Source organism: Patella vulgata, chromosome 3 (assembly GCF_932274485.2).
Source record: "Patella vulgata chromosome 3, xgPatVulg1.2, whole genome shotgun sequence".
Taxonomy (NCBI): domain Eukaryota; kingdom Metazoa; phylum Mollusca; class Gastropoda; family Patellidae; genus Patella; species Patella vulgata.
The window spans coordinates 65,729,680-65,801,768 of record NC_065881.2 but is presented as its reverse complement, the minus strand read 5'-3'; the positions used below and the strand labels follow the sequence as shown (position 1 = coordinate 65,801,768).

The 72,089-nt window shown below is 33.9% G+C and overlaps 2 protein-coding genes across 13 annotated transcripts; one reads left to right on the top strand and one right to left on the bottom strand.

The window, feature by feature from the left end:
• The first annotated feature begins 19,618 nt into the window (after positions 1-19,618).
• LOC126816513 (probable nuclear hormone receptor HR3) lies at positions 19,619-45,691 on the top strand. 4 transcript variants are annotated; one of them, XM_050543115.2, is made up of 10 exons: positions 19,619-19,698; positions 29,811-29,896; positions 33,425-33,566; positions 34,081-34,219; positions 35,883-36,046; positions 36,279-36,403; positions 37,126-37,258; positions 39,112-39,219; positions 41,855-41,971; positions 42,823-45,691. In XM_050543115.2, the coding sequence occupies exons 1-10, from the start codon at positions 19,683-19,685 to the stop codon at positions 43,080-43,082; spliced, it is 1,290 nt and encodes a 429-aa protein (XP_050399072.1). In that variant the 5' UTR covers positions 19,619-19,682; the 3' UTR covers positions 43,083-45,691. The 4 variants fall into 4 exon arrangements, with proteins under 4 accessions (XP_050399072.1, XP_050399073.1, XP_050399071.1 ...); XM_050543116.2 differs by lacking the exon at positions 19,619-19,698 and adding an exon at positions 19,799-19,954 and having other exon boundaries at positions 34,081-34,165; XM_050543114.2 differs by lacking the exon at positions 19,619-19,698 and adding an exon at positions 19,799-19,954 and having other exon boundaries at positions 36,282-36,403.
• An 876-nt stretch (positions 45,692-46,567) lies between these two features.
• LOC126816517 (LHFPL tetraspan subfamily member 2a protein) lies at positions 46,568-70,651 on the bottom strand. 9 transcript variants are annotated; one of them, XM_050543134.2, is made up of 4 exons: positions 70,603-70,651; positions 51,771-52,261; positions 51,107-51,220; positions 46,568-49,964 (listed from the first exon to the last, which is right to left on the bottom strand). In XM_050543134.2, the coding sequence occupies exons 2-4, from the start codon at positions 52,213-52,215 to the stop codon at positions 49,822-49,824; spliced, it is 702 nt and encodes a 233-aa protein (XP_050399091.1). In that variant the 5' UTR covers positions 52,216-52,261; positions 70,603-70,651; the 3' UTR covers positions 46,568-49,821. The 9 variants fall into 9 exon arrangements, with proteins under 9 accessions (XP_050399091.1, XP_050399090.1, XP_050399085.1 ...); XM_050543133.2 differs by lacking the exon at positions 70,603-70,651 and adding an exon at positions 70,492-70,512; XM_050543128.2 differs by lacking the exon at positions 70,603-70,651 and adding an exon at positions 67,551-67,725.
• Between the last annotated feature and the right edge of the window lie 1,438 nt (positions 70,652-72,089).

Here is a 72,089-nt window from a genome sequence, read left to right as displayed (position 1 = left end):
GAATGTTGTATTTACACTGTCTTAAAATTTCAGCTCAAAATATTGAGTCATTTGGACGTGAACTTCAAAACTGCTTATCCGGACACGTAACCCTTTTAAGATTTTGGGTCAATTCTTTCGATCGGTGAACTGGTAATCGATTCCCGTTCCTTTAGAGGTTTATACAGTGAATGAATCATGTGCTGTACTTGATAACGAAAGATAAATTTCACATACACGTTATTTTTATAAAATAAAAGTCTGGTTTTATCCAGACACCGCATAATACAGCTTGGGGCACCAGTCCCCACTTCCAGATTAAGACTGACGGGTTTAAGTTGTTCGAAAACGTATCAAATGTATTGAGTTAGTTGTTCGGCCCTAAGATAGAGGATTTTAAGGGATTTTAACACAAAATTAACCAGTTTTATTCTCCAAAATATTAACGGGATTGGCCCTTTAAGCTTGAGAGATCTAGAATAAATTTATTTGGTTGGGTCCGCTTGATTAGTTTATAATTTGATAGATGGAGACTGGGTCAGTGACACCTACCGAACCGAATACGAACTACACAAAATGATTTTCTGTCATCTTACTATTCAACAAGAGGCCAATTATTAGAAAATGGGGAATCACGTGGCTAAGTGGGTAAGACGCTAGCTCGCTTGCCTGGAGGTCGGGTGTTCGATCCCTGCATTGGCCGAGAAAGTTCATCTAGATTTTCCGGCGTGGTTCTCCCTTGTCAGTGATGCAGGACGGAGGGTCTGACAAGGAAAGCTGTCTAGTCGTTCGGATGGGACGAAAAACCGAGGTCCCGTGTACACATTGGCGTGCACGTAAAAGATCCCTTGTCAGTTGGAATTCGATGTAAGAGTAGGCCGTAGTGCCGCTGTCCGGGCAAAATTTCCCTCATAGCACACTGTATGGCGTATGCCCGTCTTCATTAGCCCAGGTTAGGAGCAGAACAGTAGGACGTTAAACTCCATTTCATTTCATTTCATTTCATATTAGAAAATGAACATAACATGTGCTGCAGGCAACAGATGTAGCAACATGATTTAGACTATCTTTCGACTCATCTAATCACATCTCAATGGAAAATGCGTACTATTACCACGTCGATGTAAAGAAAATTGATTAAAATGCACGAGAATTATTTACCTATATGGACAATCGAAAATACTAGATATATTACAGAATTCTTTTGTTTTCATTAAGTAGATATCGCATACAATTTCAATCATGCACGATTGTTCAAAAATGTTCCCGAAATCTTTAATGTTATGGAAAATAACACACACCACGATATTCGCGACTAACATTTTCCAGGTTACAATCACGGCGCAGTTGAAATGTAGCTACTAGTTGTTCAGATGTGATAAAAAGTGTACAATTTGGTAGTGTGCGAATAGTAATATTAAAAAAAAATGCCACAGGCAGAGGTTTTCAAACGAAAATGCAGAGTATCAGGAAACATTAGCACATTTAAGTATGGATTATACCAAATGCAGTCAAGTGTTTAAAACATTATATTTTGTCGGGTGTATCAGATCATACCCAGGATGAGAAGGGATTAAAACTTCTTATACTGCTGTGACGTTGTATTGTATAGTCAAGCGGTATTAATAGGTTTTATTTTAATCCCTTCAAGCAGGGCTGTAACTAGCTCAGAGCAATGTGGTCGCGATTTTTTCCAAGGGGGGGGGGGGGCGAAACTTTTCGCACGGGGCAGAATATACTTAATCTTTCCATGCACGCCATTGTTATTATTTTGTTAATTTCCCGTTTATAGGAGGGCAATTTACAACAATCTCGATTTTGTGTTTCATTTTATATAATATAATAATGCGTTTTATTCATTCTTTTAGTTGACTTTTTTTTATTTATTGAGCCCATGCCCCCATCCTCCGCCATTTCTAAACCCAGCCTTAACCAGCGCTAAGGCTTCTTTTAAGTATAGCTATGTCTCTAACTCCGTGTTTCTAAACCTTTTTTGCCAACGGCACACCCTGGAACACATGAAAAAATAGCGGCACACCTGGCTAAATATATATGAAAAATATTTGAATTTTGCAAAATAAAAACCTGGCAAGTCATAGACGGCATACAACCCTAGACACACACTAGTCATAGACACATAGAATGGCTCAAATTAAATAAAGAAAAACACAGCTATATTTTATTGTAGTGTTTCGAATATCAGATAGAAATTAGTGTGCCGTCAAAAATTTCGCGGCACACATAGGAAGATCTCGCGGCACACCTGAGTGCCGCGGCACACTGGTTGAGAATCACTGCTCTAACTCAATATCATCCAAAGTCTTCGACATTGAAAACACAAATTATTTGACAATTTAAATCAACATTGATGTTGTGATCTTACTGGGAAAAAGATGGGTTTCTGATATTCAATATTTAATACAAAATAAACATTTTACTATTGGTACACGAATCGTGTACCATAGTGCGTTTCAGCGTCATTTGTAACAGGGGAATCGATGTACGAGGCTATATATATTCCACAAGTCTTGTCAAACGGTGACTTCATATTCGTAACTGGAGAGCATGGGCAATAAATACTATCGGTGTAAACTGTAATAGCGAGACACTAGAGATCGCCATTCGATTGAGACTTTCCTGGCGTATTTCGCCGAACATAACTGATTAGAAATTAGAGTAAAATAAGAAGCGATTGAATGTAAATCAGTTCATATACATTCACATTACATTATTATATGCGTTGCGATCCATTTGTGCCCATTTCAAGGTCCCAAATGTTAGGGATTTAGCTCCTTTAAATATATCCAAATGTAAAAAAAAAAATAATGTTCGATTTACGGCCATACGCTTCGTGATATTCAAATTAAATTGTCGATATTTCTAACGGAGATACTCGATTGACGGCATTCCATCCGAGTGACGGCATTCCAAGAACAGATGCTGTAAATGTGCATGGGCACCGTAGGGAATCATGCGTTTCAGCTGTGCCAGTGCGGTGATTGTCGAAATAGTATAATATTCATATGACACACCCAACTTCTTGACTGACACTTTTGAGGGATTGGGAGACGTCAGTTCCGGAACATTCAATCACGTATCGCCTGACAGAAAGCTCGATGTTATTTTTACATTCGTGGTTGACATTCTAAAATAACATAATATAAACGAATTTTGCTTTATATAGCCTTTGGAGGTAAAGGTCGCCGCCTACGCACAAAACGACAAATGTTTTAAAAGTGGGAAGCTTTTAATACGCCCACATTATCATGTGGACCCATATGGTCGTTGCCCCTGTCCAGGCGCCCGGGCGTCCGTCCACAATTTGTTTGTGGACACTCTACCGGTCACAATTCTTATCTATTTTGACGAAACTTGATTTATAGGTTTATCTCCAAAAGATCTCGGATCCTTTCGATATTGGCATAATATATCGGATCGAAACTTCATTGATTTTGGCCTCTGATTGTACGAAAAATCACTTTTTAGCTTGTGGGCACTCTAGCGGTCAACATTTTTATACGAATTAGATGAAACTTGAAATGTATGTTTATAACCCAAAGGTCTCGGTTCTTTTCGATATTCGCGCATATCGGACCTGGATTTAACAAACCATTCAAATATATCAGTGTTACACCATAATGATGATTGGGTTCGAATTTTGTGAAAATCGGAACGAAACTGGCGGACAAAATGGCCGCCCCTTTTACGAAAACAGTGTAAAACTATGTACATTCCAAGGTTGTGGATCCTCTAGAGGTCACAATTTTTATCCGATTTTGATGAAACTTATAATATATGTTTATATCCCAAAGATCTTGGTTCCTTTCGGTATTCGCACTTCCTGGATTATGGCCCCTGATTGTATGAAAAATACAAAAAAGGTCACAATTTTATCTGATTTAAAAAAGCGTTTAAATATATCACCGTTACACCCTAATGACGGTTGAGTTGGAATTTCGTAAAAATCGTACTGAAACTGACTGACAAAATAGCCACTCCTTGTACGCAAATAATACCAAGGCTGTGGTCCCTCTAGAAGTCACACTTTCTATCAGACTTTGATGAAACTTAAAAGATATGTTTATGGTTAATTTTTACGTTGTTATGTACTTGTCAGAAATACAATTATTATTGTCCATCATGTCGATGGTGGGGCTTTGTAATGATGTAAACCTTGACATATCTGTAAGGTGTTGGAATTATTTCCCTTTAATAGGAAAGGCGTCATTGCACGCGTAAGCTGATTTACAAGAATGCAATTTAAAGGCACGGCAAAACAGTTCAAAAGTGAAAAAAAAAAAATCATTGTAAAGACTGCTGTTATTATTAATGTCTGTATTGAAGCATAACTGAGTAAAAAAGAGTTTCATGAAAGAATGGGCTTACTTGTACGAAAACGATCGCAAAGTTATTATTAATATTATAGCCTTACAGAGACAGATGCAGATGGTAGTGAAAAATCAATAAAAATCAATGTAAACTTTAAATGGCCCTAGATGACTAATTTCTGATAGTATACGGTCTTCCTTTTTTGATACCGGACATTTTTCTTTTTCAAAATAGCTATCAAATTTGGCAATAAAATGGCATTGTCAATATCTCGTAACATATGACTTTTACTCTGTCTTTTATATGATTTTCGATGTCTCTGGATTTACAAATGAATTTTGAAAATCCAACATGGTAGAAATTCAAAATGGCGATAGCACGTTAGAATTTTTAATCTAATATACCACCATAGAGCAAATACCCACGTCCGAAGGGCCGGTCGGACAATAAACTGAAAAAAATAATTTTGTCCAATTCGTCTAAAAAACCTTTTTCTGCTGAACAGTATATTGGGGGGGGGGGGGGTATTGGACCGGCCATGGAGCGATGATGATCATGTTGTATGTGGCCGATGGCTTTAACGGACCGCCACGCCACGTCGGGATTTTGGCCTAAATTAATCGATTTATGAGATATACTTTGACGGAGATTATAATCAGTTATGCCACCAAATCGCATATTTGGGGTTCATTTTTCAAAATTTTCCCGGCGATTAACTTAAAATCCGCCATTTGTGAGTCCATTTTGAATTGCTGTCTAGTTGGATTTTCGAAATTTATCTTTAAATTCAAAAACATCGAAAAACCGTATAAACGACACTGTAAAGATCATTTGGAATTTCTACCATCATGGATTCTCGATATTCGTGTTACAAGTCATATCCAACAGGAATAAACGACGATTAACTTAAAATCCGTCTTTTTGGATTCCATTTTGAATTGCTACCATGTTAGATTTTTTAAATTATCTTTAAATTCAGAGACATCGAAAACCATATAAAAGTCATATCTTAGGAGATTATCCAGCCATTTTGAAAGAAATAGCCGTCCATGTGAAAGTAAGTTTGGGTTTTTTGGGGGGGTTTTTTGTGGGGGGGGGGGGGTCTTCAAGTTCGCTTTTTCGGCACATTAGTTTTTCTACCACCATTAAAACGCACTGGTTACGAGATATCGCTCTGAAACTTCCTAAAGACCATATAGAGTTACGTTAATTACGTTATATCATTGAACCAAACTACATTGGTTTCTTTTGCAATTTGTTTTGGGTAAAACGTTATCCCTCTCTGGCTAATAATGGCACAAATAAAACACACTTTCATGTAGCACATATGGAATACATTGTTTATACCATACAGAAATTTGATTCGTTTGACATTATTTTTTTTCTCCAAAAATAAATAACTTTTAGATTTCAAATACAATAATTGTTAGAAACGTGTGTGCCTTCTATTACATAAATTGTAGAGATTTTAGTAAATATATACTGTCGATGTAAATTGAATAAGTCTGTAAATAGGCTTGCCAATATCCGCACCGCCATACGAATCATAAACTAAGTACCATGACACCAGACATTGTAAAATATTTGGAACAGTGAACTATATCTTCTACTTCTAGGCTAAAACGCAAATGTGGACGTTCAGGCTATAAACAATATAGTAGTCTTCCCGAAAAAACAATTTGGCTCACACCTATTACATTTAATGAATGTAAACTGCATGAAATGTTAAGAGTGATCATTCAGATACAATAGTTATTATCGCCTGTTATCAGATATAATATAATGAAGTAAGTCTGTCTAGGCATTCATTGACTATATCTTAGATAAGTTTGAAACCTGATAATTAGTTTCTAATATTATAACTCATCACGTATAAGTGGTATACTATAATAGTCGTTCCCATAATATAATGGGGGTTTTATGTCGTTGGTATGTGCATATCTTTTAACTTCTTAACAGCTGAGAATATGTCAGAATGGTTCGTTATTTTCTATTTACAGTGACAGTCTAGTTAGATAATAAGAAGAAAGATTGTCATTGAATACCCTCTTAAAGATGGTCTTTGTACCGGTGCCCTATTGGTTTGATAATGAGGGTGTCAATGCTATAATAGAAAGCTGTAGAACAATGGAGTTCTTTAGGTCACGATTGTGGGTATGTTCAGGTTTCCTAACGTGTGTGATGGGGAGTGGGAGGAGTGGGGCAATAGTACATGGACTACGAGATGTAATATTATAGTTCGTTTCGGGATACATGAAATCCGGGGGATCATCAAGGATCAAAAGGTCTCATGACATTTTCTACATTGAACCACTTAAAATATATTGCATGCAATGGAAAAATGCTTCTTGTCCATGATTCCGAACGATCCCTGTGTCGGAATCCACATGTGTTAATCCCCTGTGTTTGCGGATACTGGATTAGCCATGTTAGTTCCTTTAAAGGAGCTAAATCGCTATTCTTTTGCACCTAGAAATGGACACAAATGGGTAGCAAGACTCACACCGCATATAATAATGTATTATGAATGTATATAAATTGATTTACATTCAGTCGTTTCTGTTTTTACTGTAATTTCTAATCAGTTATGTTCGGCGAAATACGCGAAGAGTCCAAATTGACTGGCAGTCTTTGACGTCTGGTTTTTCCTGTCTACATCGGTAGTATTCTTCTGTGGGGTATGTTTAGCCTCGTTCATGGAGTCACTTCGTTACAAACTGCGCTCGGAAGCATTCTGGCACGCGATTCGTGTACCAATATTAAAATGTTCATTTTGTCTAGAATATTGGACATCAGAAGCCCATCTTTTCACGGTAAGATAACAACACCAATGTTAATTTAAATTGACCAATAAGTCGTGTTTGCAATGTCGAAGACTGTGGATGATTGTTAAACACCAGCCCTTATTACATGCAGCTGTAGTTAAAACCTGTTTGTGATTACTTCATCTTATAATGTGTCTCCTTTTGGAGAGGTGGTATTGTGGGCACTGGTTATAGAACGGGAGCCCAGGGGGGTAACCTAGCTGAAAAGTGTACCACTTTTCTCCTATATGGTATCAATGCATGTATATCTGGCATCATCAGAATGTAAGTCTGCCGGGTTTCTGGTGGTGGGTGTGGTATTCCACGCCCAAAATGCCATACCCCCCAACTAGGCTAGATTAGCTCAAAAGTGTAACACATGAAAATCGTACAGCAGTGTACCGTACATCTTCAGGTGTTACAGGTGTTACAAAAACACTCTGACAAACATTTCTAGTGGTGGTTTACCCCTGACAGAGCTATGTTATTGTCAGACATTTGTAGTGGTAGAGTATCCCTGACAAGAGTTATCTAATTCCCAGTCCACAGCGAGGCTAGATTAGTTGAAATCTGTACCACCTAAAACAGCTTTGGAGTTGTTCAGTACCACTACAGGAATCATGAATGACCACTGCCAGACAGTTTGTGCGGTGGGTTATCCCTAACAGACACGCCAAAAATGCCCCCCCCCCCACTACGATAGATTAACCGGCATGGTTCCCGTTGTCCAAAAAAATTAAAAATTGTGCCAGGATGCGTAAAATACTAATACCTAGCACGTATGGAAGAGGCGATACTCTGCGGTTTCAGGAACAATTTTTTTTTTCAAAAACGCATTTTTAACCCCATAAAATGTTTTATGCGCAAAAATCAATTTCTTGTAACCGCAGTTTATCGCCTCTTCCATACGTGCTAGGTATTAGGTCGCGAAGGACATCAGAAAATAGAACTGATATGAAAACTATAATGTAATTTTCTAAAACTTTGATTACTTTGAAGGTTAAAGGGTTAATACAAAGCACTCATTCAAACTTTCATTCAAGCATTGTCTTCTGACTCAACTTGGTGTTAGATTGCACGGAAATGACCACTTATTGTAATTTTGTCAGATATGATTATATAGACCACTCTTTTCATGATAATTACGAATTGTATAGTTTTAGAGGATTCTTTTAAAACTAAAAAGTATTATCGAGATAACTCTGGTTTTAATCGATGTCTAGCCGAAGTGATTGTGTAAGATACTGGTAGGATTTTAACTATATTTGATAAAATTGATGCTAGCGTGGTAAGTTCGTTCAGAGGGGTAAATTCAAACACTTCCGACTTCCTCAAATCAACCACTTGAAAGATTTCAGAATAGTTTACAAGGACATTTGATTAGTCGAAAAAAACTAAAGCGTATAAGAGGCGACCTTCAAGTCCAAAATTTACTTGTCTGTGATATCACCAAAGGCAGAAGAGGACGAAATGAAATGAAATGAAACGGGGTTTAACGTCCTACTGTTCTGCATACGCCATACAGTGTGCTTTGTGAGAAATCTTGCCCGGACAGCGGCGCTACGGCCTACTCTTATATCGAATTCCACCTGCCAAGGCATATTTTACGTGCACGCCAATGTGTACACGTGACCTCGGTTTTTCGTCCATCCGAACGACTAGACAGCTGTTATTGTCAGGCCCTCTGTCCTGCGCCACTGACAAGGTGAAACCACGCCAGAAAATCTTAAGGAACGAACGAATGTGTACAAAATTTAGACATTTTTGGTGCTTCGACAAGTTCGTCTCAACAACCGAACCACAAGCCACAACCCTTTGAATACACCTGATATATAGTGTTGTTATGTACTATTTGTAATATCTTGATTGATTCAAGTGCAGTTGATATCAATATTATCAACAAAAAAAGAAACTTTATTACATTATATATAAATTATTCGTAAAAAGAAGTAGACCATTGTAAATATTCACCTACCCGAATCCACATAACGTGGATCACATAAAATACAACACTTACATAATATATTAGAAACAAACATAGTCATATGGACACCGTTACGTTAACAAAAGTTCGTGGGAATTTTAATAGTTTATCAATATTTTAAATTGCTATTATGGGAGAGATAGTTTTGTTCATTGAAGGTTTGTTCTAGGTATAAAATTAGTGTAAACAGTTATCTTTCTGCGTGGTTCTTAGCAGACTGCTTAGTTTAATAAGTTCTAGCTATGTCTTTTTTGACCATGAATTAATGTAGTATGATTTTTTTTTTCGGTATTCGATTTTATTATTTTTTTTATCAATGTTTAATAAATGAAAACCAGCTGTACCTTCCTCTGAATAATAATATTAGCACATTTACAGTTTTATTGACAAAAGTAACGTATTTCCGACACTTAAATGTTCTCAGCTCGCCTTGAATATTGTGTGAAAAAGGCCATGTGTTGGTCCAACTGTCACGCCAGATATGGCAGTGTGCCAAATCGTATATCAATGATACGCAGGTATATATTATTATACTTATAATGTATATAAATCATGGGGTTCCTTTGGGGTGACTGGTTGGGTTATACATGATACATGATTAGAATCGACATAAAGATCATATACTAGTTATGTACATGTATATGAATGATTTTATTTCATGGAGACATTTCACGTCTGTCAATATCAACCGTTAAAAGTTTCGGTAGTTTTAAAGTCGTGTTTTTATAAGCTTTTTATAGGTCAGTAAAACACCCAGAGTCAATATCAATTATGATGACCAATCTCACAGACTAATAAAGTACAGTTAATACATGTAACAGGCATAATATAGAGGGATGTTATGACGAGTATTTGATCCCGAAGGAGCCTCGTTATCTCCATTTTCAAGACTAGTTTCTATTTACTCAAGCGATCTGACTGGGGTCTTCTACTTGTCTCTCTACACGGATTAAATTCCCTCGTTGATTTTCAATAGTCCTATTCATGAAAAAACGTGAGAGTAAACTTTACCGTGAAGCTACTATACCCTTTATAATATACAGAGACCAGTAACCAGTATACATGTTTTATACATATTTTTTTCTAATTGAATGAATGTGTATTGTGTACTTACGTCGTTGATATGATGATATTTAAGTGACACTACATACTGTATCTAAAAGCTGCTTCAACCATTTCCTCTTTCACGCCCAAGTTACTTTAAATATTTATGTGAATGATTATTAATTATTTAAACATTTAACTGTTAATTCTTTTAAACTAATTAATTTAATTTCAATTTGTATGTTGTTTTGCAGATAATTGATTTTGCCAAAAAGAAAGATTTATTAAAAATTGCAAATATTTTCTTATTTAACTTCACTTGTGGAATTTATATTGTCTAAACACAAGTAGGCCTACACACACTCGTCTCAAACATCCTTCATATAGGTAGGTATAGAGTACATTATGGGTATGGAGACTGTCCCCAATAAGCGTGACTTTCAAGCATATATTATGGGAGTCGCGGTGGCTCAGTGGATATAGGAGGTGGCTCGCTAACCTGGCCCCGAGTTCACAAAGCATTCTCAGACTTAAGTTAAGAATTACTCAAAATTGTTCGACTCAATCACTGTTTATGAGAAATATTGGACGTTAAACCCTATTTCATTTCTTTTTCCTATATACGCCCATCTTCACAATTTCATGGTATTACAATATATATCTGATACGGAGGCTGTCATAATAGGGGCGTACAACGACACATAGAAAGACCCACAATACCTTGGCGGGCCCATATCCCATGGCTGTTTTTGTAATTTCCACGTGTGTGTCATTTTCATACAGAGTGTATCTCATTTCTACAAGGCGAACAAGCGGGATTCCAAAAACCCCTATGATAGGTATAATGTGTGTTATATTTTTAAGTTATATTTTTAAAATTTATTAAAATAAAGCCTTAAAATAGATGGTATCTATAAACAGTCCTACCTTGTTAAAGAATAATCCTATTAATCCTATAATTTACTATTGCCATTTGAGAAATTGGCAAAAATATCATTTTAAACATCAAATTCAAACGTTTGAAGATAGCAATTCTATGGGGGGGGGGATAAAAAAACAAGGGAGGTAATTGTGTTATTATTTCCGGGGTCAAAGGATTTTTAAGTGGGAGAATAATACCTATGATCGTATAATAGTGAGTTAACAACCTATTGAGCAAAAGACGCATAGAAATAATTATGTTTTGACTTTCTTAGAAAATATGAAATTATCGCTTTAAATAACTCATTTAAGGGCACATTATATATCACAACATATAACTACTGATTTCATTTTTTGTATTCCCAGCAACCATTTCAAATGTAATATATAATCTTGATAACAAATTGACACTCTCCTATCTTTAAAATTTATTATCTATCTTATTATTATGTGATAACACGAGTGGACAGCTAATATTCAAATATAATATATAATATCTAAGATAAACCGCTGTTTGGGCAAAATACTCTGAAGCCGCCATTACGAATACAGTCGTCACTTACCGATATACAGTGTGTGTGTGTGGGGGGGGGCATAATGCATTAACTGAGAAATACAAACCCGATGCGAAATGAAATGAATTGAAATTTGAGTTAAAGACATTTTCCCGCGTACAAACTGTTTGATTTGGTGATATATTTGAACTAAAAACACATTCAACCCAAATGATATTTTCCTCGGTTGACGAAGGAGTGAGAGGAAAGTTATTTTCTCATTGTTGCCGAAAAGTGTTTCCGTACTTTCTTAAAAGTAGATTATTAGTTACGCGTTGTCAATGGTGCGTGCATTATGGTGGCTGAAAGCGGCCATTTAGATCGGCGGGTTTCTAGATACAACGCGAGAGTCGCCGTTAAGCCAGCACGACGAAAAAGGCGCCGATCGGCGACTTTTTCGTCGTACTACCTTATCGGCGACCCGCGACTTTCACAACACGAGAGTCGCCGTTAAGCCACGCGCCGAAAAAGGCGCCGAAAAAATCGGCGCCTTTTTCGGCGCCTTTTTCGGCGACTTGCTTAACGGCGACTCTCGCCTCGGAAGTTTATAGTTAGTTATATGCGCAATGGCTACATTTTACGCACACAGATCACCAAATATTTCTACGCCGAAAATTGCATGTTTACTTGTCCCTACTTCCAGCTTGTGTATTTCAAGTTTTTCATGGTAAACCTCATACATGCTTTTGTGCAAGAGTTTGCCACATGTTGCTCCATCTGTGGCAGAAAGTAGGCTAGCCTACAAGTCCTAACTCATCCAAAAGCTCCTCCATTTTATATACAAGAAGTAAAATGTAGCCATTGCGCATGTAACTAACTATAAACTTCCGAGGCGAGAGTCGCCGTTAAGCAAGTCGCCGAAAAAGGCGCCGATTTTTTCGGCGACTTTTTCGGCGCGTGGCTTAACGGCGACTCTCGTGTTGTGAAAGTCGCGGGACGCCGATAAGGTAGTACGACGAAAAAGTCGCCGATCTAAATGGACGCTTTTAGCCACCATAGTGCATTGACCGGTTTGCGTCACTTCAGGCGACACTGCGGGACAGAAAACACGGGTTTTGCTTATTGTATTGAGCTATTTATTGTTTGGTTTAATTATATTGGTTGTATATATGATTGTATTCATTTAATGTAATATTGTTATATTGATTAAAATTCAGTTGTTCGGTAGTGTCGCCGATATCTCACATTTGTGTGTTTCGTTATCTGTAGGGAAGGGAGATATATTTTGAAAGAAGGAAGCGGGGTTAGAATGAGAATTAATTTGTCAAGCTAGAAAAAAAATAATCTGTTTTTAGAAGCCATGCTTGTCACCTAACTTGATTGAGGGGGGGGGGGCATTTTTAAGAATTCATTTGTCATTACTTACAGTCCATTTAGAATACATATTGAGGCCTATAAGTAAATTCTTGAATTATTTTTCCGCCGTTTAATTATTGCAGAGTCTGTTATACGTTTACACCCTCGATGTTCCCGCCAAACCATGCGATCAAGAAATAACAACCGCTCCATCGGTCAAGCAAACATACAATTGGCTGTCGAACAAGCCGTCGGGTTGCAAGTTAGTGATACCCTGACATTTTTACCCAGTGCTTGCCTCATGGGTCTTTTCCGGATAATAAAACTCAGTATTTTTCGAGTAAGATTGGGCGTCTATACTTTCATTGGAAATAATCACCAGATAAATATTTTCGTGGCAATGTATCTTTAACGTCCCGTTGTTCTGCTCTGACTGTGCTAATGAAGACGGGCATACGCCATGCAGTGTGCTATGCTGGAAATTTTTCCCAGGCAGCGGCGAATTTCAACTGCCAAGGGTTCTTTTACGTGTACGCCAATGTGTACACGGGACCTCGTTTTTCCGCCCCGTCCGGACGGTTATATTTTGTCCCTTGCCATGCCCTCTGTTCTGCAGATAAACGTTCTCGGCCACCGCAGGGATCGAAGACGGGACCTCCATGTTAACGAGCCAATATCTTACGCACTGAGCCACCGTGGCTCTCAAAACTATGATGCAAGGTAAGGCCGATATTTCCATTAGGATGGCACATCTCAATATTTTACGATATAGTCGGTGACTTTTACAGATTTTCCGAAACATGAAAAGGGGACACGCATTTTTTTTAATTTCTTCAAATGACGTTAAACTGGGGTTCAGTAACAAATATATTTTTGGAGTTAACTACCTAACAAAAAAACAGCACTGAATGTGTACGTTGGTCAATGGGCATTTCTGTTATTTTCCATAATATTTGAATTTAAAAACAAAAAACAGAATTCAATATTGGTCCATTTCAATCCATATCGATATTGTTATTGCCGTGAAAATGTGGGATCATAATATCCAATATTTAAGACAGAATGAATGTTTTAAAATATGGTACACGAGTCGTGTTCCGTATCGTTTCGGGCGCAAAACCAATGAGCAAAGAAAAACATTTCCTAAATTACAATGTGGCAGTAAATAGTAATAGTTGATGTTTCAATACGTGAAGAATGGGCTAATTAGGCGTAAACGATTGCCGTTCAGTTTGGACTGTACGCGTATTTCACCGAACTCAATTTGTTAGAAATTACAATTCTTTTTAAAAAAAATAAATATAAATAACTTTATATACACTCATATTACATTAATATGCGCTTTTAGACCCATTTATGGTTCCAAGAATTAGTGCCATAACCCCTTTTAAAAAAGAAATACTTGGTATAGTCTAAGATTGGGATCTTGGACTAATGAGCTTTCGTCGTATATATCAGATTATAATCAATGAAACAATTGATGGTAGAAACTGTGGCTCTAAGTTCATTTGAAGATCTTAATGCGCAAAAAATGCATATAGATGTAAAGTGTCGTGCGATTAAAACAGTAGGTAAATGTTAAATATTACGTGACCGTCAATACGGTTATATAAACAAGAGTGCCTATTTCAATCATATTTGTTTTCTTTGGCTTTCATTGTTATTATCAAAATTATTAACCGAAATACGAATCGTAGACAAACATGATATCTTTTGCACAAAATCATGTCATGTATAGTATATTATTTGAAAGCCCTATACACCCGCTGCATAAATGCTTTTCGTTTACTTGTAAACAGCAGCTATGTCTCAACAGCCGCTTGTTCCGAAAGGATAATCTAGGGTGCCCCCAGGAAATATGATCCCTGTCGTATATACAAGCCATTCAGAGTGTGACGACCTACTCTTCTATCGAATTCCAACTGCAAAGGGGTCGTTTACGTGCACGCCTGCAGTGTGTACAAGTTAGAGATCTCGGTTTTTCGTCCTATCCGAACGACTATAAGTTGTCCCTTGCCAGACTCTCTCCTGCACCACTGACAAGGGGAACTACGTCGGAAAATCCCAATAAACTTTCTCGGCCAACGCAGAGATCGAACACGAGATCTCCAGGTTAGCGAGCCAACATCTCACTCACTGAGCCACTGTGGCTCCTCATTCTGTTAAAAAAAAACTCTTTTCGGAAAAGTGGGGTAACTTGGGAACGGAAGGTCGCAGAATGGTGAATATCGATATGGTTTATTCCCTCATAACCATTAACCACAATGCTTCACACCAAGTTTGACAAAAGATCTGCCAAAAACTGTAGCCTCTATTAGACCGGAGGCTCAGTACGGGGGGTGTCCATCAAATGGGCACAAACCCAGACCCAACATACGACGCCGAGTGGTAATCAGTCCGCCGTTGGGGCGTTTTCGATATATTCGGGGTCAAAGGTCAAATGAGGTCATTTGCACTGAAAGTGAATGCGCAGTCATTCTTATATATCATGAAACCATGCTGAAAATGATCGAAAGTAATCACTTTTTCAATAAAAATATAAACTTGCTAAATTCACTTTTGTTTTTTGTGAACCGGGGGTCAAAAGGTCAAATTTTCCATTTTTACACTAGGAAGATTTAAAGTAATAAATTTCAGCGTAAAATATAAAAACTAAAGCGAAATCTGTTCTAATTAATAATAGGAAGATTTAAAACTTATCTTTAGGTGGTCTTAGCACCGTACAGTTACTTTGGAACGTCGAAAACGATCTCGCATAACAGAACCAAAACACTCCAAAACCTGTTTCAAAAACACGTAAAAACTGTCAAATCGAAATCTCCCCGATTCATTATACATAATGAAACTAGTTGTCCCTATTGTTTTTGGTGCATGCTTGAACCCAAGGGGCAGAGCCACGTCCATGTTTGAAGTCAATATATTCAAAGTCTGTGTAAGCGAGCCTGTCACGCCTTTAATAGGCTTCCTGCAGTAGGCCATCAAATATTTGAGATGATTTTCGTTTCCCCCTATACACCATTTGCAATGCATACTGTTTTTTTAAGAATCATATTTGGATATGCCTTAAAGAGTTACAATGATTTAAATCTGTAATAGACCTAATTGTTTTAACATTTTTTTTTTATTTAGGGTTGTTTTTACGGCTACGTTCATAATGTGGACGTCTATTGCCGTCGCCCTTGTCTGTATGGATGTATGGGTGTGTGTCTGTGGGTCGTCTACAGGCCGCAATTCTGAATGAATTGTCTTGAAACTTTGCATACTTATTTCTTATACCCTAAGAATGATCCCTATTGTTTTTGGTGTATGCCCGAACCCCAGGGGCAGAGCCACGCCCATTTTTTGTATTTGTTTTATTGTCGTCAACGGGCCGTATTTTTTAACGGATCATCTTGAAATTTTGCATACTTATTTCTTATACTCTATAAGGAGCATCACTATTGTTTATGGTGCATGCCCAACCCCCAGGGACAGAGCAATGCCCATTTTCTCTTTGGGTGTCTGTGTGTCGCCTATAAGCCGCAATTCTTAATGCATCGTCTTGAAAACTTTTCGTACTTATTCTTTATATACGCATGACCTCTATTATTTGTTGGTGCATGCCCGACCAAATCTGTGTGTCTGTGTATGGCCTACGGACCACAATTTTATTCTTGACAGATACTTTTGAAACTTTGCATACCTATTCTTGTTAGCTTGTGGTCCCACAATCTTTATCCTATTTTAAAAAAAAAAACCCTCGAATATATCACCGTTATACCATAATGTCGGTCGAGATCGAATTTCGTGAAAAACGGATCGAAACCGTCGGAAAAAAAGGCCGCTGCTTGTACACAAATGTATAAGTATGTAATACTTAGGTTATGGACGCTCTAGAAGTCACAACTTTCATCCGATTTTGATGAAACTTGAAATGGATGTTGATAATCTATACAGATCTTGGTTCCTTTCGATATTCGCGCATATCAGACCGTAACTTCCTGGATTATGGTCCCTGATTGTACGAAAAATCGGGTTTTTTAGCTTGTGGATTATCTAGAGGTCACAATTTTTTATCTGATTTTAAAAACCGTTTAAGAATATCACCTTCCACGGTAATTTGAATTCTGGGAAAATCGAAACGAAACTGCCCGACTAAATGGCCGCTCTTTGTACGCAAAGTGTGTAAAAGTAGCCTATGTAATTCTGGTACAATTTTTTTTTATCCGATTTTGATGAAACTTAAAATATATCTTTATATCCCAAAAATCTCAGCCCTTTTCGATATTTGCGCATTTCAGACCATAACTTTCAGGATTAGGGCTACTGACTGTACGAAAAATCGCTTTTGTTTTTAGCCTTTTCTCTATCCATCTCTTGCAAAATGTGGGCGTATCTTGCCTGGCAACTGCTGGTTATCCGATTTTGATGAAACGTAAAACGTGTTTATATTCCAAATTTGGAGAGATCTCGGTTCCATTCTCTGGGGATGTTCCAGCTTTATGGAGAAGTAGAGCTTTTGTGTTTTATTTCTCCAGTCTTCATGCAGTTAAATTTTACTTCATGTTGGCCCCACCCGGAACATAATAATTAATACTTTCCTGGCCTAACGGACACCTTTGTCAACAGTAACGCCGAATGGTTAGCGCGTGTGCGCTGTATCATAAGGTCTGGCATTGAGTCAACTGGTGTGGTTTCGATTCCCCGGTTATACGTGACAAGGAGTAGGAATGCCTGTCCAGCCTCTTGGGTTTTCTCCGGGTCATCCTGCCCCCCCCCCCCCCCCCCGCCCGCTAAAAAAACCCACGCAAGCAAATTATTGAAATAAAATTGAACCATGTATTAGTCCCGAAATGACCTATATTGTGTCGAGTGGAATCTCTCTCTCTCTCTCTCTCTCTCTCTCTCTCTCTTGATTGTATCATTGGTTTTACTCATATAATATGTATGATATGGTTGGATTCCGTATTGATCATTGCTTGATAAAGATACCTGTAAGAGTATTGAAACGTTCCATGTAATCAACTAAGAAGTAGTGTTTTTAGAGGTTTCTAAATGTTCAATTTGTCGGTGCTGCCATTTTAAGAAGCGAAAGAAGTCCGTTGGCGTTAACCACGAGATATTTTAAGAAAGCGATAAACTCTGGCGGTGTTGCCCAATGGACATATTATTCTACCCACCGTCTCTCGAATAGTGTCCCGGCGAGTTTAATATTGCCCATTTCCGTTGCTTCTATATGCATTCTAGCAACTATTACAGAATTATTATTACAACTGCATGTGGGGCTCTTTTATAACAGACAGTATATGATAACTTTTTGACTGAGTATAAGATCATGTTTTCCAGATGCACTGCGATGCACTGCAGTAAAGTTTATAATAAGCATCAAAACTGACATAATAATATTTTGGAACTCCGTGTACTGTTATCAATATTCAAGAACGAAAAAAAAATATATGTCATCAAAAATTGCTCAATATACAAAAGGGTCGAACAGCACGTCAATTGTGTCAGTCAGTCTGGGGTCATCGGAGGTGGGCTTATTTCCACAATATCTACCCAACTGTCAACATATAAGTAGTTAAAAATCGTGTGACTGTGAATAAATTCGACAAACATCCTTTGGTGAAACCTGATAACAATTTGTCATAATTGCATTCTGTAGATTATCAACCTTACCTTGTTCAGTTGGGGAAATATTCCATTATCTTAAATTCATTGTCAATTTTGACTACATCTAGAAATAAAATGTGTCACTTTTTCAATATCTTTCACAAATAAAAATATAAAATGTTCAATATTTTAGGTTTTTTTTAAATAGGAATCTTGGCTACTCTGCTGAATAAACTGTGCATTAACGTGATTCTTGTACAAATATTTTAAATATAACATGTTTAATATAGAGTAATGCAGGTATTCGGGGTTATTTAACGCCGTGGGTCTAAATTTAAGGCGGTATCTGTATTTTTTTTAGTTCTAAAAATGCCTAATAATTAATATTTGTTCATTTAATAATTTTCTGCCTGATGTGTAATTTGTTATTCTAGTTGCAGTTACGATTTTATAAGAAATGCATCCATTCAGTAGTTTCAATATCGATACACTGTTACAAAATGACGTCCAGTGTGTATAAAGCTAAACATGGATTATTTCATTATTTACCTTTTAAATTTTATATTATGATTAGCAGAAGACAATATCCGAACAATATACTTGCACATAAGTATATATTCTGTATACACCGTGTAATATAACACAGTTTAGAGTGCATATTAAAAAATGTCAATATAACCCTCTATCAAAATAAACACCGAAAACATGAAAATATAAAACTATATACTGGCCACAAACCATGGCGGTAGTGAATTTTCCATACCTAATTTGTCTGTTAAAGGCATTTAAATTGTTCGGGGATATCCTGTCCCACTTTACTGAAATATAACGGGACATTGACATACATAATAAACGGAAGAAAAACGACGATAACTTTTCTAAAACTTAATGTCATTCAAATGTTTTTTGATATCTAGTTAAAGAATGCGGTACTGGGAGGCCTGTCACTTAAATAAATCACTGTCAATTATTTGGTTTGTAAAAATTGAGTATTTTATAGAAGGGGAATCCTCCCTTTAATTTAGGTTATGGGAAACCTCGCATGCAGGCTATTCATTTAACGCCATCTGTCGGATATTTTACTAAAGTAGGTCGGGCAACCCTGTGTTCATACGCCTAATTGATCAAATAGTTCTCATTGCCCGTTGCGTCACCACCGAAATACGTACCCGCATATTTATGACCATGTATTCAGGTAATTACGAATCTTTAATCATTGTAACAACTTATTAATGATGTAAATTGATTAGCTAATTATGCATACAGGTTGCGCAAGGTGGTTGGATGTTAATGTATTGAATATTCTGTTCTTGACCTCAAGTAGTGCGCAGGTTATTTTTATCTCTCGCATACGAATGATATAGTTTTGATGCAAAATTTCTGGGTCGATCGTAAAAATTTGGGGCAGATTCATGAATGTTGAATCAAAATGATGTCAACAAATATGAAAGGTAGGTTTGATGACGTATAATTAAGTATGATTAAACTTTCCAAAGTGTGGGATTTCGTGCAATATATTTGCATACGTGTTGAGGGAAAATGGCGCTAAATTTTCTGTGATGCTGTTGTGAATGTTCACTATTTGGATTTTACCGTGTAATTATGCAACCGAGGTATTCTATTTCATTGCACCTTAAAGGATAGTGATTAAATGCCAATGGGTGTCATTTTAATTTGGACTTTAGATAACTGTTACTTCAGCAAAACTCTCCTACATTCCTCTATTTACACTCGGTTTCATCTATCGACATGGGTTGCAAGCTAGCCGAGAGGGAAAGCGTGTAGTTGACACACCCCCGGATTCAATATGGATTCGTGCACACATCTACTGAAGCGCAGCAAGTGCTTTGGCAAATATCTTAAATAAATTTAGAATACCGATCTAAATAAAGTCTCACTACCTCGAAATATCTAATGTAACGGTCTTCTGTTACATGGCAATTGTTGTGTTATATATGTTTGCCGTGAACTGCGTGGTGGAGTGAACTTTGATTTCAGCTGATGGACGAAACCATGTTTGACAGTAGGGGTGAGCAGGTTGATTAACTGAATATTATATCAATTTTTAATTCGATGATATATATTATGGACATAATCAACTGGGTACTACTTAAAGAAATGCACAAGACATTTTATGGTCATTTATTTTAATATTGGAATTGTCATGTTCAGTTATATGAACTTGAACATGTGTTTTGCATATTGCTGCAGTAATGTAGATAACTTGGAAATAGTCACGTGAATGATAAGTGATAAAAGCGGCTAACAGGTTGTATATATACATGTAGTAGAAGTAAAGATGATACATGTAGTGATAATGTATGTAAAAGTACATGATGGGCAAAACATGTAACCGCAAAAATTACACATTAATTTTAGATTACAAATCGTTTTAAACACAATTTTAAAAAACATTTGCAGGTTTTTAGATTTATTTTTAAAATCTGATACATATGCATGCTTTTTGCAACAGATTAAAATCTATTGTCATATAACATACATGTATGCATAGTTTTTTTTTTGCAGCCAATTTTGCAACATTGTTGAAATTATGCATTATGGCATAATCATGGTCTAAAAACATGTTATTGATATATTTACTAAACATTTCCCTATATTACTGTATAAAAACAAACATTATGACCGCTTTTTTGAGCTGTGGTGCGCAAGGGGCAGTAATCCTAATGTATGTGCTGTAGATCTTAGTTCTGTTATCCATGCAAGTGATGGATTGGATGCCACTACTAAAGCCTTTGCATGCATCTTATTATAAAAAATAAAAATTAGCTTATGCAAACTACAGTACAAGAATTTCAATTTGAAATCTTTGAAAATAAACTTTGCAAATTCGATCAATACATGTATATTCATTTGTAGTATCTGCAGAAATCTAATCACTCTATTAATAGCCCCCATACTTGTAAATTATACATGTATGGGAAGGAGGTGGTAGCGATTGGTCTAAAGTACCGGTACATGTGAAGGTTTTAATTGTTAAAAGTCTGCCTGAGGAAAGTGGCACGGGGGGGGGGGGGGGGTGGATGGCCGAATGGTTAGCATGTGCGTGCTGTATCATAAAGCCTGGTTTTGAATCCCTGGTTGTACATGACAAGGAGTAGGGTCGCCTCTCCAACCTCGTGGGTTTTCTCCAGGTCCTCCGGTTTCCTCCTACTGCTTAAGACCCCTACGCGCAAGCGAATTATTGAAATAAAATCAAACCATATGTTAGTCCCGAAATGACTTAGTTTGTGTTGAGTGGATGTTAAACCCCATTTCTCTCTCTCTCGGAAAGTGGCAAAGTTTCAATCCCACACTTGAATCCAACCTTGTGGGTTTCCTCCCACTGCTAAAGACCCCTATGCGCAAGTGAATTATTGAAATAAAATTGAACCATGTGTCAGTCCCGAAATTACCTAGTTTGTGTTGAGTGGACTTAAACCCCATTTCTCTCTCTCTCTCCCACTCTCTCTCCCACACCTGAACAATGTATGTACATAAAAAGACCCCTATGCGGAAGTGTATTATTGAAATTATATGGTTAGTTCCAAAATGACGTGTGGGTTGGGTAGTCGAATGGTTATCACGTGCGCATTGCATCATAAGGTCCGTCATCGAGTCAAGATGCATGGTTTTGGTTCCCTCGTGGGTTTTCTCAAGGTCCTCCAGTTTGACCCCTACAAGCAAGCGAATTAATGAAATAATATTGAACCATGTTAGTCCCAAAATGACCTAGTTTGCATCAAGTGGATGTTAAACCCCATTTCTCTTTCTCCAACATGACATCATTTGTGGTGAGTGGTGAAAGACCCATGAAGAATTGGCTTGAAATGTCTGTGATGGGAATAAAATACTGGCATACTGTATTTTGTCAACCATCATTCAGAGAACTACCTATGAATTTAAGCCAAAGTTCTTCATTGAAACTGTCTTCAATATTATATTCACTTTGAGTCTTCAATAAAAAAAAAATTCTCGTTTAAGTACATAATGGGAACCGTGGTGGCTCATTGAGTAAGGTGTTGTCCAGGAAAGTTTCCCTGAATTTTGTTGCATGGTTTTCCCTTGTCAATAGTGTATATGTACATGTATGTTTGCATGCATGTAAAAGAACCCTAATGTCTTATCTTCATTAGCCAAGTCAGTGCTAAAATTTAGAAGGTTAAAAACCATTTAATTTCTAGAATAAGTTATGAAAATGACATTTCTATGCTGTTATCATCACCAACAGAGTTTTTTGGTTGATAGTCTTCTGAACACTGATTAAAACTATGAGGAAATGGACAAACAGTTACTTTAAATTATTAGTTTAACAATGAAAATCAGTTTTCTCTGTAATTCAAAGACTCAATATTTATTTTCTTTTTATTGTGATGCCTGTGCTCAATTAAATCTACGTTGACAATGGTAATTAAAATGATCACAGATTGTCACCATCCACTATTTTCACTGTCAGATGCCAACAAACATGTAGCTGACAGTGGTCTAGTCATAAGGTGCTTGACCTCAAAACTCAACTTGCAATAAATCATGATTTTTGACTTGATTTGAGAGGGCATGCTACACATTCCTGGCACATAAATGCATATGAATAGGAATATGCTTGCAGTTGTTATTTCATAATTTGACAGTACATTGTCAGAAAATAATATTTTTATAGTCCATTAAATGTACAATACATATAGATGTAGTTTATACATTGTATGTACATGTGAAAATATATGGAGACGCAATGAAATTGCACATGGATCCTACAAGTAGCCTTTCAAAGGCGTAACTCCTCCATATGGGGACATTGCTAAAGGAAGACACACACTTTACTACCGACTTTTCATTTTATGGTAATTTATACCCCTTGTGCCTACATGTACATTTTACTATAGAGTAATGTTGCTATGGCCTTAATGGGTTGTTGTTGATTTTCTTGTGTTGGTAAATGTCCAGCCTATAATCATGCCAAAAAACACATTTCGGATACATGTGCATTATGTGTCATCAGCACCTCCAGTGAAGCGAGTATATTTAAATGCAAAGAAAACCATGGACATGTATCCGATTTCTTGAATAAAATTGCAGATAATAGAATATATGTGATATGAGTACTCAAGACCTCCAGTCCATTGTGGACATCTTTAAGTTAAAAGTAAACATACTTTGTTTATTTTGTGTGCCTAGATTGTTGGAGAGTTTTAATACCTGCGTGTTTTACTGAAATTGTATATATTTTAGTGTGTTTAAGCCACATATACACTGTAACCCAGGTATCATTTAATCTTGTGTACATGTATCTAGCACTAATTTCTTCCACATTCGTTTAATATCCAATCTTTGTTTAAAAATTCGTAAAATCTGTTTAAAATCACCATAAATCGTTTAATTTGTACTTCTGTCCAGTTTAAAGCTGACCATTCAACTTGATAATGAGTGTCCAATTTACAAGTGTTTAATTTCTCAATCACTGTTAAAAAATAAACAACCCAATTGATTAATAGTGTATAATGATTAATTTTTTAACAGTGGTCAGGAAATTAAATACTTGTAAATTGGACACTCATTATTAAAATTAATCGAGCCAGCTTTAAACTGGACACAAGTACAAATTAGATGATTTTTGGTGATTTTAAACAATTTTTACAAATTTTTAAACAAAGATTTGATATTAAACAAATGTGAAAGAAATTAGTGCTAGATACACAAGATTAAATGATACCTGGGTTACAGTGATACAATCCAGATAGATGTATATAGATTCATGTATTGCATACTGTGATACCCTGTCTATCTGGATGGTTAAAACAATGGTTGTACCTTTTATAAACTTCTAATAGTAATCTGTATCAATTTTTCATGGCATTTGAAGTGATCTTGCTTTCAAAAATTTATATTTTAAATCTTTAACTTTTACACACCCGCATTTAATTGTGGTCATATATTTTCATCACCCCATCCATCCACCTGACATCCATAATTGCTTGTGGACACTCTAGTGGCTAAAGTTATCATCCAGTTGACTTGGAATTTATGCAGTGTTTTTATGTTCAGAAGACGAAAATTGCCTTGACCGAGAAAGTTCATCAGGATTTTCAGGTGTGGTTCCCCCCTTGTCAGTGGTGTAGAATGGAGGGCCTGGCAAGGTACAACTTACAGTCATTAGAATGGGATTAAAAAGTGAAGCCCCATGTACACATAGGTGTGCCCGTAAAAGAACCCTTCACAATTAGAATTCGAAATAAAAGTAGGCTGCAATGGTTATGCTCAGGCAAAATTCCCTCATAACACACTGTAAGGTGTATGCCCGTCTTAATTATTCCAGTTGGAGTAGAACAGTAGGACCTTAAACCCCATTTAATTTCATTTTGTCAGTATAGATGTACACTGTTACAGTGTAATATTATTGTACAGTGGCATTTAAAGATACATTCCCACAAAAGTATTTATTGGTTGTTTATTTCTAATAAAAGTAGGGCTGGACGATATTTTCGGTAATTCGATAAATCGTGATATTAAAATTTGAATTCCAATATTTTATAAACCACCTAAAAAATCGCGGTATAATGATATATCGTATTGTGTGTTTTTCTAACAATATACCGGTATTTTACACGATATAATCACGATATTGTGTGCTGCATTTGGGATGGGATTGACATCGAACAATTTACGACATTATGTCACGATCGATAACTCGGATGACTTGTCACTTGTTCATTGACAAGGCCTACTAAATACATTACTAGTCTAGTGTTGATTATTAAACTTGATAAATAAATTCATAATTGAAAAATTATTATTTAATTTATAGAGGCATTCCCCTCTTGCCATTGGAATTTGTCATTATAATGTCAAACCCGTCGCTAATGCTGTGCAACACTCGAATAACCAGCCAAGTAAGTCATGGCGTAATATCTTCTCTTCGCCGTCTTCGGTCGATTTATCATTGCCGGAACTGCTGGGAACCAGTTATTATGTTTTAATGTATCGTGCCGTTTGTTAGTTAACTATCATTTTGTGTGTGTGTTTGGGTGGGTTTTTTTTGCCAATTTTTTAAACTTAAGCCGATTTTAATAAAAGTATAATGTTATTTGTAAATAAGACTAAATTGCGTCTAGATATTCGAGATTTAGACAAACTCCAGAGTTACGCGCCATTGTAGTGTACCGAATAGGAGAAATTACGTCTGGTTCTTTGAGTCTACTCATACCCACATGTTATTCAACATTTTGAAAGATGGCTGAACATTGCGAAGCTCAAGCTGATCGAACAAAACCCTAACCCTTAAACTTAATTCTCGGTCTGTGCTTTTGAAACAGGGATAATGTACCCTAAGGGGGAAGGGAATGACCTGTTTTTAACACTTATATAATCACATCTTTTATAATAAAACTAAAATATCGGGATATTTTAATATATCGCGATATATCATTAGCTTTTTATAATAAAACTAAAATATCGCAATATAGTGATATATCGTCGTTTTTTTGGGAAATATCGCGATATTTGATTTTACCAATATCGTCCAGCTCTAAATAAAAGTATGGCAATTTTGGTATATATGGAAAGTTAACACCTAATCTTTATAGAAAAATACTGAATTCCCTTAAAAATACCCATGGAGCGCACACAGGTCAAAAATGAGAGGGTGTACTAATTGATAGCCCAATGATTAAAGCTGTCTGCGTGAATGATGTTTGAAGCAAAATTTTGATAGATTAATTGTACGTGGGAAGGTACATGTATCTTTAAAATCGTTGTATAATATTGTGCTTTGGTATAGTTATCATACTGTATATTGTACACTGTACAGTAATATTTGAAGAGTATTATATTGCACAGTAGTACATGAATATAAAGTTATCATGTATATTACTGCACAGTGGTACATGTATTTAAAGTTCTTGTGTATTACATGTATGTAGTGTTCAAAGTAACAGTGGATAAGTGCGAATGAAGTACATGTACTGTACTACAGTGTGCATACATGCACTAACATTTCCAATTCTAATATCTTGTTTGTATGTCATTTTTTATGGCGTCTACAATATCATCCGAATTAGCATTTACAAATCGAGATATTTAGTAACTTAATATGCATTGTGCACACAAGAAAACGATTTTATATTTATATGTCAGGAGATTTTTTTCTACCAATCTCTTGGCAAACTTTCATCTGACATTATCTGTGTTTTAAATACCTGCATCACAGATGAGTGCAGTTCTAGATCTTAATCTTAATGTACAACTAACTACATGTATCTATAGTACACATTATTATCAATATAATGTACATTATATAATTTTTTAGGAGCCGTTGTTGTTCAGTAAGAAACATGCTGGCTCGATAACCTGGAGGTCCCATGTTCAATCCCTGTGTTGGCTTAGAAAGTTCATTGGGATTTTCTGACCTGGTTCCTGCTTCTCAGTGATGCAGGACAGATGACCTGGCGAGGAACAGTGTATAGTTGTTTGTGTATAGTGTATAGTTGCCTGTCTTCATTGGCCCAATCGAAGTGGGACATTAACCCCTTTTCATTATAATTTAATATCCTACATGTACATGTACAGTATGTACAATAAATCCACTATATTATCTTTAGTATGTACACTTATAAATATTACAAAAGTAGTATAATACATTAGCTACAAATATAGCTCAGTAGCCTCACAGAATAATTTGCTTCGCAGATTATGAACATTTAATAATTGATAGTGGGATACTGACTGAGATTGAGATACATTTTGTTATGGCCCACTTTGCGAGGTAAACTCTTAGTTTTCTACTACCCATTCTGAAGCATGTCCAGTAATGAATTATGGAAGACCAAAATGAAAGATAAAGTCAATTTTTCGTTTAAAATGTTGGTTTTGTGCATGACATGTTGACATAAGAATTTAGAAACAAGAATCATTAGTTTAGAATGTTGCGTTCGTGTCTAAAATGTTCAAACTAGAATGTAGAAACAAGAATCATGAATATTGTCCCATTTGGTCTTCCATAATGAATATGTGTAAGCTATTATTATAATGTTCATTAAAGATTGAAATTATACCATTTATATTGTAATTTATCGTTAAAATTCTATTTGTTATATTACAGGCCCGATTGAAGTTTTGTCATGTATATTGTAAATTATAGTTATATTAATTGTTATACATGTATTACAGCCCAGATTGAAATTATACCATTATTATATATTTATATTTGTTTGTCCCCCGCCTTTCGAAGAAAGCAGGGGACTATTAAAATGGGTTCGTCTGTCTGTCTGTCTGTCTGTCCGTCTGTCTGTCCGTCACACTTTTTGGGACACAATAACTCTCTTCCTAATTGAGCTAGAATGTTCAAACTTGGTGTATGTGTTTATTAGGTCAATGCCTTGATGGAGTTCGAAGATGAGCATTTTCCGCTTAGGGTAAGCAGAGATAAGCAATTTGATTGGTTGATGCTTTGGGACACGATAACTCTCTTCCTAATTGGGCTAGAATGTTCAAACTTGGTGTATGTGTTGATTAGGTCAATGCCTTGATGGAGTTCGAAGATGAGCATTTTCCACTTAGGGTAAGCAGAGATAAGCAATTTGATTGGTTGATGCTTTGGGACACGATAACTTTTAATTGAGCTAGAATGTTCAAACTTGGTGTATGTGTTTATTAGGTCAATGCCTTGATGGAGTTCGAAGATGAGCATTTTCCGCTTAGGGTAAGCAGAGATAAGCAATTTGATTGGTTGATACTTTGGGGCACGATAACTCTCTTCCTAATTGAGCTAGAATGTTCAAACTTGGTGTATGTGTTGATTAGGTCAATGCCTTGATGGAGTTCGAAGATGAGCATTTTCCGCTTAGGGTAAGCAGAGATAAGCAATTTGATTGGTTGATGCTTTGGGACACGATAACTTTAGTTCTAATTAAGTGAGATTGATGAAACTTGGTGTATAGTTTCATTACAGTAATACCTTGACTAAGTTTGATCATGAGCATTTTCTGCTCAGGGTAAGCAGAGCGATACGCAATTTGATTGGTCGAGACTTTGGAAAACAATAACTCTCCTACTTTGATTGTCCCCCGCCTTTCGAAGAAAGCAGGGAACTATTAAAATGGGTTCGTCTGTCTGTTTGTCTGTCTGTCCGTTCCGCTTATGGTAAGCAGAGATAAACAATTTGATTGGTTGATCTTCGAATTGAGTAAATGTTCATGCTTATTGTCCCCCGCCTTTCGAAGAAAGCAGGGAACTATTAAAATGGGTTCGTCCGTCTGTCTGTTTGTCTGTCCCTTCCGCTTAGGGTAAGCAGAGATAAACAATTTGATTGGTTGATGCTTTGGGACACTATAACTTTAGTTCTAATTAAGTAGATAAACAATTTGATTGGTTGATGCTTTGGGACACTATAACTTTAGTTCTAATTAAGTGAGAGTGATGAAACTTGGTGTATAGTTTCATTACAGTAATACCTTGACTAAGATCGATAATGAGCATTTTCTGCTCAGATTAAGCAGAGCGATAAGCAATTTGATTTGCTGAGACTTTGGAACACAATAACTCTCCTTCGAATTGAGTTAAAATGTTCAAAATTGGTGTGTATGCTTATTGTCCCCCGCCTTTCGAAGAAAGCAGGGGACTATTAAAATGGGTTCGTCCGTCGTCTGTTTGTCTGTCTGTCCGTCACACTCCTTCGAATTGAGTTAAAATGTTCAAAATTATTATAACCAGGTATTGATAAAAGCATCAATTGAGCAATTCCAATACAATCCAATACAATGAATATAGGCAAGGTAAATAAACAAATAAATGGAAAAAACAAATTGAAAAAGAAACTATTATAAATTAATTAAATATGTAGTATGCAATAATGAATTGACATTTAATGACAGAAAGAAAACAGTGAACTTTGCACAACTTGCAGCAAGATGGAAAATAGACCCGTTGATACAACCAAACTCTAGATCTGTAGGCATAGAGCATGTTTTCCCCTTAATATGCTATAATTATTCCATCAAAAACATTGTATGCTTAGACTATAAGTAAAGATATACTGTTTGATTGTTCAATACTTTGTAAAAGATAATTTGTGATAAATTTATATGTGTCCTCTAATTATTTTCCTATTTCGGCGGGGGACATCAGCCTCACTGTTGGCTTGTTATATTACAGCCCAGATTGAAGTTATACCATGTATATTATACATGTACATTGTATATTTGTTGTAATTACAGCCCAGATTGAAGTTATACCATGTATATTATATATATGTTATATTACAGCATAGATTGAAGTTATACCATGTATATTATATATTTTTATTTGTAATAATTACAGCCCAGATTGAAGTTATACCATGTAAAGTATGTGGTGATAAATCATCTGGTGTTCACTATGGTGTTATCACATGTGAAGGATGTAAGGTAGGAAAACCATATTTCATTCTGTACCAAACTGTCACTTTATCCTTCACTAGCCTCCATATTTATATAATTCTTTAGATAATTTCTCATTAATTTATCCATTTATTGTGTACTTATTCTCACATTGTTAATTATATTCTTTACTTGGTCTCATTGTTATCTTCTTAACAAAACTCTCTATAATGCAATGATTATAAAACTCTTTATTCCATACTTTAATCACTCTTGTTTAATTAGGGAACTATAATTAATTTATATTTACTACAGTATCTCTTACTTTAGTTGTTCCCCCCCCCCCCCACCTTTCGTAGAAAGCAGGGGACTATTAAAATGGGTCGGTCGTTCTGTCAGTCCATCCGTCTGTCCGCCACACTTTTTGAGATACAATAACTCTGCTTCTAATTGAGCTAGAATGTTTCAACTTGGTGTAGGTGTTTATTAGGTCGAAGATGAGAATTTTCTGCTAAGGGTAAGCAGGGCGATAAGCACAATGATTGGTTGAAACTTTGAAACACAATACCTCTCCTTCTAACTGAGTTAGAATGTTCACATTTGGTGAAGGTGTTTATTAGGTGAATGCCTTGATGGAGTTTGGAGATGAGAATTTTCTGCTTAGGGTAAGCAGAGATAAGCAATTTGATTGGTTGATGCTTTGGTACACAATAACTTTGGTTCTAATTAAGTGAGAGTGATGAAACTTGGTGTATAGTTTCATCACATCAATACCTTAACTAAGTTTGATTATGAGAGCATTTTCGGCTCAGGGTAAGCAAAGCGATAAGCAATTTGATTGGTCAAGATTTTGGAGCCCGACAACTTTGATTTTAATTGAGTGATAGTGGTGAAACTTTGTGTATAGTTTTATTACATCAATACATTGTACCATAACAAGGTTCGATGCTGAGCATTTTCTGCTTAGACAAAGTAGGGACTTCAATCTGATTGGTTGAGACTTTTTAACACAATAACTCTCCTTCTAATTGAGTTAGAATGTTCAAAATTGGTGTAAGTGTCTATTATGTGAATGCCTTGACATAGTTTGTTCATGTGCATTTTCCACTTGAGACTTTGGAACAGGATAAGTTTGGTTCTAATTGGGTGAGAGCGATGAAGTTCTGAGTATAGATTCATTATATCAATACATTTTGACTAAGTTCGATAATTAGAATTTCCTGCTTTATTGGTCAAGACTTTGGAACATAACAATCGAGGTATACATGTTCATAAGGCGAATGTCTTGACTGAGTTCAATGATTAATATTTCCCATTAAAGCTAAGCAGAGCTACATGTAAGCAATTCCTTTGGTCGATTTTATTTCCTAAATCAAATGTTAAATAATCAAACTGAGTGCATATTAACATGAATTAATGAAAATTGCAAATGACGCAGTGTTTCCTGTATTTCCTGTGGAACTTTGAAGAGAATGGTGTGTTAAAGTCTCAAATTGTTATTCCCTTGTGAACTGTAATGTTACCAAAGTTCGGTTGTCTAAAAGACATGTCATTTTAAAAATGGTTGAATTCCATACAGTGAAATAATCCATTTCAGTACATTTTATTAAGATATGAAAAATTAGATACATGTACTGTCCAAAAAATACAAATGAGTCAGCTACTTGAATCAAACTGAAAAGCAAGTATTTATAAATAAAACGATAATGAAACCGATGGGTTTGAGTCCCACTGAAAAACTTTCTATTGATTTTATTGATTGTAGCAGCAGAACGCGTATGTGTATTAAATAATTGACATTGAGCCAATGATTTATCTCGACTTCATCTGTCAGAGAAAATGGCTTGTCCTTACAAACCAACAAGAAAATCAAATACAATTCTATCAGACAATATTTATCAGCTATATTCATTTCTGCACAATATCAGCTAAATGTAGTAACTTGTAAAAGTGTATTGCAGAATGATGATTCAAAGCATAATGCTCTGTTGCTCATTTATTGGATTTTCTGAGTTGGGTATTCTAGGCAATATTGATATTCGCTTTCTACGTAGAATAAATACATGATAATCGTATGAAAGGAACATGTAGTGCGAAACAAACAAACAAATCCTTTGAACACATGGCAAGTATTATTGCAAAAATATTTAGAAAATATCTTTTTCATTAGATTTTTCAGTTATTCATGTTGTTATTTTGTAGGTGAATTTCTAAGATTATGTAAACATTTGACAAACAGATACCATAGCGGACAGACTGCTTTCCAGTTTTCAGAATATTGACAAAAATTCATCATTATTGATAATCGTACATATAAATACTGACATTTCCGATGACTGGGGTTTTAATGATTTTATTTTGAAAGTGATATCCACTTTCTATGATTGTCCAAAAATTAGCAGAGGATCCGACATTCTTTTGTGAAGAACCATTGTTATATATGTGATATTGACTTAGTTTGAAAAGCAAACATAACTGTATGTGGTAAACCTATATAAAAATGTCACAGGCTTCATAGTCATCCATGTGTAGATATAGACAATCCCACCAGTATCATCCTCTACATGTCCATGTATGTAGCTGTTACTCCAGGCCCATATGTATATAATTTAGTTTCTTCAAATAAAAATGGGGGTGTGCGCGTTGTATTATAAGGTCTGTCATTGAGTCAACTGGTGTGGTTTCGATTTCCCTGTTGTACGTGACAAGGAGTAGGATCGCCTGTCCAACCTCATAGTTTTTCTCCGGGTTTTACGTGACAAGGAGTAGGGTCGCCTGTCCAACCTCATAGTTTTTCTCCGGGTTTTACGTGACAAGGAGTAGGGTCGCCTGTCCAACCTCGTGGGTTTTCTCCGGGTTTTACGTGACAAGGAGTAGGGTCGCCTGTCCAACCTCGTGGGTTTTCTCAGGGTTTTACGTGACAAGGAGTAGGGTCGCCTGTCCAACCTCGTGGGTTTTCTCCGGTTTCCTCCTCCTGCTAAAGACCCCTATGTGCAAGCAAATTATTGAAATAAAATTGAACCATATGTTAGTCCTGAAATGTCCTAGTTTGTGTCGAGTGGACGTTAAAACTCTCTCTCAAATAAAAATACTGGTACCTTTAATGGTAAGTGCAGGGGGACAGCACCACACACAAACAATTAAAAAAGACAAACCTATGGACAGGACAAATATAGATACACAACAAACAACAAATGCACATACTACATCAGATCATAATGGTACCATCATAGGAATAAACCACTCGTTATTGTATTCCTGAGGTAAAAAAAAAATCTCACTTGTCAATTAATTGTGTAGAATTTGAAATTGTTGAGATTTGCTATCTCTAAGAGGATTTCCTAGATTTCAGGTAAAAAAAATGAGATGATTGCCATTGATTTTCTAAAGAACCGGTTTTCATTCAATAAAATCTAATCTGGTACATGTATGGGATATCTAAAAATCTACTATTTCTCATAACCTTCAGAGAATAAATTACAAGAACTCTTATTGTACATGTATGTGTATTATTGTACTGAGAAGTCTACATTCTTTTTAAACCTAACATTTATTATTAATTGAATTATGTTTTAGGGTTTTTTCCGACGAAGTCAATCTGGTCCAGTTAATTACCAGTGTCCAAGAAATAAGGCATGTGTAATTGACCGTGTTAATAGGAATAGATGTCAGTATTGTAGATTACAGAAATGTTTAGCTTTGGGAATGTCCAGAGATGGTAAGTTTATACATGTAATTGCCTTGGTGCATTTTGTTGACTATCATATTTTGTATTTAGAATGGTTGCATATTAAGAGCTTCTTTCCAAAAATTGATTTGAAGTTTGCCCGTCTTCATTAGCCCAGTCAGTGTACAAAAGCAGGGTTTTTAAAACCCATTTCATTTCCAAAAAGTGTCATCCGAACCTATCGGTAATCCATTTTACAAAACTGTTTTGGATTCTGGACGCTTATCTCATATTTTAAATAGTTTTGATTTGTAAAAGAACAGATTAAATATTGTTTTAAACACATGTAGTTTTATAGAAAGCTGCCCAATATTACTGTAAAATTTGTTTGGAAAACAGCTTGTAATAACGTTCCAAAATAGTAGTACAATTATATCTTATTTTGACGATCATTTAGAATGAAATGAATTACAAAAGAAATCATTTCATACTACCTTTCAAGAATTACATGATCGTGTACAAGTAATACAATTACAGCATAAATCAATATTTGTTAACATTTTAGCGGTAAAGTTTGGTCGAATGTCGAAGAAACAACGTGAAAAGGTGGAAGATGAAGCCAACTTGGTAAAACAAAGTCGTTTAAATGGGTATGAACTTCCTTCTCCTACATATAACAACAACAACAACAATCAGTTTGTCACGTAAGCTTTCATTTCCTTTCTTTTTAGTTGCTTTTATTCTCTCATTTTGTTTAGTTTAACTAACACCATTTTCTCTTGTGTTAATATTTCCATGTTTATTTGCTGATCTGTTTATTTGCTGATATCTTGCATTAAGAAATATTGCTTGGGAAACGCTTTCCTGATCTTAGTCCAGTCAGGACATTTTCTAAGCAAGAATAACAAGGAAGAAATATAACATTATATCTGTTGGATGAAATCAATGTTTTCCTCGAAAGCTTTTTGCTTCAGAAATCAATTCTAAACTCTTTAGCTGTTTAGATTAGGCATGGCTTGAATGGCTTCATTTCGATACAATTTGTCACAACATTTTTGTAAACACATTCTGAAAATGGATAAAATTCTAATTGCATTGACTACACAAAAATGGGACAAGTTTTCAATACATTTTCCTTGAGATGCTTATTTTAAGATTGAAGCATGAGCCATGATGTTGTTTGAAAATATTGATTGAGTTGTCATAGTTTTTTATGTTGCTCGTTTTAAACCTTTTGGTGGGCAGTAACTTTATGACCATTGAAATGTGGCTGATTAATTATCATATCATTTTATTTTTATTTTTAACTTGCTTCTCATCATCATTCATTAACAGCACTTATATTGTATAATTAAAGGACAATATTGGTGTCAGCCTTTAACAGATATGTGCTAGAACTGGTCTAACCCCTTCCAAAAATAAATTTAACACAGAGATCATTGCTACAATAGATGTGTTATGAAGATTTTAAGAAAGGGAAGTGACAAATGCAAAAGGAAATTATGAGTTATCCTTGTATATAACTGACTGAAGTGACGAGTGATAACAGATACACGTGCAAATTTCTGCTCACTAATAATTCCTTCGAAGACCAATTATTGCGTTTTCCTTTTGCGTTCGTCACTTCCCTTTCTTGAAATCTTGATAACACATCTATCGTAGCAATGATATGTGTTAAAATTATATTTGGAAGGAGTTACACCAGTTCTATCACATATGTGATAATGACTGACACCAATATTGTCCTTTATGGGAAATGTTCTTATGCATTAATACATGTACATTTAATATTTATCAAATGATTGTTGAATTGAGTTTCTATTTGCATTAAGGACACATTAATGTTTATATTATTGATACAGCGTATGTGAATAATATCTCAATAGACCTGGTTACTGCTGAGCATTGAATAGAGTTGGCATCAACAGTTTTATAGGACATTGAGAAATTACTTTGCTAAACTTTATGCACTTGTAAATGTCACTGATAAGTGATAAGCTGTATTTATACCTAGAATGGATAAGTTGCTGTGTGTTGACATAGAGTATTAAAAAAAAAAAAGAAAACTGATAAAAATGAATTTTACACAAACATTGCATTGACATGTTCTTATGCAGACTCAAAATATATAAAGGTATCATTGTATATTTTGTATCTGTTTTGTTTTCTGGATTTGGTACTTTTATATGTGCAGATCATCCGTCTTGGTTAGATCTAAGCACATGGATTGTGTTAGATCTAAGCACAGGTATTGTTTGTGACACATGTATCAACTTTACACCGCATATTATACACATGGGTATAATTCTTCATATAGTATGATCCTAAGAGTGCTGTTTGATTTTACAATGAGTGGAATAATTTCAGGTTAACAACACCAGGATATGGTTATACGTCAAATGGTTATAGTTATACATTATCTGGTAATCAACAGCAAGATTATCCTGTATCACCTGATACAGCCAATTATCCTAGTTCACCTGGTCCACATCCAATATCTCTTGTTAGACCTGTAGACCTCATGGATCCTAGTAAGTTTATATACAATCAGCAAGTTCATGGAAAGGCCACCCAATGGGCAAATTCTCCTCAAATTGCACACATAATCATAGAAATAAAAACAATGTTCTCTCAATCTCAAAATAAAAAGGCGAGGAGGCATTAAACAGTATTCTATGTCATACTTATTGGTTTGTTGTTTTTTTTAAATTAATATTTTTATGTTTGCACATTTTGTTTTTTTAAATTGTTTAAACTTTGTTGTAGTGACATTTGGTAAAGCTATTACAGAAGCCCATCTTAGAACATCCCTTTACAGCCCTGACCAAATAGAATCATTAAAACAGCAGACTGTCAGTCAGGAACAGATTGATTCATATAAACTGATGGTAAGATCGCCAAAGTTGAAGTAGACAAAAGGATCGTTGTGTTTGTTTTATCTTAGTTAATTTCATACACCCAAGTAATTACTTTGGTGTCATATTGTACAATAATGATATGACTTGTCATTGAGGGAATATCTTTTTATTGGTTCACATTCCTCAAATGGTGTACTGAAAACAAGAAATAAATGTGTTTAATATGACATTTTATCACCCAATAACACATTCTACAGTAGATATCGCTTGTGTGATAACTTTCACATCCTAGGAGATAGAGGTTTAAATATTTACCAAAGAATTATATCAATTTATTTGTGCATGCAAGAAAGGGTTGAGTGATAAATAAAATCTTCTACTCATCTCTTTTGATATATATATATATATATACATATAAAAAGTGTGTAAGGTGCTGGCTCGCTAGCCTGGAGGTCGGGTGTTCGATCCCCTCATTGACCGACAAAGTTCATCCAGATTTTTCGGCGTAGCTCCCCCTTGTTAGTGATGCAGGGTGGAGTGCCTGACAAGTACAGCTGTTTAGTCTTCGGATGGGACAAAAAACCAAGGTCCCATATACACATTGATGTGCACGTAAAACATCCCTTGACAATTGGAATTCGATATAAGAGTAGGCCGTAGTGCCGCTGTCTGGGCAAAATTCCCCTCATGGCACACTATTTGGCGTATGCATGACTATCTTCTAATAATGTATCATTTCTACTATACTACAGAATCACTTTCAATTATGGATGGAAATTGCTGAAAAAATTACCCTAGCAGTTCAACAAATTATAGAATTTGCTAAAATGATTCCTGGTTTTATGGATTTGTCTCAAGATGACCAGATTATGTTGTTAAAAGCAGGTGGGCAATAATTGATTTATGATATATACATGACATAAAATACCTTGTGACATAACTATTCCCCAGACATATTATAGATAGTGGGTATTGCCACTGCAGTCACGATGCGACAGTATTGTGATTCAGGTGCTACGATACGATTCGTATCATGATCCATTACCAGGTCAATATTTACCAAGAAACTAACAGGATGAATGGATAAGTGATATTTTTAGTCCTGCTGATGTCGAAGTAATAAAACTGTTTTATATTATGATATTGATGGGGATCAAAATAAGGACCAAAACAATTTGAGTGTGTGCGTACCCATGGATAATGTGTGACCTGGATAATTAACAGTGACGGGTTACTTAATGAAGCGAGAAATAAAAAACATAAATAATCATGAGAAGGTGAATCACGATGCATCGATTAAACGATAATATTGTACTAGCACCAATTATAGATAACTTTCTTACTGACAAAAAATATACACTTTAATTAAATTAAGATGCATAAAAACAAGTACTAAATCTAAACATTTGTGTATTCATGATGTCACAAGATATTAACCTATAAATCGTACTACAGCAGATGTATATTTAAGGGGGTTGGGATGGCCTAGTGGTCTAGAACTCTTTGAACTCTAGCTGTTCAGTCTCTTTGGCTTGCGGTTATAGTTTTGATCCCCGGTGTAGCTTGGAGATGGTGACAGACGCCTTCTTAATCTTGTGGGTTTACTCCAGGTACTTCAGTTTCTCCTTCCATAGGGAAAATCCCTGTGCATGCACTAAGATACCGTAATGAAACAAAATACAAGATAACTTGTCTGTGATATCACACTTAATGGTAGCAGACTTTAAACACCATGAGCAACAACATGTATAATTAGTATGTCGTTTATATATATCACCTTCTGTGCTCCTTCATGTTTACGAAATAGTGTGGGAGCCATAAAAATTTTTTTCAAAAATGTGAAAAAGGCTTGTGTAAAAAAAAAATACTCATATTAATTATGTTGCAAGAGTAAATCTATATTTTCTTAAATTAAGGAGATCCAAATTGTATTTAGTCTTGACTCATATTCTCTTTATTATGCCATTTATATGTTCCACAACTTTTCGTCAGTTTGATTACTTTGTCAGCGTGCTTAGCACACAATTTGCACAAAAGACCAAACCCATTTTTGTCCCTCCCTCTCCGTGGCTATTTGCTCTCCAGTAATTCTAATTTAAAAATTGTCCATCTCCAGACAATACCAATAGTGATAATCAACACAATGCCAATGAAACAAGCGGTACATGAAAACATTTTTAAACAATGTAATGTTATTATTAGACATGTCATTCTATCATTCCTGCAAATATTCTCCATTAACATCCGCCGAAATATTAGGCTGTCAAGTAACATAATATTCTATTGACGGATTTCAGACTTCTATCCAATTAAAATGAGCCTTACATTAGTATTCAATATTGGAATGAAAACTAAAATCAATACGTTTGAATAATTATGGTAGCCCTAGTTTTACCATAGAAACGCTAGTAATTCGACGGAGGATGTCACTATACTCAAACGTTTTATAAATAAACAAAAACTGAAAGTATGGCAGTTTATGAATCTCAATATTTAAGAGAGCGACTTAGATGTGAAGGACTGTATATCTATCCCCTTCTGTAGTGTGTTTTTAATACATCTAAAAAATACTGGCTTTATACTTACACAGAAATCAACATGGCAAAAATATGTTCTTATGATTCCCATGATAAAATCTAAGATATATGGCTGATAACTTAGTTGCTTAAAGTTATATTACATGTATATATAGTGTAATATATATAATGAAATAAAATTTCTTTGTTGTGATGTTACAGGTAGTTTTGAGCTGGCATTATTGCAGTTATGCCGAGCTTATGATGGAATAACAAACAGTGTTATATTTGGAAATTCATATATACCTCTTGAAGCATTTAGTGCTTTAGGTAAGTTTGATTAATGATTAATCAGTTAAAGGAGAATTCTATGGTAAATGTTTAATTTTATCATTTACTTACTTCATTGTGTAACGCATTCATTTCAGAATTAATTTTTAAAAAAAAAGTTTTAGTAACAAATAACGTTAAAAAACACTTTCAAGTTTCTGCAATTACGGAAACACCTGACAATTAATGAGCTGAAGCTAAATCACGTGATATGACATAAGAGGCGACGATATGGCATCGGCAGAAAGTGACAGCTTGTCAGACATTGATTTTGCCTCGAATGTCCTTCCCTATCAGTATGAGCCAATTAGAAATGCGAGCAACAACGGTGGCGATGATGGTTCGAAAAAATTCTACCATTTCCAGCAACGAAGAATGACAAATAGGCACTAAAAACAGCGTAGACCTACCTTGTCTTATCTTTATCACAGTCCTTCGATTCTTGATAACTTTTCTCTTTATTGATGTTTATGCATCATCGCAGAAAATATATCAGAGAAAAACTATTAATTCCAATAAATTTACCCTATCCGTAGGGTAAAACAGTATTTTATGCCCTAGACTACTTTCTTTGTGCAACAATTGAAAAACGAGGGTCACATGGACTATGAGCTGAAGCTAAATCACGTGATATGACATAAGAGGTGACGATATGGCATCGGCAGAAAGTGACAGCTTGTCAGACATTGATTTTGCCTCGAATGTCCTTCCCTATCAGTATGAGCCAATTAGAAATGCGAGCAACAACGGTGGCGATGATGGTTCGAAAAAATTCTACCATTTCCAGCAACGAAGAATGACAAATAGGCACTAAAAACAGCGTAGACCTACCTTGTCTTATCTTTATCACAGTCCTTCGATTCTTGATAACTTTTCTCTTTATTGATGTTTATGCATCATCGCAGAAAATATATCAGAGAAAAACTATTAATTCCAATAAATTTACCCTATCCGTAGGGTAATACAGTATTTTATGCCCTAGACTACTTTCTTTGTGCAACAATTGAAAAACGAGGGTCACATGGACTATCAGAGTATCGCTGATAAATTTTTCTATCACACTCATTTACCTAGTTAAATCTGACAGACTTTTTACGTCTGGGACTATCTATGATCGACAGGAAAATCATTGACAGGCCTACTACTGACGTGGAAGGCGCTTTGAAAAGGGGATATTAATTTACATTAGTATTTAGGCTAAGCCTACCTAGCTGTGTTATTTACATTTTGTTGCTATGGTTACATCAGTCATTTCTATTGCTAAATTTTGAAAGTGTGTCAGTTTCACCATAGAACCGTGCATAGTTTTAACATAGAAAGATAATATAACTGCTATATCTTGATCGACATAATATTATTAAAATTGCACTGGTCACGTTCGTAAGCAGATAACTTGCAATGCTCCAAACAAAGAGAAACATGTTTTGACATCACCTCATTGACATAGCTGTGTCCAGACCTTTCTGCGTGTTGTCTTGCTTGGAAATTTTTTAAAAAATGACACATGCTTCCTGATTTATTGTTGGTGCTATTAGTACATCCCCAAGCAACATAATTGACCATTTTTATGCTTCGAGTTAGTCAAAAAGACAGGATGCAGTGCTCAGTTGCAATAGCCTCCTATAAGGAAATTCACAACGTTTGTCGTCTCTGACGTCAATCACGGAAAAAATCTAAACGAGGCTGCAGATATGCATAAATGTCAGTTCGGTATTTTTTGGTATATTTATCCTTTGGGAAAATATTCAGAGTGACTTAAAATTTCGCAGGGCCAAACATATTCTAATATTAACGTTATTTTTCATATTAAAAAAAACTTTTTGCGATAGCATTCTCCTTTAACATATTATATTACTGGGTATAAGTCGATGTGGAGAATAAGTTAAATCGTCATATATTTTACTGTTTTTTGGACCCTCATAAATAAGTCAAAGCAGTGTATAAGACATATGTTTATTAACTCTGTAGCAATCTTTAATTGAGATACAGGAGTATTATTCTACACCCACAGGATCTCGGTGTACACTGTTAAATATGACCATTACAGAAGACAACATGCAATGTTACTAAAATAGAATTAAATAGAAGACACTCATTGATTTAACAATTAGAAAAAAAATTACTAGAATTTGTAGATTGCTTCATTTAACTGAAAACTTAAATAGAATTCTCGCAAGAAATTATGGGAGATAGATTTTATTCAAATTTTGACACCAGGAAAGACAGAAGAAAGCTATGTCTATTTGAAATATCAACAAGTGATTGGATTGGAATTGTGAAAGTAGTTTTAGACAATAGCAAGAGTCTGAACAATGCCATGTGCTTTGAGTTTTTACTTTGCCTTGCAGACAGTGTTCCTGATGTAAATTTTTTTTTTACCTTGATCCATATATAATGCAATTTGGATAATAAGTAGATGACCCGACTTCTGCGAAAAGAAGAATCAAATTATACCCTAAAAATTAGGTTACTGTGTATATTTAATAACCACTCTTCTAGTATATTTGAGAATAAAGGATAGTTCTTCATAATATATCACCTTCAAGAAAACATGAGAAAAATAATTGAAATGATTAAATTTTGTAAAATAACTGAAAATATAATATTTTGTAAAATATCTTTATTACATGTATAGATGATGAAGAAAAGATGGTGATGGAGAAAATATTTGAGTTTGTGAAAGCAGTGCAGACTTATAAATTAACAGAAGTTGAAATGGCTTTATTTAGTGCTCTCATCTTAATCAGTGCCGGTAAACACAAAACATTTATCATCTTGTGGAATGATTTGTGCAATCTCATGTTTCATAACTTCAAATTCTGAATTTCTAGACATTATAATGTTTGTTGATGGGGCCACATTAGATTACACAGTATGGATAATTCAAGCCTCCATTATTATCATATGATCTGTGTCAGTAATTTGAGGGATGTAACAAATATTCTATATACTCATTTTAAGAGCATGTAAAGATCCCATATCAATTTCTCACTGTCCGCAAAATTCTGTTGTATAGGGAATGCAGTGATTTTGTGGTTAGACCTCTGAACTCGCAGCTAGGATGTGCCATGTTGATTTTCCAATGTTGGTCAAAAACAACCAAGGGAATTTTTCAAATCCAGTTCCCACTTCTTGCCTTGTGGTCTGTAGGGTTGACACAGAAAGGGTGTGTAATCATTCAGATGGTTTAAAAATGATCTCCATGTACAAACTTGTAGTACAGGAAAAAATCCATAACGTTTCAAAAAGAGAATGGTTTCCAAACAAATTTCGCCTTCTCGCATTGTTTGCTAGCCCATATTTAGAGCCATTATTATTTTCAGCAAGAAAATAATGTTCTTAATTTATGTAAGCAGAGCACATTGTTAACTACTATAATGTGTAGGATTCAAAATGAAACTTAAAACATCTTTACCTCAGTAATGCAATGGTAGACATGCCTCAAATTTTGCGTACAATCTTAATTTAGAATGCCCCTTTCACCCTTCTCAATACTCAGTAGGTAAATCACAGCTAATTATGGTGCTAACAATAATCGAAGTAATTAGTTGAAAATATTATACTTGGTTGAATAGGTAAAATCTTATCATTTATATATTTCAGATCGTCCAGGATTAAAAGATACAGGCGATATACAAAAATTGCATGAAAAAATACAGGCATCATTGAAGCTTGAAATTGGTAATAATCACCAAGATGACGCAGAGACATTGGCCAAATTAGTGGCTCAAATCCCTGTTGTGAGAGGTTTGAGTTTGCTGCATGTTCGTATCTTACAAAGATTCAGGGATTCCCAACCAGATGTCGAGTTTCCAGCTTTACATAAGGAACTTTTTTCGGCAGAAACAACAGAAGCATCGTGAGGACTTCCCTTTGAAAACAACATCTCTGCAAGTGTGCTTTGCATTTGATTCTAAAGCATAAAACTATTAAGAAAAAAATGAAAATATATTTTAAAAGAATGATTGACTCTGATTTTAATCTTGAATGATTTAATGGCAAATAAGAATGAACAATGATCTATCCTACTTGGTGAATGGAAAGAATAAAAATATATATTTACATTAAGTGCTTTGATTTGACTTGTGTGGGTGGAAGGCGCCATCATGAATAATAGGCAGGAACTTGTTATTAAACAAAACTGTGATGATATGAAGCTGATCCCCTCGTGTTAGAAATGCTGTATATCTTGTGTTTTAGATGGTCCGATTCCACTCCAAATGATGTTTTAAGAGGAACAAGACCAGGCATTAATAATGATTATTTTTAATGAATTATTTGTTTTAATTGTTTTATATACAATTACAATTCCTATATACACATTTCACATTATTTTAGCTTTAATATATCTATTATTATGTTTCAATTTCAATGATGAAAAGGTACAAACAGATTTCTTGACAAATGAGAAACAGGCATTAAAATCGAAATAATTAGGGATGACCGTAAATGGTTAATTCATGTCATGGAATAAATAACTTGCACAATGTAACAGAGAAAATGTAGATTGTCATGTTTTTACATGCCTGTCATTGTTCCAAATTAAAATGTATCTGATTTAGTGTTCTGTTTAACTGAAGTAATGTCTGAACATGTCTAAAAATTAAGTGCTATCTTGTGTCACATTATTTGATTTTATTGTTTGATTTCTTAACTGATATTTTAAATAAAACACTTTTATTGGTATAATTTCTTTTTCCTGAACTTTGGATTCCAGGCAGGCCCTGAATCCACTCCCTATTTAGTGCATTCTCTTCTTTCGTTGAAAAGTGAGGTAAAACCCAAGTCTGTATTTAACTTGAAGTAGTAGATCCAGATGAAGACATCATCATTGTGAAAATGAAATAATGTGTAATTTGGGGGGGTACTGAATTGGATTTTCAAGGTAAAAAAAAATATATTTCAGTATGTACATTGATATCAAGAACGATAATTTCTGATTCTATCTACTTGAAAAGTGCCAGTAATACATTTTTTTTTTTGCCCACTAAGGCTGCGTTTATATTTCATGAGTTATCTAATTTTCTGACAGACAAAGGAATTGCAATTTATAACAAGACTCCTGAAAAACAGATTAATTTGTTTCATTCTGAAGTGTGACGACAGCCTTAGACTATTTTAGTTTCTAGTGTTAATATTTATAGGTTTATTTTTTCATGAAATTTATGATATAATTTGATTTATTACGACAAATTGTATGATATAGCGTCTTACTATTATAACGTATGGTGTATAGGCGATGTAAAAATGATACACATATTATAATCATATAAAAGACAAACTTGTTACAAGTCATGAAATAATGTATATAGAAATATTGTTGGGACAAATCATATTTTCATGTTATCATTGATTTTATTCTTTAATCCATAATATTGTTATCTGCTTTATATTATAGCCATAGTTACTTCTACTGAGAGTCACCTTTTCCTTTATTTTTTTGTTTTAAAAACTATAAATACAGCACTGCAGAACTTTTCACATATATTAATTTTAAAACATTTTACAAATATTATGAAAATGTATATAAGTATACATGATCTGACTATAATATGTGTAAAACATTTTTGCCTCTGGGCATATGAGCATTTAATTTCAAACATTTTGTTGCACTTGAGATGATAACCATAGATTCTGTTTGGGAACTATTATAAATGTTGTCACGTTGGCAATTTTAGTTGACACTTATTTTTTAAAATTTGGACATTATGTGCATTAATTTCTGTCAGTGAAATATATTGCAGTGAATATTTTACTTATCTGCTATACAAATCCTATATATAATTATTAAGGGTTGTTAATTTGGAATTTTAGCTCTCCATACAAAAGAAATTATTTTTGAAATTGGTTGTAAATTAATTGGTACTCGAGTTAAAAATTTATTTTAAAAAAAAATGAGGAGTTCATTCCTCGAGTTGTGTCCCTTATATAAATATACACCCCATATTATTGACTACAGAGCTGGTCTTATATATCTACCTCTTTCTATTTGAAGAAGTGAAAAATTGTTGAGAGCTGTGCCTTCAATTGCCCCCTCTACCTGGTTAAAACATTGATTTGTAATGTCATGGAGCTCAATGTATATTACTGTAATATTAGAGTAACTTCCCCCTGTTTTTTTTTTATTTAGGTGAAGTATTATATTATTAACGTAACCGGTTTACATGATGTGAAATTCTATGTTTACTATATTATCTCTACTTCTATAAACACAAAACATTTTAAAATAAAATAAAAACATGTAGCATTTGTTCTTGATGCAGGGAATTGTATAAAATATATAAATATATATATTACCATTATCACAACTTATCTTATATATCTGTTACTGTACAGAAAATATATCACATTATATTCATGTATATTCAGTATATGATATATATATATATATTATAGAATGTTATGTACAGTTATATTATCTCCTATTCACACCAGATGTACATGTGGAGAGAAATAAATTTGTCTATGCAAACTTAGCGAGTGGGGTAAATATTTTCATCTGCATAGAGCTTATAAGATTAGAACCATAACTAGAATGTCCTTCAGGGAACCGTGATGATCTAGTGAGGTCTGGGGTTTAATCCCATTATTGAGTTTCCTGGGATTTTCTAACCTGATTTACAGGTCCATCTCTTGACAGACTTGAGAATAATCTGTAGTGCCGCTATCCAGGTAAAATTTCCCACATAGCACTCTGTATGTCCCTGGTTCAAAAGTATTTTGCTCAATCTGAGCAAGCGCTCTGCTGAATGTGGGATGTGGAGTTGTTTTTCATCAGATTTCTTCCTCGGTTATTCTCAAATTTGCAGGTATTGAGTCATAAGGAAAAACATTGAATTTTTGAATTGCAAATTCCTGAGGTATGAAAGCTTGTGAATGTGATACAGGAATAAAACCTTGAGGCAGTATTTAAGAACTTGGCATCAGGAGAACCCAATAATGTCTTCTAATTGAAAATTTTGACTGCTCAAGCTTGTGAATAAAATACTGGACACAGGCACCTGTAATGTGGAAAATCTTTCAATATGAAACTGTGACTTAAGTGGTCTGAATATGATTCAGGGGCAAATAACTCATCTTAAAAAGATTCTTTATCGGTTCTTATACCCAAGGTGAGCAACAAAGCCACAGAAAAAAGTTGGGGTGATATATTCTGTTAACCAGTAGCAATACTCACTGGTTAGACAATTGAGTCTCTATATGTTACCAATGTAGACTCTACAATTCTTGTGTTATTGCTCTTGTCAAAAATTTCATTTCCACTCGATAACTTCTATTTTCGACAGGGAGAACATATGGTTTGGTTTATTTGCAACATTTTGCTTCTTAAAATCTCCACACATTATCATTAACAAGGTAAGAAGCTTTAATATAAAACATAGCTATAGAATAATTTACATAACACTAAATACATACCTAACAGAATCTTACAAAAATACACTTTCATAGTTAGAACGACATGTTGGCCTATACCCCAATTTTCTTTTTGTTTGTACCTCCCACATCAATATTAATGATTTTGAGAAACTACATTATACTTGTAAGTTATGAAAATAAACTTTCCATTTAGCACTCAAGTTTTCAAGGAAAGTGACATAATTAAACATGCAGGGCCTGGATGCCTTTGAAACTTAAGATCTAATATTAATTAACAATATCAATTTTTCCGAGCTATTTCTCATTGAATGTTTTTACTACAATATCATAGACAAATTTCAAAATATTTCTAAAAACTGTATAATTACAATGCAATTTTTAAATTAAATAGAAGAGCTATTGTTATGTATGTATAAAGAAATGATGCAAAAACAAATCTCAAATGATCAGAATTTGTAAGTTAATGGTAGCTATCATAGAAAAATAAATCCTAGTATGTACTTCATTTGAAGTATAGTTATGGTATATTTGCAGAGTTAATTTTACTAATGGTATTTTCATAATATTATTAATAATCAAACAATTCATTTTATACATAGAATACAATAACTGTATTATCCAATCAAGGATCCACACGGACATATTATTATATTCAACTGTTGACTAATTCACAGAAATAACAACAGCCTTATGAAAATGTTGTTTATCTTTACAAGTTATCAATATCATACTGTAAAATGGATTCATGAAACATCAATTATATCAATAAAAGATCAATATTGTTATCCTGCAAAACAAGAAATTAATGCACAATGAAATGTATTGGACTTGAAGGTGAGCAACAGAAATGTCTGATAATTACACAGATGTTATCTTATCAACAACATTGATTAACATAGCAACAAAGTGATCATTTACGGTTGGTTTATTGTTTTGTTATCTTTGATGACAATGCTGATTTCCACACGTAAAATGAATGAATTATTGCATGTTAAGGGTAACAGCTATAAAAATTATGTAAATTCATTGAAAATATATTGTCATTTTTCACGGTCCCACAAAAGTAAATACTCTCAAGAAATAGTGTGATGTTTAACAAAATGTATATATATTATTTTAAGGTAGGCCTACTATTAATTAATGTTAAATCTAAATCATTTATAGTTTGATGTGAAATGAATGTATGGAAATGTAAAATGAAACTTAATGAATTCTTGTAACCTGATGGTTTTCGTGAATAAATACATGTATATTAATATAACTCCTGCAACTACAGTACAACTGCATTGCTGATTCTCTCTTGATTATTAGATAAACATGCCCAGAACATGAAGCATGTGCCCATACTTCATTTTTTTACAGAATAAAAATGTTTATTAGAAAGTAATGCGGCTGGTGGAAGTTCTAACTTAACACACTAATATCTTGCTTGCCTTAATTTCTGGTTTAAATGCATACTTGGAGGGTTGGACAAATTTGACTAAACATTAAATACAACTAATCTAATGCCTTGTTTAATTATTGTATATAATATTAAAATGTAAGTAACATCCATATTTTAACTGTCACAAATGGGCCAGCTCTCGGACGCATAGTTTTCGCTTCTATGCATTCTATACACTGGACACAATCCTATGGAATACAGTTGTGTAGTGTGTTAAAAAGCTATATTTAGTCTTTATCTAGTAATGATAATGGGACATCATATATACATATAACAGTACTTAGTTGATGACCACCAATTAGCAACATCCTGTGTGGTGTGTATTTCAAGTTCAATTACTAAATGCCATTGAAATAATTTTCAGAGTAAGCCTCTCTTATCTTCCAATCACCTAACTTATGGAATGAGAACATTTCCAGAATATCTGATTTGTGATCTTGACCCATCCACGTGGAAAATACAAAATTTATGTTATGTACAGTAAGGATTTACTTCTGAAAACATTAACAGCATATTGTTTTGCAAAACTACATTAAACTTCATGCAGTAACATCATCACATTGCAAGGAGGTACCATAAATATATAATTATCATAAAGGGAGGTAAATCTGTCAACCTTAAGGAAGACATGACTTGATTCAAGGCACTATATATAAACATAGTAAAGAACAAATTTAATTAAAAGATTATATCATTAATAATAAATAAATTACAAACTACATTTATACATCTAAAATATCAGTACCAAGTATATACAATTCTTAACTGATTATAAATTACAATGGAATTTAATTATTTTGATCTTTATTACATCAATGACATCAGATAGCAAACCTAACCTATTCAGTTATACATATAGTTTCTATATAGAGGTTAGTAAGTACAGATACAGTGCAACTGGTACTTGGCTGGTCATATTACATCACCTTATATATATATTACAATAATTTGTATATTGATAAGTAATCTGAACTGGTCAAAAGCAATTAACTGCAGTTCACTTAAATAACTCTTACATTTCTCTATTTGAAAACTTTATTTTCATTCGAAGTCAGATCAGCACTTTAAAATGCATTTCTTCTAATCATATCTCTGCACACTGATCAGCAGTCAATATTCGCTAGGCAGCGACAATCACTGATAAGGATGACATTGATGCGACTTAATGAGCCACAAATATTAACTTTTTTCCTCCGACAAATTAAATTCTAAAACATTTTTTTATGTATTAGAAAAATAAATAAAGATGTTTGACGTATTTGTAGGTAAAAATTATTTCCTATTTAGTGTAAATGGGTATTAAAATAAGTAAAATGCTCGATTCCACCCGAACCAGTAAGGTCTTATGTAAACAATGCACGCGCCATTGAGCCAATGATTGACGCCGCATGATGTGTCATCACCTGTTGAAGGTAGTCATCTTTTACAGAGATATTAGAAGACTTTCGTAATCCTCTGTGAAACAGATTGATATCTCTGTTGTAGACTGATGATGAGAAATTAAGAGACGTGTGAATCTGTGAAATGACTTCTCTTACATTACACTCAACACCAATTTCAGAAAAGTAAAGCACTCATAGATAATATACATCAGAAGAAACAATGACTCTTTGGTAGTAATCACTTTAAATTAAATATCATTGTTTCTATGAGATTTTTGATCAGTTTCAAAAATATGTAACAGCTGTTGATGTTTAACTAGTCATGGGGATGTATCATAATGATATATTCATTCTCTTTTATCTTATGTGATAATTGATGTTAGATCAATCCATTCTTTTTTAGATAACACAAATGAGATTTTTTCCCTCCAGAACTTCTTCTTCAACCTTTCTAGATGAGGTGGATAGATCAGCTTTTATTGATAACATAGAACAGCCAAATGCCATGAGTGTTCCAAACACACACACATAGAAAGACCAACCTGAAACAATCAATTTAAAATCAGGTAATGGTACATGTTTAGTTTTTCACTTTTAACATTTAGAGTCATCATGTAATATTGGTTTCAATTGTTACAATTTATATAAGTATTATATACATTCCTACAGATAGTCAAGACTAGTCAAGACTTTTTCTAAGCTCCCCTAGTAATATTTGTTGGGTTTTTTTTGTTTGTTTATTTTTTTGGGAGGGGGGGGGGGGGTAGGTGGGGATGAAGCTCGGATATGTAAATGTTCATGCTACTGTGTCCCTATGGGAACCTCCCCTTATTGGCAATAAAGAAACTACAGGACTTCATCAACAACATATTTACAAATATCAAAGTATGCATCCGTTGTAGAAACAGGCATTCAACTTGATTCAGGGGGATATGTTCAGTAGCTATTTCAACATCAAAAAAACAACATGCTGTAAATAATCAAATACACCCACCCCACCCCACCCCTCCTTCTAAAAAAAACCCACAGCATCTTCATCAATATGAAGTGAAGGAGTACTTTACATGCACCATGATGTATTTATGTGTGTATTAATCATTTAAGTAGGAGGAAGTTTGAATCTGCTGAGCACTTCCACATACTGAAAGCCACTTGGTGAAAATAACTACACATAGTTTCATAGTTCTCAAATAAAACATTATCAGATATACTTATATCAAACTTTGGAATGTACAAGCATGACTGACCTGCCAATAGGCAAACTATCCCCAAAATGGAAATTTTGACTTTACAGAAATCCAATCCAATCTATTAATAAAGCCCCTAGTAATTATTTTGAATACTAGGGGATCCATAATTCAAAATGTGCCTAACAAGATATTGTTTGCTTCAAGAATTATACACCTGACAAATTATCATATTTTTCTAGAAAAATATTAGATACTTTGGTAGATACAGCTATCCATACAGTATTTTTGTTTCTGATGGATTAGATGTTTCATACATGTATGTATATATATTTGTTGAAATGATTCAGCGATTTTCTTAATTTTGACTAGTCTTCAAATTGTTTAAATTGTATCATTTTACCAAAAATCGCCTAGCAGCAGAGATTTTCAAGCTCAGAACAAAAACACAGTTTTCTCAAATCTTTTTGACAGAAGCCAAAAAAACTAATATTTACCTATAGAACATCTGTCGATATAAAATGGAGAAGCCTTATCACCACACAATAGATTTAAACGACGTGCTCCCCAACCAGCTGGATAGAGAAATAATCCTAATATATTCATCAATCCTGGAATATAATATAAATATATTTTCAATATTTTATTATTAATAGAAAGAAAAGAATCAAATTTAAATGAATTGTAAAACATATATAGATAAGTGAATTCTGGTATTAAATTATTAGTTTTCTTACAAAAAGCTTACAAATTATCACAGCAAGTGTTCAATAGACAATTAAATCCTAATATGGTTCCAAAATATGGATATCTATCTTCGTTTTGGGTGGGACATTTCTATTCAAAATAATCTTCTGATTTTTCAACAAAACCATGCGAAAGAAGGGGCCTTTTTAATAAAACTTCAATTAACTGTAACATAAAATCAAAGTTGATGGAATCCTGGTTAAACTTACAATAAATTTTAAGGTAGTTCAGATTTTGTTAATAAATTTCGGACATTCAAGTGAAATATTTGCTATCTCTTTACATCAGAGCTTCGACTATATTATGCTGGGCTCTAGAAACTCATGTGATTAGAGTGCAGATCAACAGGCATTTGCTAGAACTAACAACCAGATGGCTTCCTTATTGAATCTTTAAACTCTTGTAAATACTCACCTGCAATACTTTGTATTAATCCAGAAACAGTGAAAATGCTTTTACCACAAATACTGCGAAAACACATACTCAATAGTGATGTAATACATGTAAATAATAAAAATATAATAGCGACACTGAAGAAAAACAGGCATGCTTTCCAGGCATGTGGGAAAAAATCATCTTCCATATCAAAACCAGTGACAAATGTTGCACAATTTTCACGTTTGTATACTTCCTGGAAACGATGGAGTCTTGTACACCTGTTGAATATTCCAACTGTAGGATTAAAGTGTTCATTGGAGTCGTCACTTGTCGTGTTTTCCCATTGTGAATTTAACCCGAATTTGCGAGAAGGTCCAATAAGCCATTGTGGAGACATTACACTGATAACTACAACCATCAGAGTTGCTATGGAAGATAGGGTCCATAACAACGACCAACATGTAATGATAAAATAACACATGATGCTGACAATAGTCGTCACTGTCCTTTACTTCTCAACTTCAGATCTGCAAACGAAAAAAAAATGGTAATTTAACATTCATAAAATACAACAAATGGCAATTCTTTCCAGGCTGATGATAATTTTGTTCATTGCATGCCAGTTTACTTTGAACAAAAGCACCAGAACTCCACAGCTGGAGTAAGAGTGAGACGTTTAACCAAATGACTAAAGTCTGAAGATGATGTACGTGATATGAGGATGAATACAAACACAGCAATAATTATACACATTATATTGATTCCATCTTCCTAACTTAGATTGATTAATAGTCCTACAAACAGCAGAGATAGTATTTCGGGTCTATAACTCTCCAGATTGAATAAATCTATATCTATTAGGCATGATAACATTTGAACCTGCGGTTAAAGTCTGCCAACATATCCTTATCCACCATTAGCTGCTAAATAAGGAGATGAAATGCAATAAATACAAACTTGTGGAATAACAGAATATTGATTGCGGCTAGTAATTTGACAGAACTGAACGGCAGTTAAGGTACTCAAGTGGTTTACCCCAATCATAGTACAATAAAATAGATAGCCTATTATTACATTTCAATAGGTTTTCATTAGATTCATATTCGAATTATATATTCTATGTATAATGCATGAAGAAATCACTCTTTATTCACTAATATATAAAATGTGCCAGGTTTTGTTGGACCAATACTATTGCACAATTTAATGCCTTCTAATTGCCACAAAAAGCCATGTGTATGACTCGTAATAAATTTTAAAATGTCTATATTGAAAGATTTGTCTAAGAGTAATTTGCATACATTCTTGTCTAAAAGCAATCCCAATGAAACTATGATCAAAGCAGGACAAATAGGAAATTATTATTCAGATCTCCATATCACTAACCTTAAAGAGACATTATGAGAGATTAGATAAAGAGCTGACAGTTCTTGCTATAATAGTTAAAAGAAATAGATAACATAAAGAGTATATGCTAAAAATTTCAGTCAAATCGCTCCACTGTGAACTGAGATATTATCGAATGAATTTTAGGCCTATTCTCAATCATCATTACTAAAGTCGGTAAGATAAAAAACAAAGTCTCTATTATCCATTTTGATGTTAAATCATCCATTTCAATCCAGTAAATATCGCAGGCTAGGGATGGCATCAGGAGTTGATTATGGTCTGGATAAGTTAATTAATAATTTAGATAACATTTCAGGCCTAAAGACCTGCAATAGGTAGATTTAGCTCTTGTATTATGTACATGTATGTCTAAAATTCTTTGTATGCCAAAAAAAACATCCAGAAATACCAGAAATAATATTAAGCAAAATAACAATTTATATTTGTAAACAAATAACCTACATATAAATAAACAATTGATGATTAATAATTTAAAACAATTATTCACTGATGCCCTGTTACACCACTCCTAGTATTATGACTAAACATGGCAGCAACAATAAAAGAACAAATAAATTCACAAAACAATAGTGAATATGAACTTCATGGAGAGGGGGTCAGCCATTACTCATCATTCAGTGTATCAAATTTTATCCATTTCCCCACAACAGATGAAAGTAGTATAATTCATACATAGTTGACTGACTATTCAAACAATTTTGACATATCCAATTTTGTGGGAATTATCACTTGTGTATGATAGCATCAAATAAAACAATAAATTATAGACAAAACTGGAAAACTGCAAGACAAAACAGAACAAAAAGCTCCGAACTATTCTGATTGTTGGATAGTTAATGTCAGAAGTTTGGGATTTTTTAAAGTTACAATCCAAATCCTTCACATATATATCAAAAATATATATATAACATTATGAAATATAGATTTACACTTGTCTAAGACACATAAAGATGATTGTGTGAAATCAATAGAAACCAATGTAAACTTTAAATGGCCATAACCATATAATTAGTTACAATTGATCTGAATAGTTTTTCAACCAGAACCTTTTTAATAAAATTCAATGTCTTGATTAAAATTTCAAAGTCCTAAAAAATGTCTATGCTAATATTTTGTAGAAGTATATCGACAATCCCCTTCCTCTGCTTTATTTACTTAAAGTAACTGATACACTATCAGGGACTAGAAATAAAATATCAGTTTAACCTAGCCTTTCACTGATTATTTACCCTCAGGCCCACCTACCAGTCCACTAATCCAACATACTGGCTACAGAGCACATACAATAAAGGTTAGACCTATTGTATATTCAACACACGATTTAAGCCAATTAAATACCGTGTAGAAATATTGTATTCCTATTACTGTGTTATGTCAATATTACTCAAGACACACTCGACTCTTGTTACAATTATTATACGGTCACTTGAGAGTTCAATATATACCAGTCTGTAAAATTATGCTAAAACTATTAAAACTGGCTCCCTGACTCTTCTCATCAGTCTAATCGGACTTGGTTAAAATTTATATTGAATACAAATAATTATACGCCCAGACATTCAGGAAGGGTGTATACTATAACATAATTCACTTATTATTATGAATAATTACATCACTCATTGTGCAATTATATTCAATTACCAGAATATTAATTAAATCAACTTATCAGGATTAGTTTATTATTATTAAACTTGAACTGTTATTATTTTCTATGTCAATTAAGAATATTTATTTAATACCGCCTTGGTTATAGAATGCAAGGAAGATCCCTTTGCTATGACAGGAAAGTCTTTGGTTCTTACAAACAGTACCTTTTATAATAATCAACACATTTCTAATCAGATGGTGAACAGACTGGGTCCAGGTAAAACCCCTCTAGTGTCTTGAGAAAAATCATGTTATTTTTCTTGTTCTGGTATATTATACTTTTTATAAATTTTTTACAAAAACTGCATTTTCATTCAGTTGACATTATTAAATGATCATTAACTCATCAATCTAGTTACAAATCACAGAAGATAACTTACACTGATTGCTCTTTCAAATCTTTATATCAACAACAACAAAAAATTGAGTTAAAGAATGCAGATTTATAGGTTAAAAGTAAAAGATTTAAAACTAAAAAAAATGTCTATCCTAAAACAGAAGGCATTTTTTTTTCAGCAAAAAAAAAAAAATCTAAAATGAAAGTAATGCTTTTGATCAAAGAAGTGCTGATGAAACCCCCCAAAATGTGAAAAAAAGTTAACCATCCACGATAACTAACATGTATGAACATCAAAGAAAATACCGATGATATCCAACAGTAAATACTACAACTTTTACAGCTAGATTCCTGGAGATTTAAAGAAATTTTGTTGAACCACTCACCAAGATACACACTACTGATAGCTTTGGTAGTAAATGACAACTAGATGAAATAGTGTGTGTGCTCACTCACTGTATGTACCAATATAAGTTTGACTCATCATGATAGACAAAAGTAACTTAATTACTAACAGTACATTTACTGTATGGTTAAACTACATTTACCATATGGTTAAACCTGTCTCACTTTTTAAAATTATCCTATCTGCTTATTTCAATTTTATTTCTTAAATAAGCCATTTAGGGTAATTTGAGATTTTTAATTAAGCCTACTGTACATAGAGCAAGGTGTGATCCTAGTCTTGAAAAAAAAAACAACACACAAATACTTTCACAGAGTTTGACTCTTCAGAATTCTTTTTCAGCTTGTTGGCAGTCGAACAGTTTTGGCTTTGAACAACAAATGCTTTCAGTCCTCAAAATGCTCACACAAGGCAATTTTTTTTTTTTAACAAGAGACGAAAATGTCCTATAAATATAATGCCGATGTCAAATTTTGCTAAATACAAATCTTAAGCTATACGTTCATTATTTGCAGTATGGCTGTACAGTTATACCTCAAAGGCATGACATGAAATTTTGCAGCTCAAAATACCACTCTTAAAGAAAAAATAACACAAAACAATTTTTTCAATTAAAATACCAAAGAACATACCTTGTTTTTTCTTCCCAAGAGAAATTTACGTTTTGTTTCGTGACACCAGTACACCCACCTTATGTTTTCTTGTCCGTTATTTTACTTCTGTCAGTTTCCTTTTCTCCCAAGTTTATTTTGGCTAGTAGCGTAGGATTTGTCTAAGGGTTTACTTAAAGTTTACTTTACTTTCATCAATTACATTTTTTTCTTTTGAGTAGGATCTGGTATCTCTTGTATGATTAAGTCTTATTTTAACTGATATAACATGCCATCACATACATACTGACTGTTTATTTTGGCAGGACTCACTGCAGGCTCCGTACTTTCATGATACAGGTCAATATTTTCATTCATTTGGAAATACTTTTAGTTTTTTAAAAATAACTAACATAAGGTTCATTACTATTTTCTAATTGAGGTGAGTAGAAAAAAGTTTGAGTTGCAGCTGAAAATTTAACAACTTTTCAAAATTCATTTAATTAGATTTTTTGTTTTTGTATAATTGTACAGGTGTTCTATTTTATTTATATTCTTTATCTGTCAAGACTATTCCTATCATTGTTTTTGGCTTTATTTTATCTTATTTCACCTGTAGGATAATACACTGAAGATATTTCTAGATAAAGATCCACTTACCAATCTTTTACTCTTCATTTTTTACTGTTACTTATTTTTTTATATTTTATATTTTACACTTTAGTCTATAAATTGCCCGCAGTATATTAGCAAAATAACAAATTGCTGACCACATTTTTCAAATATCCAATCATTTTTATACCTAGTACATGAATGTATATATACCTATGCTATAATTAATTATTCAGGCATACAATTAGTACAAGAATGTACCAATATATAAATAATATGGTATAATCTGTTAACTTTCCAGGAATTATCAAATCATCAGTGAAGTAATTAAGGTCAGTCATTTGGGCCGCAGGTCAAGTATATATTTTTGATTGTAGGTTACTATATATAGATCTACATAGTAAGATTTCACTGATTAATAATTATTATTAAAATACATGTAAATTGAGACATAGTAATTGAAATAAAGTATGATTTGAACAATTCACATGAATTTTTTAATTCTTTCCTACTAGTCTTGAAAGACGATTTTACTTACCAGTATCCATAAATAGTGTATCCACTCTTAAAATCCACAACCTAACACATACACTACATGCAGCTTTGTCAAAGTGAGTGTGTGTATTTTCTGAGACAAGCCCTGAATCAGTCAACTAAATGTCCAGTCACAGTCCATTGTAAATCAATCAGTCTCTAAACAGAATATATAAACAAAGACAGCCTTTAACAGTCAGCTTTGATAAACAGACTGTTAGTAGACCACACCTTATGTCTCATTTTGATAAGTTTCCTTGTGTCATTATCACCCACAAATGTTGTAAGGCACTATAGTAATTAATTAATAGATTAACTAATTACATTAACAGGTTTGATGATGTTCTGAACAGTAGTTTAACCAAAATCACTTTTCATTATTTACACATCTTCTTTACAGCAGAAAATATAACTTATGTTTTTCCCAAATTTCTATATTCAAGATACCAACATTTATCATTTTAATATGCCAATCAACTTTTATAGATTTGATTACAACAGCCACACCCACTGCCCTTAAATCCACACCTGGTGCAAAGACATAATTTATGTTGTTAATAATTTGCAATGTCTATGTTGTTCACAAGTTTGTTTTGGGTTTTGTTTGTATGTGATGCAGTCCTCTCGCACTTACCATTAAAGGCTTTTATAAACAAAGTATGGTGATTTAATCATTCCAGATAACAAAATGTTGAGTAACAAATATCATTCACAGCCCAAATATTATATTCATTTACAACTATGTAACTAAACATATCATATTATTGTTACCAAATGCTCAGTGGTTACACATTCTTGAATCTTTTATCTCAATTTATTTTTCAGAGGGTATCCTCATCATCTGAGAAGCTGACTGGACTATGGAGTGTAAACATATCCTAGATTTTAATTGGCATGACATCAGTCAATCATGTCATCTTTTAATGTTTTCACCAGGGTACTTAACTGTACTTAAATTTCTAGGTTCAGGTTGGATATATATCCTCCCTTAACATCTTAATCACCACCACCCCCTAGGGGGGTAAACTGATGAAGTCAATAAAGTTAGGAGTTAATATCAAGAAAAGGGGGAGGAGGTTGAAGACAACAGTCACATATAATCTGAGCTAATCTTGTATAATGGTTTCATTACCTTCTGCCCATCAACTGGTCGATTTCATTATGATTTTAACATCCAGACCCATGAGCTATGATAAGATAAATGAATCTGTCTGTTGCTGGACAGAAGAGAATAATTAGTGTAAATTAAATTAATTATAAGTAAAAGGAATGAGTTAATTAATAAAGGGAGTAAATATAACATGTTTATTTGATCTTGTGTATTGAACCTGTTTCAGGTTAACTGTCTTCTTAACTTTACATCGTTAACACCATATCAATTTTACGGTTCAATCTTTGAGGCTATTGCATGACTTAATCAGATTACTTACAATAATATATATTTAAACATCACCTTATTATCAACAAAATGTTTAACAAATGAAAGATATCAACAAATAAAAAGTTTAAAGATAGGTGACGAGGCAACAAAACATAGGCCCACAGTAGCTAAGTCGTCCGGGCAGTCAACAAGAGTAGTCGCATATTTTTCTTTTGTTGGTAATGAAACATTTATAATACACTAAAATCTGATTAAGTAATTATCAGAAAATCATTAGAATATGTTTGACTTCTAGTTCTGCTCCATGCTAACGTTTAGCATATGAAATATTTAATACCATGGTTTTAGCTGTTCAAGTTATCAAAATTCATTGAAAATCAATATATTTTTCGAAGTAATCAAGGGCCATAACTCTGGCAGTAATTATCGGAAATCCTTGAAAATATATAGGTTTCTTCGTCTCATGGCCTTAATGAACACTGTGTATAAATTTAACAGTGTGTATAAATTTAAAGTCAATCGGATATGAAAACATTTACACATCACTGAAATCTGATTATGAGTAACAACCCATTTGGTTTCTAGTTCTGCCCTATTCTAAGATTAAGCATACAAAACATTTAAATAATTGCCATAATCATTGGAAATCGTTGAGAATTGGTAGGCTTTTTCGTCTCATTACCTTAAATAATGTATAAATATAAAGTCAATCAGATATTAACTTTAGCCTCTAGGGTGTCCACAAGATATTTCAAAGTGATCAAGGGCCATAACTCTGACAGTAAATATTGGGTATCATTGAAAAGAAATAGGTGTCTTCGTCTCATGACCTTAAACATTGTGTATAATTTAAAGTCAAACGGATATTAACTTTAGCCCCTAGAGCGTCCACAAGATATTTCAAAGTGATCAAGGGCCATAACTCTGGCAGTAATTATTGGGAATCATTGAAAAGAAATAGATGTCTTCATCTCATGATTATTCTGCATGTCTTTTATGGAACAATCTGCCTTTTGATATAAAGATGTGTAAAAATGTTGAAAATTTTAAGATTAAACTGAAAAGTCATTTATTTAGCACACTGAAGGAACCATAATATTCAACTGATGACATACTTTTTATTTTTAACTTGCAACTGCATTCTATTTTATTTTGTGTGTAATTATAGTGTTCTTCCTATATTCTACTTGTATAATGTATATGTTTTGTAGTTTGGGAGTTTGGGAGTGACTTATCAAACTTCCCACTTTAAAGTGCTATTGCATTTCTAATGATTTTAGATTTATCCTGATATTACATGTATATATGTCTTTGTAGCTTAGGAGGGACCTATGGAAGATTAGTGTTTTTGCAAACTAAATACGTTGCCTCATTAAATAAAGTTTTTATTATTATTATTATTATTATTATTATATTAACTTTAGCCTCTAGAGCGTCCACAAGATTTTTCAAATTGATCAAGGGCCATAACTTTGGCAGTAATTATCAGACATCGTTGAAAATCAAAAGGCCTCTTTGTCTCATGACCTTAAACACTGTGTATAAACTTAAGTCAATCAGATTTTGACTTTAGCCTCTAGAGCGTCCGCAAGATATTTCAAAGTAATCAAGGGCTATAACTCTGGCAGTAATCATCGGAAATCCTTAAAAATCAATAGAGTTCTTTGTCTGATGACCTTAAACACTGTGTAGAAATCTAAAGTCAATCGGATATTAACTTCAGCCTCTAGAGCGTCCGGTAGGCCTCTTCGTCTCATGACCATAAACACTGTGTATAAATATAAAGTCAATCAGATATTTACTTTAACCTCTAGTGGATGGCCGTACAGACGGACCGAGGCGACAACAATATACGACCACATTTCAGTGTGGGCGTATAAAAACTACAATGAATACTGTTTTAAAGCATGATTCAACATATGAGATCAGCCAAATCACAAAGTCGAGGTGATATCAGGTTTTCAGGCTGTGGTCTTCAGTTTTGAAAAAAAAAAAAGGAAACATGAATGACCTGTGGAATAAATCCAAATCAAGCTTTGTAAAATTACCACTTTTACGTTAAAATATTTCTTGCTAATCTTTTAGATGCATTTGGTAACTGGATAGAGTAATGAACTAGAACACATACTTAATATTTCTTACTAGTACCAGTAATGAATATCTGAGGGATGCAACCTCAGCATTAGCCCCTTCAAAACAGCATGTCATGTTTTAGCAATAATAAAGGATTGGAATGGAACATCAGCCCATTATTTTGATATTATTGAGAAGGTGTGAAACAGATGGTAGATATCAAGTAATAATAACCATTAATACCTAATTAATGATGGTGAGAACACTACTTTCAACATTCTAACATATTTATTATTATAATAAAATCTGACTAAACTAACATAATTAAATAGACATTTGCACTTATTATTGGAAAAATTCCCGTAAAAAGGGAAACCTGGTCAATAAACACTGATACCCCTGCCTACATACGCTATTCATATTTAGAGGACAATGAATGCATGAACATATTTTAGTTTTTCAAAATCTACTGGTTTGAATCTCAGATATTCTATACATACTAATCGTAGAAATTGTAGAGATCAAATGCGACTAGTATTTAGATGGCCATATATAAGCCAGTTTGACAATAATGGCAGCATTTTAAGCCAGTTGAGAGTAGCATTCATATGTACGTTCAGCAAAACCAGCTTAAATGTTTACAATAGCCTCCACCACGGGTTATATTTGATTATCCTATATGAAACTTCAAATCTCTATAAAAGTGGGGGGTTGGATGGCCAGATGGTTAGCGCATGCGCGCTGTATCATAAGGTCTGTCACTGAGTCAACTTGTGTGGTTTCGAATAGTTTTGATTCCCCGATTGTACATGACAAGGAGTAGGGTCGCCTGTCCAACCTTGTTGGTTTTCTCTGGGTCCTCCGGTTTTCTCCCACTGCTAAACACCCCTACGCGCAAGTGAATTATTGAAATATAATTAAACCATGTGTTAGTCCTGAAATGACCTAGTTTGTGTCGCGTGGACGTTAAACCCCATCTCTCTCGCTCTCTCTCTAAAAAGTAATGAATTATGCTTAAACAGCAGACACACTAGGTGATTTTTCTGCCTGAATCATTCTGTCGAATTAGTCACTGCCAAATTTATTCGGCCAACTAAGTGGATACACTAAGCGAATTCTCTGCCCAATTTACCAGTCGATTACATCACCTTTCACATAACATGATTAAACATGGCAGCAACCAAGAAAAAGAATAGCTGCAGCGATAGGATTTTTAAAATTTTACACCGTATGCTTCGGCATAGAAAGAGGTTGGAGAATAGGAGTGACTTATCCCACCATTGAGTTCAGATGATTATGTTAACTTAATGATCCCCAGAGTATTTAAACCAGTTTAACCTAAGAGTATGAATGTCATTAAAGATTCTTCTATCAAAAGAAGTCTCTGAGATTAATAAATTGAAAGCTATTGCACCAGTATTTGGTCTAACCTGTTACTTGTATAGCAAACAGAATTTAAAAATGCATTGCACTAGTTGATGTTTGAAACACAGAATGTATCATCAAAATAAGTGTATAAATAGCCAGAAGGCTTCAACTTAAATTTAATCAATCAATGACAACATTGTAGGCCAGACCTGATTTCCCTTCATATCATGTCACAATCTGACATATAATATCAATATTAACATATTTGGAATCAATAATAAAATATGTCCACCTTGATTGCAAATTACAAAATATTAGACTGCATATAACAACTGCAACAAATCTCATGTTTTATGTAACAGAACAAATAAAATGTTTTAAAATGTACTAAATAACAAACCCAACCAAACTTTAGTTTAGTATCAAATACATTAATACAAATGCATCTATAAATCATGTGTATTTGATATGAACAAATGAAAATATAATATAAGGTCTTGGGGTAAGTTTATACCATCTATTAATTTAACTAAAAAAAACATTATTCAACATTTTATATTCTAAAACTAAATATGTAGGTTTATAAATGCTGTTCTGGTTCAATGTTTAATCAACTAAAGAATTTAGTTGTGAGGAAAAACATGTTACATTACATTATTGTTCTCGAGTCGGGAGACTCTGACAAATATTATCCTGTGAACAGACGTCATTAAATTAAAGACACAATTATTCATTTTATGAAAATCTTTAATCATAAAATTGATAAAATATTAAATTGAGTCAGGAAATGGCAGATGTTGCAGATATGCTTAAGTGTATAGCCAACATGACACCAACAACTGCCTTTGACGTAATTCTAACGGTAAAAATAAAATCTGTGGAAACCTCGAGATAAATTTGTTAAATATTTAGTTGACATAACTTCCTGAAAGTAATGTGATACACCCTGTTTGATATGAATGACATTTGTTGTAAAAGGTCAACATTTAAATTTGAAGAATAGACAAGTGTCTCTCGGGATAAATCTAATCAATTTTACAATAAACTCATTAAATATCAATCTTGTATATATTATATTTAATTTCACTTCATCCAAAAGTTCATGTGTATAAATAACTTGAATTTCAAGAAATACAAAGGTCAACTGAAAAACGGTATAAACTACACCAACTTTCCAAATATTTAAGAAGTGGAATTTAATTCCTCTGCAAAGAGTAAGCATCCCTTGTGCATGAAACCAAACCAAATTATTTTTATGAGATGACACTTTAATCCTGTTCATTTTCCCACTTATTCTTTTACAAAATTTGCTGCAGTTCTTATTGATAAACCAAAATAATTTTCTGTGAATTTGGAGCCAAGTTGTTTTAACTTTATCCTTTTTCCTCCTTCATATATGTTCAGAAAAAATAGGCAGTTTTTGTATTATTACACAGGAACAATAGTGTAGGCCTATGTATTCCCATTTTCTATAGTTAAAAGTTTATCATATGTTTAAAGGAAAGGAGGATGCCAACATTCTGACATGCAATATAGATTAGGTCCATCAAGATATCATATCGTATATCTCAACCTACACCTATCAATAATATACAGTTGAAGAGTGGACAGACAGACAAACAGGGATCATTCACTGTTAAACATAAATAAATCACTGGACTATCTGATCAGTTCAAGAGGCTTGGTGTATCATTGATAATATTCAGTAAATTATTTGACAGCTTGATATTTGAAATGTTTATCAAAATAGTACAAACTCTTCTTAGTTTACATGGTCTCCATTTCTGCCAGTCACATGGAAATAAGTGAACCTTTCACCCTGTGGAATATTGACTGATGGTAAATAGCTAGAGATTAGCCATAACATTCTTGGAACTAGTCAGATATCCACTAAACAACAATGTTGTATAGAAATAACCACTGGAGGCTAGTCCATGTGGTCAGACTGCTGATATGTTTAGATGTTGGCAGGCTTAGCTATCAACTAGTTTGTTATTATACACAATAAGTGCATTTATCTGCTGTCATGGCTAATGTGGATGTAAATAAAGATTTAATAGGAAACATTTGAACTGACCATAATAGATACACTGTCAGATGCTCTACTGGATACAAAATAAATACATAATCTTGCTATGCAACTTGAAGAGATATTTAATTCCAGAAAATGGAAATACTTAATTGGTATTAGATATAAACCCCGTTTACATCACAAATTTTAAGCGTGCCAGGCACGGTACAGTTAATTTTTTTGTAGTGTAAACGGGTCAAACATAAGCGTGCCGTACTGAGTACCGTGCCAATTTGGCCCACTAGAGTGAGGTGGTCTCGGCATGGTGCACGGATATTTCGGCCTAGAACGTTTCGGCCAACGGACATTTCGCCCAATTTTACAAATACAATTTATTATTTTTATGAGAAAATGTTTTTGAAAGCGAGTAGAGTAAGTTTTTAAAGCATTTGAAGGGAACACGACATCTAGAAATTTGCAGATTCTGTTGTTTGGTGCATCGCTATGGCACTCAGTATTTTTATGCAGTTGCATGTCATCCAGGGTTGTGTATTTTGTTCCATTAGTGTACATACTATTATAAAGAAAGACTCAGATACTTATAACTTTAATGTTTTGTTTTGTTAGAGGAGCATGGTTGTGACCCGTAAACTGTTATAACAGACTTTGATTACTCTATAGATCTTGCTCTTCATACAGTACAGATTCAGTACTATTTGTATCAAATTACTCAATAATCTTAGAGACCCCTTCAGTCACTCGGACTTGCAAACATGTACAAAGATGACGAGTTCAGACTTATTTTTAAAAAATACAATGTCACAGTAAAAATAACCAAAAAAAAAACCAACCAAAATAAATAAACAGCAAAGAAAAAATCGGTAGGAGAAACAAATAAATCTGGCCGAAACGTCTTCTTTCTAACAAAAAAAAAAAATAATTCCTAGTCCAAAATGTCCACTGGCACGGCTAAATTTTCGTAGTGTAAACGCTATCCGGTTTACTCTGTGCTATCCGGTCTGAGCACGGTTTCAGTACGGATTATACTAGACATGCGCCAAATGAACCTTGACCTTTTTTCTTGCGATATTTGACAGTTCTGTCATCAGTTCTGTCAAAATGATTGCTCAAACTAAATCAATCGCCATTTCTGTTTTCATCTGGTTAATTTGCATAAGGACTAAAATTATTTTTTCTGTGAAGAGTTCCACATTTGGCATGCCTGGCACAGTTCCTAGACCGGTTATTCTAGAGTAATGTAAAGGTCAATTTCTTGAAATTTATCGCGGCCTGGTACCGTGCCACAAACAGCACGCTTATTACGGCCAAGTCTAAACTGGGCTATAGAATTGAGGCACATACATATTTATTTTTGAATAGGTAATGGGAGCATTCACAAAACACTAAAGGCTGAGCAAGAGTAACAAACCATGTACGTGGTAATTATCAGATATAATTAGAATTTGATTGGCTACAAGTTTTTTTTAGTGCTAACATTTGACCATAATCAGATGATAACTTGAGTTGTTTAAGTTAATAGAAATCATTGAAAATCAACAGCCTTTTACAAATCAATCGGATGATCACTTTAGCCTTCGGAGCGTTCATATCATTTTTTAAAATTGATCAAGGATCATGGACAAGCTTCTAGGGGTAATGACCATAATAAATTTTTAAGCGCAAGCTTTATGAAGGAAAAAACTAAAAACACTTTCCAACTAGTTTAATAGAGACAGCTAGGCATACTCCATGCAGTGTGCTGTAAGGGAAATTTTGCCCAGACAGAGGCACTACAGCCTACTCTTATTTCGAATTCAAAATGTAAATGGTTTTTTTCAATGTGTACACAGGACTTTGGTTTTCATGCCATCCAAACGACTATACATTGTCCCTTCCCAGTCCCTCCATCCTGCATCACTGACAAGGGCGAAACATGCTGGCAAACCCTGACAAAATGTCTCGGCCAACAACAGGATCGATCAAGGGATCTCCAAGTTAGCGAGATACTGTGGCTTCCTTTATCTATTTAAACTTTAGATGCAGACAGACTGACTGACTCATTGTAGTAGTAGTAACTGAACAAGGTAAATGTAATAATCATGCAAGATTTCTACTTCTCCCACCACTACAAACTTTTATAGCCACCATTTTACAACTATATGATGTAATAGAATACAGTTAACTACCTTAAGAACCATCTGCCATATTCTACTAGACCATATTCTTATCTTATTATCAATAATGTAATAAACAGACAGCAAACAAAACTTCAATGTACTTGGTTTACAGTCACGAAATAGCTAATGGGCAAGGTAAACTAAAATAGACACGTATAAATAGAAAATAAAAACGACTTGAACAGATATTTTAGAAAATTGAAGCTTAGTGTGAGTAAACAGAATAAATTAAAATCTGCATGTTTTTGTTTTTTAGCTCAAATTTCTTAATTTATTCATTTAAAAAAACCTTCAATTCTGAGGTTTACAAAATGGAACCACTCATGATTTTGAGACTAACAAACAGTTATTTTTTCTTTGAATTTTGAGCAGACAGAAGACTGAATTACAATTGTCAAGGGTTCTTATACATGCCAATGTGTACATGGGTGGACCTGCAGTTTTTTTTGTCCCATCCAAACAACTAGGCAGAGCTTTCCTTGCATATAAAGAAAAGATTTCCTTGTCATCCTCGCTAGTGACACCCCTGGAAAGTGAGAAAAGGTGAATAAATGTAGCAGACACGAGTAAGTACAGAGTGACAACACCACACACAATTACACAAGACAAACCTACGGACAGGATACAATATACACAGTGACAGACACCTTGAACAACAAGTGCACAGATCAGATCAAGTGAATAACCAGGTTAAGACCGATGAATAAAATGTAATATATAATTGTTATACTTATAATAATATGTATAAAGCTAGTTAATATGCTTTTAACTTATATTTTATATATAATAACTAATTCATAATGCAGTAAACTATAATATATATTTTATATTCTCCATCACTACCACTATATTTCATATAAAATTTTATAATACATACATGTAACTACTGCTTGAAAAAATAAACAAAACATTTATCATATAATACGGTGTAATAATTATTTACAAACCAGTAAAACACAGTAATTGCACGTTTCAATTCTTAACTGATTGACATGTAATAAATGAAAAACAAAGTATCCAAATAATGATATCGTCTTTTGAAAATCTGTCAAGGAGATATTTTGAGCTTATTCGATCAATAATACACGCGTTTTAACCTAACAAGTGCCTGATTATAGGCAGCATGATTCAGAAGAACCATCACCATCACAAAAATTTGTTAATTCACAGCTGAATAAAGAATTCCACTTTTATAGACGATAACAAGCCTATCCTTTTAAAACATCTTTCTATTTTTTCTTTTATCTTGGGAATAAACAAATATCCTCACCTTTAAGTGTTGCCCCTTTCTCTTTGTATATAAATAAAACAAAACAAAGCCAACTGGTAGATTTACACCATCTACTGCCATCAGACATTGATTGAAGCCTTCGACCCTTCCACCTTTGACATTATGACCTATGAACTGTGTGGATGCGGGTGATTGATATAATCTGAGACGCGCGTGTCGACTTGGAAGCGAACATCGGTAATGGTTCAAGCTGCTGTGCCTATCTTCGAAACAAAAGACACCAGATGGCTCATTCAACAAATATTGGCTTACTCTCTTATTCAATTTTATCTTCAATGATATCATAACTCATTTATCAAAAGATATTAAAATAAAATATTGCAAATACGCGTTTAGTTGCCTTTAGGTACAAAAATATGAACTCACCACACATCATACGATGTGTGTAAGGAAGTGTAAAAGAATTGTCCCCGAGTTATGAAATGCAGAATCTTAAAAAGTTATTCTGTCAGATAAATGTAGATTTTGTAAATCGTCTTTAAAGGAGCTAAATAACTCTATATTGTTCATAGTATTCGCAATTTTAAACAAGAATTGGAATTTAATATTGGTCCATTTCAATCAATATTGGTGCTGTTAATTGTGCCATGAAAATATGGCATCCTAATATCCAATATTTAAAGTAGCTAAGTCTCTTAACTCAATATCATCCAAAATCTGTTAATTGTGCCATGAAAATATGGCATCCTAATATCCAATATTTAATGTAGCTGAGTCTCTTAACTCAATATCATCCAAAATCTTCAACATTGAAAACACGATTTATTTGTCAGTTTAAATCAACATTGATGTTGTGATCTTACTGGGAAAAGATGGCCTTCTGGTATCCAATATTTAAGACAAAATGATCATTTTACAATTGGTACACGAATCGTGTACTATAATGCATTTCAGTGCAATTTGTAATAAGGGACTTGAAAAACGAGGCTAGGCATATTCTACAAGTCATGTCAAACGGTGACACTATATTCTTATATGGAGAGCATGTCCAATAAATACTATCGGCGTAGACTGGAATAACCAGAAGCTAGAGATTGAAATTCGATTGAGAATACTGGCGTATGTCGGCAAACCTAATTGATTAGAAATTACAGTAAAAAAGAATCGATTGAATGTAACTCAATTTATTCATATTACATTATTGTATGCGTTGAGACCCATTTGTGTCCATTTCTAATTCCCAAATATATTTAGCGACTTAGGTCCTTTAAGACACAGTGAGCTTTTTAAAATCAGTACACGAGTCGTGTACTCTATGATTTCGGGCGCCATATGCAACGATAAACATTATCCTACAAGACAATGCGGAATGAATTAGAATGGCTGATTACCAAAAGACAAAATAATAATTAAAAAACATGTAGAATTGACTTCGTAGACGTAAAAGACTGTCCAATTTGGATTGTTCGTGTATTTCACGGAACATAATTGATTAGAAATGAATAAAAATCACTTTATATCAATTCATATTGCATTAATATGTGCTTTTAGACCCATTTTCATTTATTTTAAGGTTCAATAGAATAGAGCCATAGACCATTGAAACTAAAAGTCACAGATTTCACATGATCAGGTAAAAGTATGCAAATTAAAGGCTAAAATGTATATGTCAGTAACTAATAGAAGTTTCATAATATTTTTGAAAGATAGGTTGCCAGGCAACGAAACATACACCCACTACAGCAGCTATTCACTTGTAGGTAATGGGGGGCATTTACAAGACCATTTCATACAGATCAGATTATAAATTCCGTTTGAAGGTTCAAAAGGTTCTACAAACTGAAAGAAGGGCCTTAACTCTGGAATTAATGTACAGAAATTGTTAAAATTTGATAGGATCTTTTGTCTTACTAATTTAAATAATGTATATAAACTTCATACAGATCAGATGATAACTTTTGTTGTTAGAGCATTCACAAGGTTCATCAAAGTGAAACAAGGGCCATAACTCTAGAACTAATTAACATAAATTCAATAGGCTTCTTCATTTCAATAATTTAAATGATGCATATAAATTTCATACAGATCAGATAAGTTTTGTCGTTCGAATGGTCACAAGGTTCTGAAAAGTGAAACAAGGGCCATAACTCGAGACATAATTAACAGAAATTTCTGAAATTCAAAAGGCTTCTTCAAGAATCTTCATTTCACTAATTTAAATGATGCATATAAATTTCATACAATTTAGATGATAAATTTTGTGTTTCGAACCTTCACAAGGTTAAACAAAAGTGAAACAAGGACCATAATTCTAGACGTATTACACAGAAATAGGATTCTTCTTTTTAATTATTTAAATGACGCATATACATTTCATACAGATCAGCAGATAACTTTTGATAATACAGTGTTCACAGTGTTTGACAAAATGAAACAAGGGCCATAACACTAGACTTAATTAACGGAAATTGCTGAAATTCAATACGCTTCTTCGTTTCACTAATTTAAAGGATGCATATAAATTTTTGTTGTTAGAGCGTTCACAAAGACCAATAAAGTGAAACAAGGGTCATAAATCCAGAAGAAATGAACGGAAATTATTGAAATAAAATAGGCTTCTTCATCTCAATAATGTTAACAACATATAACAATTGCAAAACAATCAAATGATAAATGTAGTCTGTCGAGTGTTCACAAGAAAGTGTGGAGGACCGACGGACAGACGGGGGCGACAGCAATATACGACCACATTTCCATGTGAGCGTATAAAAACCAAAGCCATTGCTTCTTTAAGTCAGTGTTAAAAAAACACACATATAATATGCATTACAAGGAAGTAAGTTCCCCAAATCACACAGTCTCATGACTAAATTCAAATAATGAAAAATATAGGCTTCTACATTTGACCATATAACAATATTGTTTAAAATAGATATAAATAAATATTCATTATCCTAACAATTTTAGTCAAACTTCTCACCCTGTTCATTCAAGGACTACCATATCCCAGAAACTATCCCATCCCTCTAGGCATGACAGACATTTAATAGACATGAATGTATCATTTTGTAGAAAATCAAAAAATTATCACCAGACTACAGGCTTAATTTCCACTTTGATTAAAACTCTACCATGGTGCTTTTGTTTCTCTTTCATATTTTGTTATATTTTTACACCATAATTACTTTAGGATTTAACAACACTTTGAAGATGTTTTTCTTCAGGTGACCTTTATTGTAGCCAATCAAGAGACATAATTTTGAGCAGTAATTGATTTAACCAATCACAGTGGTTTAAGTAGACATCAAAGAGAAAATAGAACTGTTAAAGGAATATAGTTAGAACCTCGGCTAGTGTAAAACCAGAATGAAATAATGATCTACTTGTGATAATTGTGGTTTTGGGTAGATTTTGGTCATTTGTGCGAAAAATCAGATTCAGCATTTTTGTCAGTACAAAATAAGGCAACAGAGGGTCTAGCAAGGAACAGCATCTAGTCATTTGGATGGGACAAAAAACTGAGTTCCTATGTACACGTTGATGTGCTTGAAAAGAATCCCTGATAATTGGAATTCAATTGTTATCCAGGCAAAATTTCCCTTGTGGTACACTGTATGGTGTATACCCTGGTCCAGAAAAGTAGGATGTTGAACCCCCACTTCATTCATCACTAAATAAGACATTTTTAAATCAGTTATCACTCTTGGTTTCAAGTGAAATATTGCAAGTAAAGGATACAATTCAACTTTCTGTTTGGTAGCTTGGTAATGAACAAATAAATACCCAAATTTTATGAGAGCTGGGTAAGATGAGACTGATGAGTCACTTTTGTTTTGTTCATCTTGCTTGGGAAAATGTCAAACTGGATAGATACATTATTTGTGTTCATATTGTAATACTAGTAATTTTGATGTGGTAAAGTAGTCGGATTGACATTAGTACAGTATTTGATATTTTGATTCATGCAATGGGGCAAGTTGATTCTTGTAGTTCCCGCTAATATTTACAAAATGTATTAAAAATAAAGGTATCTCAACATTCCACATCCTTGTAGAAAAACTAATTCTAAAGAAAATTCTGTTAAAACACAAAAATTATTCAACTGAGAAAGTTCTAATTAGCTAAAGGCACAAGTACTACACTCCTCTTGACTTTGTTCAATGCACTGCACGGTAAAGTTCCCCTTTTGGACTGGATTTGGAATATAGCACATGTAGATTGCACTCCATTGATTTCTCTAAAGTTGATATATCTTTTGTATTTATTGTCTAAATAGGGCTACATGTAATTGACTAGCTTGAAGATGCAATCCCGTCCCAGTCTGGGGTTTTTTGTCTTGAATGAGAGAAACTAAGTGAGCGCTTGACAGGCAGCACACTTGATCGGCTCTGCAGTTTTTGTGATATTTTAGTGTCATTTCTGAATATTAGTGTCTGAAAATTGGATATAACCTTCATGATGTGACAAACTTGGATATTATAAAGTTTGGAAACAAAATCTTGGATATTTATGCAGATAATATGCATTTTTGTATTTTGTATATTTTTGAAAGTTGAACTGTTATTAACCTTTAATTGG

Excerpts from the sequence above, each read along its gene's own strand:
- LOC126816513 (XM_050543113.2), top strand. The coding sequence starts at position 19,933 with ATGATGTCAACAAATATGAAAG. Across the intron at positions 19,955-29,810 it reads GATGTCAACAAATATGAAAG|CCCAGATTGAAGTTATACCA; the intron begins GTAGGTTTGATG and ends TAATAATTACAG. Across the intron at positions 34,220-35,882 it reads AACAACAATCAGTTTGTCAC|GTTAACAACACCAGGATATG; the intron begins GTAAGCTTTCAT and ends GAATAATTTCAG.
- LOC126816517 (XM_050543134.2), bottom strand. The coding sequence starts at position 52,215 with ATGTGTTATTTTATCATTACATGTTGGTCGTTGTTATGGACCCTATCT. Across the intron at positions 51,221-51,770 it reads ATTAATACAAAGTATTGCAG|GATTGATGAATATATTAGGA; the intron begins GTGAGTATTTAC and ends ATTATATTCCAG. Across the intron at positions 49,965-51,106 it reads TATCGACAGATGTTCTATAG|GTTGGTCTTTCTATGTGTGT; the intron begins GTAAATATTAGT and ends TGATTGTTTCAG.